General features: G+C 43.4%; 4 protein-coding genes and 1 pseudogene across 9 annotated transcripts in view; 1 reads left to right on the top strand and 4 right to left on the bottom strand.

Annotated features, from left to right (window-relative positions):
- Positions 1–211, bottom strand: part of LOC136486013 (U1 small nuclear ribonucleoprotein C-like) — a 787-nt gene extending 576 nt beyond the window's left edge. Inside the window, exons 1-2 of the mRNA XM_066482775.1 lie at positions 169–211; positions 1–92 (exon numbers count right to left, since the gene is read on the bottom strand). The exon at positions 1–92 is cut by the window's left edge and continues 157 nt beyond it. Coding sequence (XP_066338872.1) covers positions 1–86 — 86 coding nt within the window. The 5' untranslated portion in view covers positions 87–92; positions 169–211. The remainder of the gene's footprint in view (positions 93–168) is intronic.
- A 17,808-nt stretch (positions 212–18,019) lies between these two features.
- Positions 18,020–20,837, top strand: LOC136486074 (CBL-interacting protein kinase 15-like). Its single transcript, XM_066482847.1, has 2 exons — positions 18,020–18,156; positions 18,954–20,837. The coding sequence occupies exon 2, from the start codon at positions 19,259–19,261 to the stop codon at positions 20,591–20,593; it is 1,335 nt and encodes a 444-aa protein (XP_066338944.1). The 5' UTR covers positions 18,020–18,156; positions 18,954–19,258; the 3' UTR covers positions 20,594–20,837.
- Positions 20,838–21,410: 573 nt separating this feature from the next.
- LOC136486075 (uncharacterized) lies at positions 21,411–25,119 on the bottom strand. 4 transcript variants are annotated; one of them, XR_010766659.1, is made up of 4 exons: positions 24,893–25,119; positions 23,686–23,954; positions 23,288–23,557; positions 21,433–21,883 (listed from the first exon to the last, which is right to left on the bottom strand). XR_010766659.1 is itself a non-coding variant. In XM_066482848.1 (2 exons), the coding sequence occupies exons 1-2, from the start codon at positions 25,049–25,051 to the stop codon at positions 23,838–23,840; spliced, it is 276 nt and encodes a 91-aa protein (XP_066338945.1). In that variant the 5' UTR covers positions 25,052–25,119; the 3' UTR covers positions 23,565–23,837. The 4 variants fall into 4 exon arrangements, 1 of the variants encoding a protein (XP_066338945.1); XR_010766657.1 differs by having other exon boundaries at positions 21,411–23,557; XR_010766658.1 differs by having other exon boundaries at positions 21,412–23,508.
- A 3,809-nt stretch (positions 25,120–28,928) lies between these two features.
- LOC136487852 (uncharacterized) lies at positions 28,929–36,891 on the bottom strand (annotated as a pseudogene).
- Positions 36,892–48,259: 11,368 nt separating this feature from the next.
- Positions 48,260–56,171, bottom strand: LOC136486073 (stress response protein nst1-like). Of its 3 annotated transcripts, XR_010766656.1 has the most exons (5): positions 54,459–56,171; positions 53,405–54,330; positions 50,490–50,748; positions 50,295–50,381; positions 49,262–49,401 (listed from the first exon to the last, which is right to left on the bottom strand). XR_010766656.1 is itself a non-coding variant. In XM_066482844.1 (3 exons), the coding sequence occupies exons 1-3, from the start codon at positions 55,785–55,787 to the stop codon at positions 49,149–49,151; spliced, it is 2,508 nt and encodes an 835-aa protein (XP_066338941.1). In that variant the 5' UTR covers positions 55,788–56,171; the 3' UTR covers positions 48,260–49,148. The 3 variants fall into 3 exon arrangements, 2 of the variants coding, with proteins under 2 accessions (XP_066338941.1, XP_066338942.1); XM_066482844.1 differs by lacking the exons at positions 50,295–50,381; positions 50,490–50,748 and having other exon boundaries at positions 48,260–49,401; XM_066482845.1 differs by lacking the exons at positions 49,262–49,401; positions 50,295–50,381 and having other exon boundaries at positions 50,427–50,748.
- Positions 56,172–71,779: the final 15,608 nt, after the last annotated feature.

The raw sequence follows: 71,779 nt of genomic DNA, 5'->3' as shown, positions 1-71,779 counted from the left end.
TGCTGCAGGCTTTGCTGGTAAGCCATCTGTTGCGCCATCATCTGTGCGTGCAACGTGGCGATCCTCTCCTCCATCTTGGCCTCCATCTGGGCCTGCAATATTACATCCGTAGTGTTGATTGTATGTACAGGTGCGAAACAAGTGAACGACGAACGAAACGGCACTTACCTGTGACGCTGACTGCCGCCGGGGCGCTACGGGGATGTCGCTGGAGCTCGTGGGCGTGGATCAAACCTGGGTCAGCGTAGGAACCTGGGACGGGTCGAGGGCCATGTAGTAGCGGCCGTGCTGCTTCCCTGGTCCCAACCTCTGCAGGAGGTCTGTGTCCAGGGGCTCGGCGGTGGGGTCAAACGTCTCCCCATAGCGCTGGCGAGCCGCGACGGTGTACTCGGTGGCCTTCTCGTAGGCGGTGGGGTTGGTGTACGCATCGGGCCCGTCCTTCGGGTTGTAGACGTTGTTCGGATCCATCGCCTTGCCCTTGTGAGAGAGGAGGTACGCGGTGTACTCGTTGATTTCCTGCCCACCGTGCGTCTGCGTCTGCATTGAAAACACAAACATGGTTACAAGTATTGACAATTGAGCGTAAGGATTAAGACATGAACGGACGCATACCCATCTTGTCGCGAACTGGGGGAGGGGCTGATTCCCTTGGTGGTGTGACACCCCTCGCATCTGCGCGCGGCGGCCCTAACGGTCGGCGTGCCTCGCGTACGCCTCATCCGTGCGCCACATGCGCACAATCTCCGTCCAGCATTCCCTGTGGTTGTCGCACCACGACGAACACACCTGCATGACATCAAGTATTTGACATGCGAGAAGATTAGTGTAATGTTTCACTGAAGGAATCTGAACGAATGTTGTCATACTTAATTACCTGCTCGTATTGCGCTTGGGTGAGGTCGGCCTCCCTCGAGTTCATTCTCTGGCGGATTTGGGGCTTCTTGATGTTCTCTCCAAGCACGTTGGCGTGGAAGTCGCGGATGGCCTGTATGCGCGCCTCATGGTACAGGTCCTTGAGACGATCTTTGCAGACCGCCTCCTACACTCGCACCGCCTGGGCCGCTTTACCCTCCTCGCACGTGAAGAAGTCCTGCACACAGACACATCATGTAGCATTTCCTTTTTGCAAGAAGTCCGACGAATGCGTACTATTTAGCAATGCGGTGCGATGAAAGACTCACCCAAAACTCCCTCTTTATCTTTGCCGCGATGGTCTCGCCACCCTCCTCGACGAGGTAGAAGTGGGACCACTTGGTGGGCACCTTCATCTCGCCGTTGACGTTGACAAGGCCAGGGTAGTACTCCTTAATCAGGAGGCCCTGGATGCCATTGATATGGCGTGCTTGACCTGCTCCACTCACAATCTTCCACGAACTGCACGAGTCATTAAGAACAATTGTTAGTCTTCAGTTCGATTTTTGACATGTCATATGAACAAGTAGTGAAATCAATAATTGTTACTTACGTCTGGCCCACGGGTGTGCATTACATCGATGTTGTGTGGAAGAAGAAGGTCCTTGAAGTAGGGGAGCCGAGTCAAGCCCGATATATGAGTCCACATGTGGTCCCGAGCATATCCCTTAAACCCACCTGTTTCCTCAGGTTCGAGAGCCTGTATGTCGGCAAGGACGGCGGCAGGGCTCTTAACCTGTGGAATGGGGCCGGTGACTTGAACGCCTTTCGTGAAGTGCTTTACATCTAGCCTGAATTCATGGTTCTCAGGCAGGAATTGGCGATGCTTGTCGAAAGAAGAAAACTTGCCGCCCTTGGCCAGCCAGGTGAACATCACATCTACCTTGCATGTCGGGCAAGGGAACTTCCCGTGAACACACCACCCGCTGAATAAGCCATACGCCAGGAAGTCATGCATTGAATACTGGTACCACACATGCATTCTAAAGTTCCTCTTCGTAGCCCGGTCGTACGTGAGTACCCCCTCTTCCCAAGCAAGTTCCAATTCATCCCACACCGGCTGCATGAACACACCCATATTGTCGCCCGGGTGTCCAGGTATTATCAGCGTCAAGAGCACGTTCTTAGGTTCAAACATGATGCTGGGGGGGAGATTGAGGGGGATCACAAACACGGGCCAGCAAGTGTACGGGGCCGCCATCATTCCAAACGGGTTGAACCCATCTGTTGCCAGCGCTACGCGTACATTCCGAGCCTCCATAGCCTTGACAGGATTCATGTTATCGAAGTGCTTCCATGCATCACCGTCCGCCGGGTGTACCATCTTGTCAGGATGGTATCTTTTGCCATTCTTGTGCCACGTCATCTGTTTCGCGGACTCCTCCATCATATACAGCCGTTGCAGCCTCGGTAGGAAAGGAAGGTGCCGTACGACCTTCTCGGGGACCTTAGACTGTTTCATGCTACCATCAGAGCCTTCTACCAACACGAACCTAGAGGCATCGCACTTTGGATAGGTTTTTGCTTCCTCGAGGTCTCCCCTGAACAGGACGCACCCCTTCGGACAAGCATGGATCCCCTCATACGGCATCTTAAGTGCACGAAGGAGCTTCTGTGTAGCGTAGGTGTTCGTCGGCAGGACATGATCTACCGGAAGCAGTCCCCCAACAATGCTCAACACGAGATCAAAGCCATCTCGACTAATGCCCAGCTGCGACTTCAACCCTATCAGGCGTGAGACGGCATCCAGTTGTGTAAGCTTTGTCTTCTCGTGAAGGGGCTTCTGTGCCGACTCCATCATGTCGTAGAAGGCCTTCGCGGTTTCCTCCGGATCTTCCTCCACATCCATTCCTTCGCCAAACCGTGCTTCGTGGAAGTCTGCCATCATGTCTGCCATCCCGGCATCGCCATCATACTCCTTGAGGACGGGTCGCACCACCTCGTCCCTAATAGGATGGTATTCACCATGGTGGCGCCAATGGGTATAGTTTGGAACGAACCCGTGCTTGAACAAATCTCTCAACACCTGAGCCTTTACTTTCTTCTTCTTGTTCCTGCACTCGCTGCAGGGACACGGCATCCGAATCGACCCTTTAGCAGCTGGGCCAAATGCATGCTCCAGGAACTCAGTCGTCCCCCTGATCCATTCGTGGCTCTTACTTGCGAAGCCCGAGTACATCCACTCACGGTCACCCATGCTCTGTCATGCGGCAATGTTAACATGTGATAAAACCAGCAAGTGCATCTACAACGCGCTCCTACCATCTAATAGGTGAAGGATAGGTCCTAATGCCACCCGAGCATGCATAGACGAGGTTAGCTTCCATGCTCCGCTCCCGTCCGAGACGGAATTTCGGCAGCACCTCCCCGCTGTTCTCCTGATACACGTCCCGGCGGGGAGAGTGTGTATCCAGAGAACAATGGGGAGGTCCTGCCGAAACTCCGACTCGGACGGGAGCGGAACATGGGAGCTAACCTCGTCTGCGCATCCTCGGGCTGTCCAAATAACGTGGACAATCCGAAACGGATACGGTTATACATATGCGAACAACGCATACTTCCAACCGTATCCGTTTCGGACGGGAGACGCCTAACTGGGTAACGCGACCTATGACTACATGTGGCGGAAAGAGGGGTCATACCGCAGGTGCCGGTGAAGAAAGGCTAGCGGGGCAGTGCCGAGTCGTGCTCCTCCGGCTAGCCTCCAATGGGAGCCCTCCTGAAAAAGAAAAACAATTAGTGAGAACGAAAAATTTCGGCAGCACCTCCCCTGTACGGGAAGGTTACCAAACCTGCAAGAAAAGACGGCACGATGGCCGACAAACACATATACATGTCAGGCACGATGGCCGACAACCACAAATGTATTTCCAATCCATGCAGAAGAATATAAGCAGGTATTAACAAAGTAAACTACTACTACTACTAGTAGTACTACTACCTCGTCGTCACGGATGACGTCACCGGCGCGTGGAGTAGAGGCGCGCGCGAGGACGGCGAGGCGGGGACGGCGCGGCGAGGCGAGGACGGCGCGGCGAGGCGAGGACGGCGAGGCGAGGACGGCGTGGCGAGGACGGCGACGTAGGGCCGGCGGACGGCGAACGGCGCGCGGACGGCGGACGGCGCGCGGACGGCGGACGGCGGACGGAGCGGGGCACGCCGGATCAGGGCGGGGCAGCGACGGCGCCGGGGCGAGGCCGCGGCCGCTGCGGGGCCGACGCCGGAGCTACACGCGGCGGCGCGCCTGGCCGGGGCCGGATCGGGGTGGGGCAGCGTCGGTGAGGGGCCTGGGCGGGGTGGCCGGCGCCGGGAGGGGCCTAGCGCGGGGGGGCCAGCGTGGGGGGGGGGACACGCCGCGGGGGTGGCCCAGCGCGGGGGGGGGAGCGCGGGGGGAGGGGGGGCGCCACCGGGGATGGCCGCGCCGCCGGGGAGGGACCAGCGCGGGGGGGGCGCCGCCGGGGAGGGCCGCGCCGCGCGGGGGAGGGCGCCGCGCCGCCGGGGAGGGACCAGCGCGGGGGGGGCGCGCCGCCGGGGAGGGCCGCGCCGCGCGGGGGAGGGCGCCGCGCCGTCGGGGAGGGACCAGCGCGGGGGGGGGGGCGCCGCCGGGGAGGGCCGCGCCGCGCGGGGGAGGGCGCCGCGCCGCCGGGGAGGGACCAGCGCGGGGGGGGCGCGCGCCGGGGAGGGCCGCGCCGCGCGGGGGAGGGCGCCGCGCCACCGGGGAGGGCGCGCGCGGCCGGGGGAGGAGGAGGACGGGATCCGCCGGCGCGGGAGAGAGGGAGGGGAGGGGCGCGGGGGAGGGGGAGGGCGCGGGGGGGGGATGCGCCGGCGGCCGGCCGGGCGACGGCGTCGACGGCGGGGGCGGCCTGGGTGGTGGCGGCGGGCGGGATTTTGGGGAGGGGAGGGCAGGCCGAGCGGATAAGGCGACGTTTTTCTTTTTTTTTTATTTTTTTCCCTTTGCCGACTGCCAGCATGTGACGCAGTCGGCAAAGGTCTATTATTTTTTTTTCAAAAAATTATTTTTTTTAATTTTTTTTAAAAATACTTTGCCGACTGCTCTGCTCCCTGGCAGTCGGCAAAGGTTATTTTTGATTTTTTTCTCAGAAATTCTTTGCCGACTGCCATCCTCCCTGGCAGTCGGCAAAGGCTCTTTGCCAACTGCCACTGATGGCAGTCGGCAAAGAATTAATTTTTTTTTTCGATTTTCGATCCCAGTTTTTTTGTGTTGCCTTGCTACAGTAAGTACATGATATATTCCAAGTTTGGGGTCATTTTGATTTATTTTGCTATATTCCATTGATTTTTTCTGTTTCTTTGATTTTTTCCGGCAGCTCCAGATTTGAACTGCAGGTACATGAAATAATGGAATCCGGCGATTCAGAAAATGATATTCATGATGTTTGGAGTATGTTGAGGCCGTGTGCGGGGCCTCGCGTGAAATTTCGACCGTGTTGGTGTCGGAACACGCCGAGCCACGCGCGTGAAAAGTGTTTTTAAATTTTATAAAATCGAAACGTAGTCCGAAAATGACAAAACTTGACGACGTGTCTTGTCATTTCATGAGGAGGCTGTGGTAAAAATTTGAGAAAGTTTCGAGCAAGTGGCGACGTCGGGTGGCTAAAACCTGGACATCTCCACATGTGATAATCACATGTGGAGATGTCCAGGTTTTAGCCACCCGACGTCGCCACTTGCTCGAAACTTTCTCAAATTTTTACCACAGCCTCCGCGTGCGATGACAAGACACGTCGTCAAGTTTTGTCATTTTCGGACTCCGTTTCGATTTTATAAAATTTAAAAACACTTTTCACGCGCGTGGCTCGGCGTGTTCCGACACCAACACGGTCGAAATTTCACGCGAGGCCCCGCACACGGCCTCAACATGCTCCAAACATCATGAATATCATTTTCTGAATCGCCGGATTCCATTATTTCATGTACCTACAGTTCAAATCTGGAGCTGCCGGAAAAAATCAAAGAAACAGAAAAAATCTACGGAATATAGCAAAATAAATCAAAATGATCCCAAACTTGGAATATATCATGTACTTACTGTATCAAGGCAACACAAAAAACTGGGATCGAAAATCAAAAAAAATAAAAATTCTTTGCCGACTGCCAGGGAGGATGGCAGTTGGCAAAGCCTGCGCCTTTGCCGACTGCTGACGGAGTGGCAGTCGGCAAAGGTGACGGTGTGGATGGCGTCAACCATGGCTTGCCTTTGCCGACTGTAATTCTTTGCCAACTGCCTGGCAGTCGGCTTGCCGACTGTAGGAAATTCCAGTTGGCAAAGGGACCTCTTTGCCGAGTGTCGAAAAAAAACAGTTGGCAAAGAAAATTGCAGTCGGCAAAGAGCCAGTTTCCTGTAGTGATAGGAAACATATACCACACGAAACTGGTGAATTGAGAGATTGGATAACACAAAACGTACAGAAATGAGCGACACCAGTACATTGGCTTCTCTGGCTTAATCAGTAGCAATATTCATAACAAACAAAAAACCTTCTTGAGAAAATAAATTCCACCAGTATGTAGTCGACATCTTTCCCTTTTATTATTCAAGATAAACATGTAGAAAACTATATATATTTTCAATCACCTGGCTATTATAAGCATGTCTTAGTTTTACCAAGTGGTTGCTCTTAACAAGAGCCTCAACTGCAATCTTTTGAAATGCACCCCTGTGGTCATATGAGATTATTCGATCTTCAAATATTGTTTCTTGCATTGGTGATTAAGATCATACTAATATCCTGGGAGACATGGAATGAGTGAAATGCACATGTTTTCAGCCACAAGGAAATGCCAAACAATAGGCTTATGACAAAAATCAAGGTGGCGGGGACCTCAGATTTTGATAGGAACACAACACCTGGCGGCTCTGAACTTGCGGGAGTAAGACTTTTTTGTCCTCAGTCTCAAAGCCAAAGAGTTTTTCTTTTCTTTTTTATTTTTGAGCTCCCATTTCGGATTTTTTTTAATTTTGCATGACCCTCATGGAAGTCTTCTCCTAACATTTTAATGGAACATGAAACTCTCCTACCAATTTGTTTTAGAAAAAAAATAAGGACCACACGTTGTTTCATGATTGATCTTTGCAAAGTTCAAGACATCTGATATATGAATCAAGCCACAACTATGGGCCACATCAGGTATTGTTGGGTGAAGGAAACATATACCACATGCATCGTAGAATGAATTCAGCCATCATTTTGGAAAAGATTCATTGTGCTGCTAAATTAAGTTAATAAAACATAATTGAACCATAAGTGATACAAACATGCAGCATCGAAAGAAGAAGGCAAACCACCTGGTCGTACCCATTGTAGGAGGTGAGTAGCGCTCTCATTGCTCTAGGAAGCAAAAAAAAAATGGGTGCATAGATATATAAAGTCATAGTTCCTTCAATGTTGCTCTAGTTTTTTTTGTGTAACTATTTTGAAGCTAATAAAGGTTTCCTGTTGAAATGTTGTAACTCATCCAGCTGGTTTCAATGGTGATTTCCATTTTCTACAGATATAAAAAAATGGTTTAGTCTAAATGTTCAAAGTAATTCATTTTATATGAAACTAACACAAAAATTAAAAATATAGTACTTCTTTTTGTTGTCGATTTGGACTTATTTGGATCTTATGTGTTCTTGTTTCCATTGCTCCATTGCTTATCACTTGCTATTTTTTTGAATTATCATTTCATGCTTTGCTTTATTTGATCACATTATTAGTTGATTTCATGATGTTTGAGACCCTGTTTTTTTTTTCTGAAACCACCTAATCATCCATTGACATAGATCAAAGTACTAGCGATGCATTGACAAAATAGGATCTGTATATGATGGCTTGCCATATGTGATGTTGGTGTTATCTTCTGGATCTTCTATGTAACATGCAACTCTCCTACCAATTTGTTTTAGAAAAAAAAGTAGATCTTTGCAAAGTATAAGACATCCGATAGATGAATCAAGCCACAACTATTGTGGGTGAAGGAAATATATCACATGCATCCTAGAATGAATTGAGCCATCATTTTGGACAAGATTCATTGTGCTGCTAATTAAGTTAATAAAGCATAATTGAACCATAAGCAATAGAAATAGGCAGCATGAAAGCAAAAGACAAACCACTGGTCGTGCCCATTGAAGGAGATGAGTAACTCTCATTACTTTAGGAAGCAAAAACTTGGGTGCACATTTCTTCTTGATATATAAAGTCATAGTTCCTTTAGTGTTGCTCCAATTTTTTTTGTGTAACACTATTTTGAAGCTACTAGAGGTTGTTTGTTGAAATATTATAACTCATCTAGCTGGTTACCATGACGATTTCCATTTTCTGTAATTAATAAAAAACCGGTTAAGTCTAAAAGTTTAAAGTAATTCATTTTAAATAAAAAGTATGAAACTAGTACAAAAAATTCTCAAAAAATTTATTTTTAGGTCCTTGAACTATTGTGTTATCTAGGTCCAAACGAGCTCCAACCGGCCCACATGTTGGTCTCTAGCGCTCATCTACTTGCTCTCCCTCTCCCTCTCTCTCTCTCTCTCTCTCTCTCTCTCTCTCTCTCTCTCTGTTCCAATCTAGTGTAGCATCGCCTCGCAATCGCCAACTAGCCATCTCTAACCCATGTCTTCATCATCAGCCTCATTAAATGTCACGACGTCATCAGTAGTGGTGGCGGCAAGACCAAAGGTAGTGCTCCGTAGGCAGAAGAGGTGCTTACTACAGAAACAGTTTTAAAAGAACTATTGCTTTGCCATTAATTTCCTACCCCGGTCAAGAATGATGTGAGGATCCAACCACTATGGCATGTGGCGTCGTGTTGTGGAGTATATCGAGTCTATTTGGATCTAAGTGACATACTATGACATGTTTACATACTAGATCTGGAAACTAAAAATAGCATTTTAAAAGTTTGGGAACTAGATGACACACAAAGACAAGTTCATAGACCTTAAAATGCATTTTAAGAGTTCAGGGATCTGAAATGACACCTCGAGACAAGTTCAACGACCAATAGTGTATTGTTCTCCTTTTTAAAACTTTAAACATAATTTCTCTTGAAACTTATTTTGAATGGACCAGCATTGGCATTTTACATCTCTAAATAATTTTTATTTTTGCAAGGAACATCTCTAATTATTATTGAAATAATTATTCATTGTTTGTCCATAATTAAGTAGGACCCAAATCACTTCATGATCAGACCTTACACTAATAAGTAGGCATATTCATTAAAAGGGATAATGCTTTGTGAGCTATAGGGAAGATAACCCCCTCGCTTCAATAATTCCCTAACCCTAAACTTTTTGGAGGAAAATAAATGGTACTCAACATACGTACTATTGTTCAGAGAAATATATAGGTAAACTATATATTCACATTGCTTGGTTATTATAAGCATGTCCCTATTTTACCAAGTATAGTTGCTTTGAACAGGCCCTGATTCGAATGAGTGAGTTTCTCTCGAAATGCACTACTGCCATGTTTGGGATGAATTTGGACTTTGAGACCATTCATTCTTCAAGTATTAATTTCCTATCCATGAACAAGTATTGCCACATGTTGTTTCATGGCTGATCTTTGCAAAGTTTGATGCACCAATAGATGAATGAAGCCACGACTTTGGGCTAGATGAGTTGTCATTGTGTGAAGAAAATATACCACATGCATCCTGAAAATGAATGCAGCCTCCATTCTAGCCAAGATTCATTGTGGTACTAAATTCAAGTGAAGGAAACATAACTGAGTCATAAGCGACAGAAAATAAGGGTCGCATCAAAAGAAGACAAACAAGGTCTCCTTGTATCCATTGTACAATATGATAACTCTGTTTTGTTTTAGGAACTAAAAATTTAAATGTACCACTGGATCAAATAAGTCATATTTCTTATAGATATATATTCATTGGTAGCAAAGATGCCGTTATGTTGCACTTAACCAAACCTTAAATCAAATAAATTATAAGGCCTATAGTAAATGCTAGTGTAATAAAGGACTAATCTCGTATTCAAAATTGGTAGGAGGCTGATTTAGTTTAAAGGGGTGGCTATCGTGTCACATGTTGTTGGTTTAAAAAAAAAAAGGATTGAAAACGAGCTCCCCCAGATGCGTGCTGCGACCCACGTGGGGTCAGGTGGCCTAGCCAAGTGGCCAAGACTCTCAAAACTCATGTAATAGGGGTCTACATTTGCCATGTATAAAAGCGATAACGATGAGTTAAACCGAATGCCTGAAGAGGGGTAATGGATGAGCGGGGAGACAGTAAGGGACAGAAGAAATAAATTTAAATTTATCCTTTTAATATTACATATAAATTATTAGTCAGAGTTCCTCTGGTATTGTTCAAGTTTGTGGGACGGAGTCAGGAAATATTCATAAGGGGACAACACTACTAACAAATGAACTATTAGAGGGACAAAATCAAAATATACACCAAAATACATGGTTTTGAAGTTAACAAAAGTTTTCTATTCATTATAAAAAGAACAAAAAAGGATTCCTTTCCATTTCTCTGGCTATATATAAATTGCAGCTCATGAAGTACATACTAAAATTTAAAATCATCTGAGGAAAAGATGGTACTTAGTACTCCTTATCTTTTGCTATCCACTTAGATATACACTATATCTGGATATATAATAATAGAAATATATCTAGAAAAATCAAAATAACTTTTAGTTTAGAACGGGGGAGTAGTTATTATTGTATATCTAGTCAATGTGAGCATACATCATGTTGATTTTATTTTTTGCAAATTACACAATACAGACACGGACACTATATTATACACATTCCAAAGTTTTCGAACATACTAGATATACTTTTAGTACCTTTAGGAATTAGAACTTTTCATTTTAGTTTCTATAGATACAATAGATGAACGGGTGGATGACATGATATCAAAAGTCACCATGCTGTAACCAAGGTAACGTGTTTAATTTCTCACTCTACCACACGCATAACACGTCATATATAAAATTGTAACAAAGTTATTTATCTTTTCTTTCATCACGTCACTTCATTCTGACTTCCGGCGACTAGGCGTGTCTCCTTTTTTCTTGGCTTTAGGCTGTGTTTAGCTGTAGGAATTTGGATTTTGGGGTTACTGTATCACATTCGTTTTTATTTGGCAAATAGTGTTTAAACATGAACCAATTAGGCTCAAAACGTTCGTCTCGCAATTTCCCACCAAACTGTGCAATTAGTTTTTCTTTTCGTCTACATTTAATGCTCCATGCACGGGCCGCAAACATTCGATATGACAAGTACTGTAGCAACTTTTTAGAAGTTAAGGTGAAACTAAACAAGGGCTTAGAAGAGCTGGAATATGTAGTGATTGCTACTGCATGTGGCGACACGACGTTGCTAGCATCTAGTAACGTGTACATTTAGCTGTCTAGCTCATGCCTCTATTATTGAGTTCCATTATATTTATGTTATCGTCTCTCTCACACACACACAATATATATATATATATATATATATATATATATATATATATATATATATATATATATATATATATATATATATATAGGAAGAGGCTATTCAGTAGCCGGCTACAAAATAAGTTATTCTGTAGTCACCTCCATTTATGATAATTTTATACATTAATTTACGATAATGTCAATACATATTTACGATAGTTGGGTTACTATAACACATGGGGATATTTACCATAACGTTATAGTAAATCACTTAATAAATTAACATAGTAATTATCGTAACTCAAAGTGGCTACAGAATAAGTTATTTTGTAGCCAGCTACAGGATAGTAGTATATATATATATATATATATATATATATATATATATATATATATATATATATATATATATATACATATATATATATATATATATATTGGCTCCAAAATAACTTATTCTATAGTCACTTTGAGTTACGATAATTACTATGTTAATTTACGAGATTATAGTAACTCCTTATTAAGTGGTTCATGTGTTATAGTAACTCAACTATCGTAAATATGTATTGATATTATCGTAAATTAGTATATAAAATTATCGTAAATGGAGGTGGCTATAGATTAACTTATTTTATAGCTGGCTACTGAATATACTCTTCATATATATATAACAACAGCGTATTACGCAACATGAGATTGTCGTCCTCATCATATATGTAGCACCCGGTTTTAAGGACAAAACCAGATACACACATATAGCTATAAATAAGGGTAATATCAATAGACAATGCTTAATATATAACATACTTAGAATAGAGAATATAACCTTAGATAGCAAACAGCGGAAAGACAACTCCGATCTTTGGGTGAAGACTCCAATTCCACAGAGATAATTGATTGGTTGATCACAAGCCTAATTCCTCCAAACTCTAGCAATCTGGTACCCATTCGGGATTTTTATCCAAATAATTGAAAAAGTAAAGCATGCGTAAGTACATGTCATACTCAACAAATATAACATGGGGTTCATAAGTCTTAAAAGGCTGACACTGGTTTAACTACGATTAGCTTTTAATGAGTCATGATTTTAGCAGTTGAGTAACAACAAGTTCATCACAAGCCCATAAACACATGATCAGGTAAACATGAATAATGAATAGCATAAACAGTAATCATTAATGAACATCTTCATCATCAGTATCATCTGTGTTCATCATCATTAACCATTAGTGATCATCTATTCCGTAAGGGTTCCACGGCCGTTCATGACCGTGAGCACGGGTGATATACCAGTTTTACACTTTGCAGAGGTTGTACACTTTCACTGTGAGCCATGATTTACCCTTTCGCCCGAGGTCGCGAGCCTCTTGACCCACTACCAAGGAAGGTCGGCAGGGTTCACTATAAAGCCTTTCAAAGGTTCGTATAACAAGTTAGGGCCATTAGATTCACTCGGTAAACATATATAGAGCCCCCCCTTCCTAATGGCATAATGACGCGCTACCTATACTCAAGGGGACAGAGGCCGCACTATACCCGATTCATCAAGATATTCTTACGCCAATAAAGGTAACCACTAACAAGCTACAAAAGGTACTCGTACTGAGTTAAAGCCAAAGCCATGTAGCCCTCACAGCTGTACTATAAGTCCCGGATGATCACTTACAGATAAGTTCTTAGGGAGAGGAATCTAGAGCACCATAAAATAGCTCAATGCTCTAGCCCCCTTGTTCCATGTTGCTAAAAAGCATCTTTTAGTGTTTATTGCATATATCATTAGTCAAATTACAAGATCATGGCTTTAGTTGAGCACTAGCATCATACTACCCAATGCAATAACCCAAATGTATCAAGTTACAGGGTAACAAAGTACTAGGAAATCCTTAGTGATAGTCAAGGTAGACACATGCATATGAATTAAATGATTAAAGGTGTATAGAACAACAAGAAAGATCCCATGCTATACTTGCCTTAAACTTAGATCCTTCTTTAAGTCCAAAACTTCAAAGATTTGCTTTTTGATTCACCACGTATAACTCACCGACTGGACAAAAACATAAAGCACTACACAAGAATTCATGCAATCATACACGAAGCAAACAATAGATCTAAATTAGAACAGTACACCAAACATAAAATCAAGATGAAAAGTTTGTAAAACGAATCTACGTCTCACTACGAACACTCAGACGTGAAAAGCATGCTAATCGGAGCTTCAGTGAAAAAGATGCATCTACCGAAAGATTTGCTTCATACGTGGAAAATAAAACTATAGGCTTCATTTATTTTAACTATATAAAAGCTTATATAAATTGAATTAAATCAAACTTAGATTCAAATTATAAAACTAAAGTAAAACAAATCATATTTTATCTATAAAATCTAGTTGCATAATTATTATTCAAATTAGAGTTTAAACCACGAAATTCCAGAAATAGTGACATGGTAACCACTGTTACTAACGCGTAGATCTCGTTGCTATGAATCTAACGCAACTTGAATGGGCTAAAACGGAGTTAAAACGCAGAAGATATAAATTAGAGTTTAAAAGTTGAAAACATATCTAATAGTAGTATGAACATGTAGATTATGAAATTACGAACCTAACGCAAGTTGAACGGATCAAATCAGAGTTAAAACGGAGAAGTTATGGCTAAAACAAAATCAGCGGCAAATCTGTAAATAAGTGAAAACGTATTTTGAATCTAAACCGTAGAAACTACGCTTTCCAAAGAAGAAAACGTAATCTGTGATTATGCTTTGGACCGCGGGTTCGAAATCAGAAAAGTGAAGGGGCTCTTTAGCAAAATTTCCTACGAACCGGTACCTTCTAATCAGAGCCACAGATCTCCAGATGGACGGCCGAGAGTGAAAGGGGAAGATGGGGTCGCCGGCGTGAGGTTTCCAGGCGACGGTGCCATGGCCGGGTGACAGAGGAGGTCGCCAGCGTTTTTTAATAGGAGCCTACGGGACATGATAGCATGAAGAAAGGGCACCGTAAGATGGAGAAGACCACTGCGAACTCGAATCTGTGATCTATTGGCGGACAGAGACGACGGGCTGCAAGCTAGGGCAGCCGCGGAGCAACTGCTATGCGGCGCAAGACAGCTCAGAGGGAAAAGGGGGAAGAAAAGGGTCTTAGCATGCTCGAGGAGTACTCCTAAAGCTTGAGGATCTTCTTACCGTGACGGAGGGGCGTCCAATCGGCTCGGCAACGTCGGCTCTTCTCGGTGGAAACTCGACGGCGAAGCTGGGGCACGGGAAGGCGTGGCGGCTGCGCTAGGGCTCGGTGGGGAACAAAACGGGCGCGGAGGTCGCTATTTATGGGATGGATGAACTTGCGGCGCAAGGCAACGGCGGAGGACGGGGGGCAATGCGGACTCCCAGGCGACATCGGTGGAGTCCGAGCGGGTCACGAGGTAGAAGGAAGACCTGACGAGCGGAGCCGGACTGTCGGTGAGCACGGGAGCGGGTCGGTGCACTCGCTGGCCGGGCGACTGGGCTTGCTGCGGCAGAACTGCTGGCCAAACGTAGGGACGAGGAGCTAGGCCTGCGCGCGCGGCTGGGCTATGGGAAAAAGAGCGGCCAGCGCTGCTACTAGGCTGCAAGCGGGAGAAACGGGGTGGGACTGGGCCGAGAGAGTGAGGAGGGAGAGAGGACGGCTCGGCTGGGCCGGCTGGTCGCTGGGCTAGATAGGGGAGAGGAGTGTTTTTCCATTTTCCCATTTTTTTCCTATTTCATTTTCAAAACCAAATCAAATTCAAATATGGTTTAAAATACACTTTTTAATACAAATAAAAATGAGAAATTTTGATATGCTCCTAAAAAATAAATTTTACAACTTTAAAAATTCTTTTATTTTCAAATTTTCTTTTCTATTCTTTTCTTTTATTTCATAGCTATTTTTTTTATTTCATTTGCAAAAGAAATTTTGAATATTTCCAATTTGAATCAAATCCACACAATACAAAGAAGCAAATGCACCGGCATGTATGCACATCCATGTTGCTAGCTTATGAGGAATTTTAATTTAATGAAATTTTTTATTTTCCTATATTTCATGAGCACAAATTTCAGAAATAAATCATTTTATACCTATTTTGAAAATAGACAAATTTTAGTTGTGATAAAGATAACAGCGTGTTATGCGGCGTGTTACATTTTTTGTGCTACCGTCCTTTTGAGGAAAAACGTAGGATTCTTGAGATAAGCAAACGGAAATAAAAGATGTGTTTTTCAGCTTTTGAATTCTTAATTTAGAAGTAACTCAATGGACATTAATATCTCTCGGGGGCGTTTTGGATCACTTTATTTTAGAGGAATTGAAATCTACTTAATGAATTATGTTATTTGGCTTGTAATTTTAGATTCCATAATTTTTCAAAGTTCACATATAAACCTATCTCAAATTTATAGTGTGGGAGATGAAAATCGATTCTATAGATCACCATGCTATGTTTCTAATCTACAACTTATAGCACACTCTTCAACTCGTTTCCCTATAGTAGAAATGCAACATATAAGCATCTCTCTTGCATAGCTTACAATAATATACAAATATATTCTATATACAACCATATTAGCTTTATTAATACGTGTCTAAATTATAATTATTAAAATGAATTCAATTCCAAGGATCCAAACACAGAGCCTTAGATATCTTTAAGTCATAACATCTTTCGCTATATATCTAAGAAAAGCTAAAATAACTTATAATTTAGAATATAGCAGGGTATTGTAAAAATTGTATATCTAAAAATACAAGAACGATTTAAAATTTGAAATGGAGGGAGTACATAATAAACCAAGGTTATTCCAACAAAATAATTAAAGAAATATTTTAGCTTTTATATACGCACCATGGTTTGTCTCCGTGCCAACTGCCTAGACCAGATGATGTTGAAACTAATGAGGATCCCACAATGCCTACTAATTAACTAGTACTATTCCAAACAAACAGGTTACTGAATCGCCACCACACAAGATCCATGCGCCACGTAGGTATGAATCATCTGGAGAGTGGTCCAATCAATTCCAAGGTCCATGGTCCATGGAACAGGCTGCCCTGCCTCCCTAGTCCCTACCTGACTCAGCAAAAGGATGAGATCCTCACATCAGCCATTGATTTATTATACTCCATCCATCTGTCCATCCGTCCCTTTTTTTAGTGTCTAGATTTTCATGTTAAACAATTTTTTAAAATTTTAACTACATTTATAAAAACTACTAGTAACATTTATAAAAAAATATATATTATAGAAATGTATTTAATCATTGATCTCTAATAATAGTTTCTTCCTCCGTTCCATTTTATCTGGCGCAAGTTAGAATGACACGGTCTCCTAGATTACACTTTGACCATTCATTTGCTTTATATTATATTATTTATGCTTATAAACTTATAATCATTGGATAGTATAATTCCTTACAAATCTAATCATATAAAGTTTGCATTATAATAGTTAAAAATTATTAGCCTAATTATTGGTCAAAGTTTTTAAAGTTTGAATCTTGATATGTGTGTGCGCCAGATAAAATGGACCGGAGGGAGTACTACGCATCATAAATATTAGTAATGCCTTGTATATATCTGGTTAAAGTTAACACAAAGTTTGTTAAGTGACGGGTCCTGCATGACCCGAGCGCACGACCCGTCTTCCTCCTCACGCCGCGGTCTCTTCCCCGCTTCTTCTTCTTCCGTGCGCCTTTCCTCCGCCGCCCCCTCCCCCACACTCCACCACCGGCGCCCGCGCCCTTGCCAGGAGAGGAAGAAGGCGCTAGGGTTCCGGAGAGGCAGACCGTCTTCTTCTTCCTCAACTCCGGTGGGCTTAGAAGAGAAGGGGCTCGGGGGAGGCAGGTTGGCCAGGCGCTGGGGAGGGCGGTAGGGCGGTAGGGCGGTTTAGGGACCCTGGCATTGGCGGAGGCAGCCGGGCCAGGTTGGGGCGGGGGTGCCATGGGCGGAGCTCGCCATGGTGGAAGGGGGAGGAGAAGAAGGCGGCCGCTGCGGGTGCGCGGCGAACCCTACCACGCCGCAGTGGGGCGGTGGCGGGGCAGCGGCGTTGGCGTGGGTGAGGAGGAGGGCGGGGGCGGGAGGTGGAAGATGAACCGCGCGGGTTGCGCGATTCCCAGTGCGCAACCAGTCGTGCTATAACCCTGTCTTTTAAAGTTAAGTATGTTTAACTCGTCAAGATGCGAGAAGGGCGCTTAAAAAAGAAACTGAGCGAGCACTTAAAAAATCACACATCATCATAACTAGGGAAAAGGCCGCTTAACCACTTCCTTAAACGTTGTTGGAGAAGAAAAAATGGAATTGGAGAGATGGCCAGATGGAGGTGGCTAGCAGCTGTTGCATTGCAGTTTTTTTTTTCTTTTTATAACAAAGTTGCATTGCAAGTTGCAGCGTCTGTGAAGCTGCCCTAGCCAAGTTGGTTGGTTGGTTGGTCCCGCCTGCCAATCCCAAACAATCACGGCAGCGGTAGCAAGCATATCCGGTCGTGTGGTGTTGTGATGCGGTGCGTAGGAAACGCGGCGCCGGAGACAGCTCTGCCAGCTCCCAGCTGCAGCCATCCAGGGTCATTACCGTCAAATCAGCCACGCGGTTAGGCCGGCTAACCCTGTTCACCCCTGCTCCTCCTCCCCTGGTATAAGAGGAGCCTCCTCTCGTCCCCGCATCGCATCCTCCCCCTCCCCTCCCTACGAGAGGAACTCAGGCAGCAGCAGCAGCATAGTCTACCAAAACGTGCAAAGCTCTGATCTTGTCGCCTCCCCCGCAGTCTCCTCTCCCTCTCCGACCGTCCGTCCGTCCGCGGCCGCGCCGTCGCAAGGTGAGCAGAGCAACCGTCCATCCGTCTCCCTACCCTGCCTCCCATTGCAGTTTCAGATTTCAGTATACTAGTTCGACGCCGCCGCCGCTCTGTATGCTAGCAATCGCTGTAGATTGCAGGCCAATGGCATTGGTTGTCCAAGGAATCTAGCGATCCCCTGGTAATCCGTGTAGAATTAGGAAGCCTGTTCTTGGTCTCCTGTGCAGTGCAGTCTTACGGCGTCTAGGCGTTTAGGTTTGTAAATAAAGGCGAGGTTTTTGCTGGGTTATGGCCCCCTGATGAAGAATTTCGTCGCCACTTGCTTCCCCTGAAGTCTGAGCAAAGTTCTTGTCAGATGTGGAATAGATGAACTCTGAAAGTTGGCATCTTGTCACGGTTGCCATGGATGGCTTTACTCTTTTTAGAATGCCATATGCAGATGTGCTGGTGATAATGTGATATGCCTCACTATGGTGGCCTTGTTTCTTAAGCAGAGTACCTTAAAAAAGGACGCACCCAGTGCAGAAAGCTCCCGCTCTGTGTACCTCTGTTTTATCTTATTAGGTCCCCACTATTTGGAATCTTCTTACTCATTCCAGCAGGGAACATTGTATATTGTCTTACTAATACACACATAGCGTGTGTGCTTTAGTACAGTAAGTCTTTTTTTCATTCTGTGTGAACTGTGAAGCATTTATTTGGTTCTTATTAGTCGGTTAGTCCTTACTTACAGTACCTAGGTAGCAAAAAAGTGTTAGCTTTTGTGCATATCCTGATCCATTCGTTGCTGAATCTAATGTTTCTTTTCTCTTGAGCAGATAACAGAAATCACAAGAAGTTAAAGCCTCAGGGAATGCTGAAAGATGTGCTTTCATAGAAGAGATTCCTGTTGCACCATCAAGGACCTTGCTGCTCCGCAAGGGCTGCTGATCTGCTCAACTCTTGATGATCTGACCTGCATCAATTCTACGACGCTCAGACTGCGACACGACCAAGCCATAAGAATACTGTTCACCATCATGGATCATGACATGGGGGAGGATGGCTAACTCTTTGTGCAGTCCACCTGATTGGCAGCCAAAAGTGTAGCCCAGTGATTTATACTTTTGAAGAAAGAAAAGATATGGAATCGAGAGGAAAGATTTTGATGAAGCGGTATGAGTTGGGGAGGCTGCTGGGGAAAGGCACATTTGGCAAGGTGCACTATGCAAGGAACCTTGAGTCCAACCATAGTGTTGCTATTAAGATGATGGACAAGGACAAAGTGCTCAAGGTCGGGCTTTCGGAGCAGATAAGGCGGGAGATCACAACGATGCGGTTGGTGGCTCATAAGAACATTGTTGAGCTTCATGAGGTCATGGCGACACGAAACAAGATCTACTTCGTCATGGAGTATGTGAAAGGTGGCGAGCTCTTTGACAAGATTGAGAAGAGTGGCAAGCTCACAGAGGCCATTGCACACAAGTACTTCCAGCAGCTCATTAGTGCAGTGGATTACTGCCACAGCCGAGGTGTGTATCACCGGGACTTGAAGCCTGAGAACCTGCTGTTGGATGAGAATGAGAACCTGAAGGTCTCAGATTTCGGTCTGAGCGCACTTTCAGAGTCGAAGAGGCAAGATGGCTTGCTCCACACCACCTGTGGAACTCCAGCATATGTAGCTCCAGAGGTGATCAGCAAGACAGGCTATGATGGTGCAAAGTCAGACATCTGGTCTTGTGGGGTTGTTTTATTTGTACTTGTTGCTGGTTATCTTCCTTTCCAAGGCCCAAACTTGATGGAGATGTATCGTAAGATACAGAATGGTGATTTCAGGTGCCCCAGTTGGTTTTCACACAAACTTAAGAAGCTGTTGTACAAGATCCTGGACCCCAACCCAAACACAAGAATTTCAGTCCAGAAGATAAAAGAGTCTACCTGGTTCCGAAAAGGTCCTGGGGAGACCCATACAGTAAAGGAGAAAAATCCAAGTGAGAATGCCACCACAAATGCTGCTCCAGCACTTGCTATGAGGCGCAAGAAGAATGTTCATGAAGATGTAAAGCCCCTGGCTGTCACAAACTTAAATGCCTTTGAAATCATATCTTTCTCCACAGGATTTGACCTCTCTGGTCTATTTATCAAAAAGGAGTGCAAAAAGGAGACACGATTCACTTCTGATAAGCCTGCCACAGCCATCATCTCGAAGCTTGAAGATGTTGCAAAAGCACTGAATCTCAGGATAAGGAAGAAGGATAATGGTGTAATCAAGATTCAAGGGAGGAAGGAGGGAAGGAATGGTGTCCTTCAGTTTGACACAGAAATATTTGAGATCACGGCATCCTACCATCTGATTGAGATGAAACAAACAGGCGGTGATTCACTTGAGTACCAGAAACTGTTGGAAGAGGACATCCGGCCAGCACTGAAGGACATAGTCTGGGCCAGGCATGGAGATGATCGACAGCAAAAGGAGTAGTACCTTTGGATGTCTCAGTTTTGTTCCCAAAATTTGTTAGATTTTTCAGCTCAGAGTGATGCTGTTCGACATGTGTATGTGTTCTTTTTTAGTAATTGCATTCTTTGTCTCTGTGAACCATTCCGTTGCGCAATAATTGTTGAGAGGCTGAGTTGTCCAGTCGTTCCATTCTGAAAACTGTTTCTGTCCTGTAATGTGTAATGGTTGTCCCTATCAATAATGAAATAATTGTGTTTGATCCTTTAAAAAAGGTTGAGCTTTCATGTATACTTCTCTAATAGTTTCTTTTGGTGAAATGTGCCAAACATTTGCAAGAGATATGCACCTCATCACATGCATATGGAATCACTTGATTTTAGCCATTCCAGCACATAATAACAGCAGAAAGAACTTCCAATAGTGATTTGCCATTGCTTCAAGAATACTCTATATGTTCTCTTTTATTTATTATGTTTGAGATTAAAATTGATTGAACCCACTAAATCTAAAGAACCGATCTTTGTTCTTATTAGGCTCTCATTTCTTCTCTCAGAGTTTGTCAACCAAAATTTTAAAGAAAATATTTTGCATGTAAACCGGATGGTGCTGTGCTCTGTATCTCAGTTTACTGCCAGTAGATTAGCTTTTCAAGTGGGGAATGAGCTAGTAACTCTTTGCCACTTGGTCAGTCTCCATATTCATAAATAGAGGTAACTTGGAAAAGTCCGAATTAGACAAAGAATGAAGTAGAGGTACCACTTTCATTTTAAAGTAGCTAAAAGAAACAGTCTGACAAAGAAATCAAGGTAAAATGTACTCCACACTCTTCAGGCAATGTTTGGACTCCACTAGTCCACTTGCACTAACAAAGAACTCGTTTCCATCAAATGGGACTAAGGATAGATCCACTAGCTCGTTTTTCACATTCTTAATCAACCAAAAAATCTTCTCCATAAAATGGGACTAAGGATAGATCCACTAGCTCGTTTTTCACATTCCTAATCAACCACCGGAATGACTTCCCAAGTGGGTCAAGCGTCGATCCAATCCGATTAGTTTTAGACAACCAATCGCCGCTATGCCAAGTTGTGCATAATTATGGGATAAACTGTGTGGGCTCCTGATTTTCAACATCTGTGCTTTTGCTGTTGATGCGATGTATCTCCAGTTCCCCACAAACAAGAGACAAAAGTGTTAAAGTGATGATATAGATAAATATTTCCTGCTTTCAGCATACAAAGTTGAGTTGTTCATCGTTTTTCCTTTTTTCTATGGCTTTGCTCGCTCATCTGCACAGCTGTTGTATTGTACCTGTCGGCAAGAGGCAAAGAAGTCAAGCCGATTGACAGCAACTGACAGCTGGTAAACATGCGGCACCAAGTGCAGTTGAAAATTTTCTATGAGCAGATAATGATCAAATATAATCCTTAGTTACTAGTGTTGATTAATTAGCTTCCATGTGGCATTTGTGTATGCATAGATTGGAGCATAATGATTGTTGATTTGGTGTGGGAGTTCCAGAGAGTGCTACTGCTTGCACGACCTTCTTGTATTGAACTTTGTACTGGAAATGTAGCAAAAGGTGAAACTGGAGTTTCAGATATTGTATGTCACAGTGAAATTAACTGACCTTAGCATCTACGCCACATGCCAAAAGTCTAGTTTCAGAGCTATGTATTGTCAAACAGGCTATACATATTACAGCCCTAAAACAGAGGAATGGAGACCTAATCATCCAGAATGTCAAATGGTTCACACATCCGTAACCAACCAGCAAAAAAAAATCTAATAATACGTTTATGGTGCATAAAATTATGCAACCAAAGAATATTATCCGCTCACTAGCTTGATACATACGTATCTTGAATGCTAAGAGAGGCTGATTGAAACCAAATTATCATTCAGTAGAGTATCGACCTCAATCCATGTGTCCTGAAGTGGGTTGAGGTGGAATTCAAACTAAATTCCATCTTAACCCACTGCAACACATATAGATTAACAAGCCCTTAAGATGCTACAGATGGCGTGGAGTGGAGTGGGAAAAAAAACAATCGCTGACATTTACAATTGTCTTCTGCTCATGTTATCCAGAGGGAATGAATGTAGCACGCTTCAGCAGCGGTGGTTGCAGAACTACCGCTTCAGTCTTTTCTGTTATGTTGAACCCAACTCCAACTCGGTCTGTTGTGCCAACCGTTTCATTTTTACTTTTGTCACTCTGCTCTGCGTCTGCCAACCATTACGGTTTGCTTTTGCCACCTTCACTTGCTTTTTATGCAGGTATTTATATACATATAGTTATTAAACATGAGGCTATGGATGCAAAATTGCATGGATGCAAAATTGATTGTGATCATGAGTCTTCAGATACAAAGAATAATGTACAAAATTGCAACACTTCATTGTACAAGTTGTCTATTGTAAACCATGATATTTCTGATGAGTTGTATCCAGGTTAATTACTACAGTGTGGCTTTTGTTTGTGATTTCGTCAAGGTTAGTATACTGAGAAAAGCTTTCCTCTATCAAGGGTTAACAGAGATGCTACTGAACGCTGAATACTGAATACCATCTTCAGGCAATCAGGCTAATTCCATCTCTTCTCATCAAGAAAACATCTCAGACTACTACAGCAATGGAATTGGTGTTGTTAACAGGGGTGACACTAATCCAACATAACAGTTTACCAGACCAGATTAATAGGTAACAACTCACCGGTAACATGCTACCATGATGAGCCTTCTTGTTTTCAAGCAGCATCACGATTACCAGAAGCCCAACAGGAAGATCACAAGAACGGTACGAAAGCTGAACGCTTGTTGGAAGGTAGATACCGCCAACAGAACATCACTTCAACAACAGAAAGTTGCAGATTTGCAGTCCAACAATATCAGCCAGCACAAGCGAACACAGCCGATGAAATTTCCAGATTTCAGCTGCCCACATTCAAGTCTCATATTCAGGCACTGATAAGCATGGTTTAAGCTGAACATAAAAATAATGCGAGCTTTAGCCAAAAAATGTCATGTCCAAATTCCATAGTCCCAGCAATGCACCCACTTACAGTTACCATAGTACACAAGGCTGAAACACCAACAATTCTGCACATTTACCTTAGCATATATATAATCAATCCCATCTATGTTACATTTGCCATCGTAGTATACATTAGCACACACATGTAAGGACAGCAGGATAGTGCCAATCTTCGCCGCCTCTGTTGACACTCAATCAGCAAAATACAAAATAAGTTATGAACATTCTGTCACCGGGCCTTATCAGATTCCAATTTTGCCGGTTGTGCAACAAGGGTGCGCCAGAGGTACCGCCCACTTGCCATGTCTACCATAGTCCAGAATCCGGTTTTCACTGCTGATCCAACCTAGATTCATGCAGAAAACAGTCCTTAAGATTCTGGACCAATTGTTATTAAAGGCACAATTTTGTATCTTTCAGAATTGCACACAAGGGAAACAAAGAGCCGATGGTTTCAAATTTGAACCAAGCAATAGTTCGATCATCGATTGTGCAGGGGTTTAGTGTTATATCTTACGTAACTTCATATGCGTTTTCATGTGCAAGATGCAACTGTTTAATCATTTGAGTCCACTCAGATCATGTTTCTACTTGAGTTAGTTTTGTAACCAAATTGAGATGCTAGATCCGAAAAGTTTAAAGCATGATCTTTTGTCGGAGCAGAGGACTGTGGGAGTGCTGGGCAAGATGACAAATGTTTGAAGCTCTAGTGAGTTTCAAGGCTACCAAGCCTCTTGCTAAATGAAGTGGCACGATTTTTTTTTGTTTTCACCTGAACTCGTGGTAGCTATAATAAGTGGAAGGCATTTCCGACGTCTCATAGTACCATTATTTGTTTGTTTGTTTTAAGTTGAGCAGCTGCTATCTTATTTCTTTTGAACAGAAAAGGTTGACAAAATGTATGCGTGCTAACAAGGTACTCTGTGAACGTCACAAGATGGCAAATGTTTGAAGCTCTAGTGGCAAATGTTCCGTTGTACAATAGATTGTTTTTTAAGTTGGGCAAATGTAACTTGTAAGCGTGCTAACAAGGTACTACTTTGTGCAATATTTTTTTTTTCTTGCAGGACTAGCGTAATGTATATCCTTGGCATATTAGTGATGACTGAGTGGTTCAATTGAGCCTGAAATTCATTAATCTAAAGGAATTTGCTGAATGCTAATGATACCGTTATCCTAGTTTTCCAAGCAGGAATTCGTGAGCGGCGGCGCAGCAGCAGGTAAGAAGCTAAGAATAGCGGGCTGGAGGGGAGGAGACAGGCAAGACAGGGTGACACGCGTTACCTTGGAATGGAGGGGCACGGGTGCCCTGGGGGAGGCCTTGCCGTCGGCGTCGGCGTCGGCGTCGAACTGGTCGGCGGGGTCGGCGTTGAGCCCCCGGACGAGGAAGAAGCCGGCGACGGTGGCGGAGAGGAAGATGAGGATCACCCGCAGCGGGCACATCTCTGAACAGAGCACAAGGAAATGGATCAGCAAAGGCGGCGGCGGCGGCTGGATTGGGTGCTGGTGTGGGTGGAAGGAAATGTATATCCTTGGCATGCTGGATCTCCAAAAGATATGAAACATTGTAGACGACAACTTTTTGATTTGAAAACATCTTGTCATGCAAAACTGCGTTTGAATTTCAAAATTTTAAAATTCAAATTTTGTAAACGACTTCGGATGGAAAAACTTCCTAAACTAAAAGTGTAGATCTCGAAAAGTTATGAAACTTTGTAGTTTATAACTTTTTTATTTGAATTCGTTTAGGGCCTCAAACATGCAATTTACACTCGGTTTAGTATAATATATTAGGAACTAAAACGGAATCCAGACAAAGTGAGAGTGTGGTGTAGTGGTAGAGGAGGCCCGTGCACAGCGGGAGGTCTCGGGTTCGAATCGCGTCGGCCGCGTAGCCATGAAATTCACGCGAAAAATGTCGGAGATGGATGGGAGCTGGCCGGTGGGGGCCTCCATCGATAAAAAAAATTCCATTTTTTTGGTAAAAATTCCCATTTTTCGGGTTTTTTCGGTTTCAACTTTGCCGAGTGTCGGCACTCGGCAAAGGCTTTGCCGAGTGCCCGACAAAAGACACTCGGCAAAGACGCCTTTGTCGACGGGTTATTTGCCGAGTGTTCTTTGCCGAGTACAGCACTCGGCAAAGCCTTTGCCGAGTGTAAATTGGGCTTTGCCGAGTGCCCCGAGTGCACCTGGCACTCGGCAAAGCCACTGATTCCCGTAGGGATAGAGGTGAGGCGCACAACCTCCTCTAGAAATTTGTTCTCTCTGTCTCAGCAAATTGGTTTTCTAGTAGTGGCATTCGCGTGCTAGCTAGGTAGCTCATGGATCAGGACAGGTCGCGTGTGTGTTTTATATTATCTCCTCTTCATGGATCAGGCTGTTGGTAGTGTTCACTAAATAACGAATTAATGATGACCACGACTGTATATATCTTCTTAATAAAGAGTAACCGCAGCGCCGCCCTCCCAAAAAAACAAGAAGAAAAAACACGTTTTGATCGAATTTGATGGATATGCAATGTTGAGCGAAGCTGAGTCACAATGCCACACATGCATATATTTGTTTGTGTGTGTGTGTGTATATATATATATATATATATATATATATATATATATATATATATATATATATATATATATATATATAATCTTTCTCGATGAAGCAAGAGGATGCGCTAACGCGCAACGGCTTTCGCGCTAGTTGCTCAATCCGTTGCTTGTTTGGTTGATTAGGACAAAATTGTATCACTGATTGCTTCTGATGGGGAGGCACAAATGCTTCGGTTACAGCGGATAATCAGTTGTTTGACAAGACTTATAGTGCACTTTTCTTCCTACCTATTCTGGTGTTTACTTCATCATAGCTTGAAAAGAGCAGTGCTGAAAACACGTCGTCTTATATCTTTTGTAGCTGGAGAATATACCTTCTTATTGGCTATCTTTTTTACCCCTAGATTATCCATCTTTTTGTTATGAGCTATATCTAGATCCTTATTAACCTGGTCATTCACCTGTAACTTATGATCCTTCTTATACTGATCCTTCTGTTTTTTATTCCTCTTCTCCTTCTGCTCAAGCTTCCGCTTTTCCTTCAGCTCCTTCTTCTCCAGCTTCATCCTTTCCCTCAGCTCCTTCTGCTTTTCCTTCAGCTCCAGCTTGTGTATATATATATATATATATATGGGTCGATGACAACGGTTACGTAGAAGCTGCATCGATTTATTACATATACATATGTATCTCCTAGCAAGCAATATACATACTATTTACGTACTATCCTACAAGGAAGTTTTATTATAAAAAAAACTAGCCTACAAGGAAAACAAATTAAAAAGAAAATTATGTAGTCGCAACTCGCAAGGCAAAGGCAATGCAACGTGATCATCAATTAACACGTGGAGTACTTATTACGTTTGATGGTTATTATTTGTCTGCTTATTCGCCACTTGTGTGCTATAGCTAAACCAAACTATTAAAACATGATGGCTCTAGGATCATCCACTATATATACCACACACCCAGTACAACCACTGTCGTTTGACGCTACTTTTGGTGTGTGGTATAGTGTTAATTAGAACATGCTTAATTAATTACCGCACTAATTAAAATTTAAGAATAAAGTTAACCAAACGATGGACTAATTTTGTAGTCCAATCCAAAACTAGCTGTTAATTAGTCCCTCTCAATAGTCCATGCATCTATCTATATAAATAGAAGAATACTTTACTCACCCGGACTAATAACTAGTTTAGGTGATCCAAACATGCTTTTAATCTGCATAAAGTAGTAACTCTTCACTCTGGATAAACCAGTAACTCTGCCATGTAGACGTAGGGTGTCTCGTAGCTAACTCATCAAACAATGCAATGCAAGATTCCCTATCTATTCTAGCAGTAGCACTGCTGGTGCCATGTCGTTATCCTCTGGGTTCCTTCCTTCCCGTCGAATTCGGATCGTTTTGTGCGCTTGTCGATTGTCGTTCTCGTACGGGTTGTGTGTGCACTGCCAACTGCTCCTCCTGCTCCAAACGACAATCAGACTGAGCTAGTTGTCAATTCTTCTCTGTTGCTGCAGCAGCTGGGGTAGGAGTATCTCTGATTGGCTGCCGGTTCTATGGCGATGAGCATCCGAGTCATCGGTGATGAACAGGATGCCATCCTCCAAAAAAAAAAGAAATGGAATCATTGCCCACACCGGAATATTATGTGGTTGCAGACGTGTCCACGCTACGTCAGATATCGTTTTTAGGGGCGGCTAATAAGCATTTGTAGGAGCGGTTTGGCCAGCCGCCCCTACCATACCGTCTCTACAAATCATGTATTTATAGGGGTGGTTCCCAGACCGTCCCTACAAATCGATTTGTAGGGGCGGCAGCCGCCCCTACAAATCGATTTTTAGGGGTGGTTGGTACTGTAGCCGCCCCTACAAATCGATTTATAGAGGCGGTCTGGGAACACCAGCCGCCCCTACAAATCGATTTGTAGGGGCGGCTACAGTACCAACCGCCCCTGCAAATCATTTTTCCGCCAAAAAAATTTTAAATTTACAATTCAAATTCGACCAGAACATATATTTTTCATGCACAACTCCATCATGACTTATCTTTTTCTGCGATTATACTGAAACTCAATGACAATACACATTTATTTATACCAGATTATAACAAATAACAGACACTGCATACAGATGAGGTGTTACTCCTAAATCCATCAAGTTTATACTAGATACATGACATCTTAAGAGACGACTGATTAGATGAGTTTATCTTAGCGATATACACACATGTAGTTGTGCCCAGGACACCAAAAAGATCTATGAGTAATATCAAACAGGATAATTGTTAATGGCATGCCTTGCCTTTCGTTTTCCTCATTTAAGGCGTGCAAGATGGAGCTCCACAAGCTGTAGCATGCATGAATCATGATTCATGGCATCCAGTGTCTTTCTAAAAACAAAATAGGAAAAAGAAGAGGAGAAGCGTACCATTAGGCATTCTAGCAGGTTATCGTCCTGTGTCCTCATGTGAGTCTGCATATATGTAAAGAGCTACTCATTAGGCATTTCCAGTCTAACTAGAATCTGAGCATGTAAATTTGAAGTCTGGTATCTGTTTTGAAGCTAACTGACTTGAGCTTCTCGTAGTTACAGTTCATACTTTGATTCATATATGCCTACCAACTTCTAAACAATAACAGATGTAACGAAATTTATAGCTAGAAATGGAGGACTTGGGTGTTCACCTCCATCACCAAATGGCATGAGGACTCCTTGCCTGTGGCAAGGCAAGCAAGGGCTACCACTGCGGCTGCCACAGTCGAGGGTCAGAATGAGAGCTGCTTATGGTTCCGAAGTGAGAGGAAGGCCAGGTAGTTTGCCAGGTCCGCTACCCTGTCATCAGCATTTGCGCATTGAGCTTAACAGAAACAAGGAAAAGGAATAGGAAAAAACTGATCTGGAGAACAAAGGACATGCTCAAGTGCAATTTCAGCTAAATATACTTCTCTAACATGTCTTCCAAATGCGAATTGTAGTAATACATATCAAATCAAATATAAAAAAAATATCCCCAATCATACAATGGTGTGTATAAGATAAATATATATTGGTAATGATTTACCTGGAGGACAAATGTGCCGTGTTCTGCCAAATGATACTCGCAGGATGCAAAAAAGTCTTCGTAGAACTCATGGTCAACGTGTTCAAGCATCTCACTAAATGAGCAAAGAGAACATAGTTATCAGACCAGCAGCTGAGCTATCATTTCTATGATCACTTCAGCAGTACCACTCACCAACTTATAATCCTATCAAACTTTTGGCCATTCGATATTTGTTGTCATGCTTTTAAAATTTCCAATGCTAGCTAATATTTCTAAAAGACAATCTCGGGCCACTACTATCAAGAAAAGAATATAACTTACCTCTAATCCAGATTCTTTCACCTTTCTTTTGGTGTAGTTCAGTTGCTCCTCGGATAATGTAATTCCTGTGCACTTGCAACCTGTTTTCTTCACCAACCATATTGCTAAAGTGCTCCCAACCACAACCAATGTCAAGAACATGATGCCCTGATGACTCCACCTTAGCCTTCAGTTAAATGGATTCATTGCAACAACAAAGACATCATATATATAATGTCATGTTGATTTTTATATGCAAGCTATTAAGTAATTAATAAGGTAATGCATATATTGCTGTTGTCTCACGATCAGGTGAGATTTATGATCTAAGAGAGTTCAAACAAAGCACAATTAATGCATATTATGATTTTCTTACCTTATTAATGAGACTGTCAAGCTTACGTAGCTGGGCTGCATCTAAGCTCTTGTCCTCAGCCTACCATTAGAACCAATATATCCAGGTCATTAAGCAATCTCAAGAGGAGTATTACTCACAAGAGTATATATACTACATCATTTTCTTGTTCGAGAACAGAGCTACATAATTTACAATGTGGAAATTAAATCATGAGATTTTGCAAACCTTGAAAATACCGCAAGAATACGTCATTGTTGGATCCAGATAAAGAGCAAAGAAATCATTACTCTGCACAAAAGTATTTCACGTTGAAATAAATCTGTCACTACTTAGTCAGTTCAACAATGGAAGTGAATGATTTCCAGCATATGGATGGAGGGAGAATAGTTGTAAACTTCGAGCAGTTAGTTATCTTATTACAAAGAAAGCTCACTAACCAGATCGTAGTGTTTAGATATATTTTTACGAGCTTTGGATACACTATTCTTCTGCCAGGCATGACGCAGAAAATATTTTGCAAATGCAACTCCACTAATTCCAAGCAATTTGTATAACCACTGCAGGGCACATTTGAACAAGTTCAGCAATAGCATATTCATATACGATCCTTCATATTGATGAAACAGTTCAGATGTTTTCTTAGAATTAAGATGAGATACCTTGTCCTTTTAGTGTTGTATAACCTCTTGCGTTCACATCTATTAGGCAGTATAATCTGTACCAATATGGCTCATAGATTTAGTCAGAAAACAGAAACAGAGTAGCCAATCAAGTATTTGGGCATCCCGATACATTACAGAACTTTAAGAAATGCCGACGGGAGAATGGTAGAGGAACATAGAATAGACCACCATGATCCCAAACGAAAAATGTGTACCTTGTGCCCATTTCATCGAACATGTTGAGGGCATCATCCATAGAAGCGTCCACACTTCCATAATATCTCACTGGCTATATCATCCACCCAAAGTTCTTCAAATTAACCGGGAAAAGGAAGGGCAAGTAAGAAAAGGAAGGGCAAGTAAGAAAAGGAGAGGCACATACATCTGATCAGTATCATAATTAGCTGCTTGTTGACGGACCTCCTCTAGATCCGTGAGCAGCTGCCGCACGATGGCGCTATACGTGAGGGCGAACAACTCCAGATCGCCGCCACTAGTAGAAAACAAACCTTTTGTCTCGGCACCATTTTTGGAGTTACTCCTAGCATTTTTTGAACCCGTGAGTGAAGGAGATTTAATCCCGGCTATACCCTCGAGCCAGGAGTAAAGGTCGCTGCCCAACGCTGCTGGCTCAGCAGGCAAACCTTTAGTCTTGGTTAGAGGCTATAACCGGGACTAAAGATCGACATTTAGTCCCAGCTAGAGCCACTAACCGGGACTAAAGCTTCCACCAGTAGTCATTAAAAAAACAAATAGTTTTAGTTTATTAGTTTCATTTATATTCTTTTCTTAAGTATACTTTGATTTTTAGAGTCTTTTGTTGAAAAAATAGTTTTAGATTTTAGGGGAAAAATATAATTTTCACACATAAGTTTTTAAGTTTTATTTTACCGTATTTCGACGCAAAATTCTAGTGTTTTCAATCTATAATTCACCGTATTTCGTCTCACGCGGCACAAAGAAAAATGTAATAATAAAAATAATTATCAGAAAAACCTAACATCTTGTGCGGGCCCATATTTTGGGGGTAAATGACTGCCAAAAAAATTTCAAACCATTTCAACATAGGCGGAGTCGACGTGCTTCACAGAGATATATAGAACCTTTCGTCGAACCCTATCTATACACCTAAGTTCTCTGGGATTCTGAGGTCCATGTGCTTTCTAGTGCCGGATTGGTCTCAAACTTTTTCTCAAGACTGCAAATATCCTATGTGAAGCCACCACCAAGTTCGAGATTTTTCTGAGCTGGTTTGGTGCTTTTTGCACTTTAATTGAATTTCCACGCGAATTCACCGATTAATTATACGTTGAACTGAGTCCACCCCCGAAAAGATCCGGAATGGTGCCAAACTTTGACAAATGGTCTCTTGTGCCCTAGGAGACAAATATTTGTGGAGGTTGATGCAAAATTATATTGTTTTGAATATGTAATTCGCCGTATTTCGTCTCACGCGGCACAAAGAAAAATGTAATAATAAAAATAATTATCAGAAAAACCTAAGATCTTGTGTGGGACCATATTTTGGGTGTAAATGATTGCCAAAAAAATTTCAAGCCATTTTGACATAAGCAGAGTCGACATGCTTCACAGAGGTATATAGAACCTTTCGTCGAACCCTATCTATACACCTAGGTTCTCTGGGATTCTGAGGTCCATGTGCTTTCTAGTGCCGGATTAGGCTGAAACTTTTTCTCAAGACTTCAAATGCCTTATGTATAGCCACCACCAAGTTCGAGATTTTTCTGAGCTGGTTTGGTGCTTTTTGCACTTTAATTGAATTTCCGCGCGAATTCACCGATTAATTATACGTTGAACTGGGTCCACCCCCTAAATGATCCGGAATGGTGCCAACCTTTGCCAAATGGTCTATTGTGCCCTACGAGACAAATATTTGTGTAGGTTGATGCAAAATTATATTATTTTCAATATGTAATTCACTGTATTTCGTCTCACGCGGCACAAAGAAAAATGTAATAATAAAAATAATTATCAGAAAAATCTAAGATCTTGTGTGGGGCCATATTTTGGGTGTAAATGACTGCCAAAAAATTTCAAGCCATTTCGACATAGGCGGAGTCGACGTGCTTCACAGAGGTATATAGAACCTTTCGTCGAACCCTATCTATACACCTAGGTTCGCTGGGATTCTGAGGTCCATGTGCTTTCTAGTGTCGGATTGGACTAAAACTTTTTCTCAAGACTTCAAATGCCTTATGTATAGCCACCACCAAGTTTGAGCTTTTTCTGAGCTGGTTTGGTGCTTTTTGCACTTTAATTGAATTTCCGCGCGAATTCACCGATTAATTATACGTTGAACTGGGTCCACCCCCTAAATGATCCGGAATGGTGCCAACCTTTGCCAAATGGTCTATTGTGCCCTAGGAGACAAATATTTGTGGAGGTTGATGCAAAATTATATTGTTTTCAATATGTAATTCACCGTATTTCGTCTCACGTGGCACAAAGAAAAATATAATAATAAAAATAATTATCAGAAAAATCTAAGATCTTGTGTGGGGCCATATTTTGGGTGTAAATGACTGCCAAAAAAATTTTAAGCCATTTCGACATAGGCAGAGTCGACGTGCTTCACAGAGGTATATAGAACCTTTCGTCGAACCCTATCTATACATCTAGGTTCTCTGGGACTCTGAAGTCCATTTGCTTTCCAGCGCCGGATTGGTCTCAAACTTTTTCTCAAGACTACAAATGCCCTATGTGTAGCCACCACCAAGTTTGAGATTTTTCTGAGGTGGTTTGGTACTTTTTTAACTTTAATTGAATTTGCGCCCGAACTCACCGATTAATTATACAATGATTAATGAAGAACCTAAAGATTTACGTTACAATTCCGTGAAAACTAATTTCCTGTCGAAAACCAATAAATTTAATAATTTCAATTAAAGTCTACATTTTTGCATTAACGAAAATAGTGAGTATTAGTTGCATTATGTTCAACATTTATAATAAAAAACACAATAGTTTAGGTCACATATTTTTTTTGTGTGCAGTAAATGAAAATAAAGTTTATTACTTTTTCTAAAAAAATTATGCCTAGTATTGAATTTACTGCACAAATAATAAGACTTAAACATTTAAATACAAAACATATATAAAATAAACTGATCTGCTTAAAAGTTGGCGGGAAATAAAAATATAGCCCACCTTTAGTCCCGGCTCCTGCCACCAGCTGGGACTAAAGGTGGGCTGCATTTGGCGGTCCGTCAAAAAATCCTTTAGTCCCGGCTCCTTCCAACAACCGGGACTAAAGGTCTCCCTTTAGTCTCGGACGGTGGATGGAGCCGGGACTAAAGGTGCTTTAGTCTCGGGCGGTGGATGGAGCCAGGACTAAAGGTCCCCCCTTTAGTCCCGGCTGGTGGCAGAAGCCGGGACTAAAGGTGCTTTAGTCCTGGGCGGTGGATGGAGCCGGGACTAAAGGTCCCTCTCATATAAACCGCCGCCTCCCTTCTCTCTTCCTCCTCATCGATCGTCTTCGTCTTCAGCGTGTTCCCAGAGCTCCGCCGCCGCCGATTCGCCTCCCCGGCCACCCCCGACCATCAGACTTTGACCGCACTCTTAGCAAGATAATCAAGAAAGCTGCTAAAGCAGGGAAAACTGTTGCACAACTCGGAGAACAAGAATTACAATCAGTCCCTCCTCTAGTTATTGCTAATGAATATGATTCAAACATAGATATGCTGGATATGATGGAAATACCTGCTGATAAAGAAGTGGATATAACAGAACTTGCTAACTTTTATGCTATGAGAGGTATCGACCTTGGCGATTTCCTCTTCGAAAGTGCGTCGATAGCGGATGAATGGCAAAAATATGAGCATGGCAGGAGTCTATGGAATCCTAAGACCATCAATGAACTGGGTACACAATTGTTCAAGCTAAACACCTTGTACCTCGACGCGTGTCACCGGAAAGAGTTCTATATTTCTGTCAGAATCAAAGACGACCATTGGTTCCGTGACGATGACGTTATGTACATTGAGTTTGCTGAATTACACCAACTAGTCCACCAGAACTCTCTCGACAAGACTCTCATCAGCTGCTATTGTCTGTAAGTGATTCTTTCTACTAATTAATAATAAGTCGCTACGTACATACATGTCTGTGTTTATTATCCTCACTCTATATATATATGATGCAGGTTTGAGATGGGAGAGTGCAAAAAGAGAGGGTGTACTGATATTGGTTTCATTGATCCACATATCGTATTCAAAAACCCTAAACCCCATCCAACATGGAAAGCAGAAACGGAGGCCAATATCAAGATGTTCTTAAAGAAGCAACGTGACAAGAAATGTATACTCTTCCCCTACAACTTCAGGTAAGTGTTCATAATGTCGACGATCGTGTATCCATATATATATGTTCACTGTACCTGTTAGCTAATTAATGAGTGTTAATGGACATGGCAGTGAACACTGGATATTGATGGAACTCGATCTGGAGAAAGGTCATCTAGGCATCCTGGGACTCGATGAGAAAAGAGCAAAAAGAGTTCCAAGAGATGATAGATATTATTCAGAGGTAATTGCAGTCTCACTAGCAAAACTATTCCAGTCTCTCTGCATGCAAATTAATGGTCCAAATATTTTTTATGTTATTTGGTAGCTGTTGGGAAAAGGTCTGTCAGGAACACCATATGAAACGCAAAGTGCCACTGAAAGTAGTGCTATACAAAGTAAGTACTATATACCTAGCTTAGTTCAATTTCCCTATGCTCGGATGATGACGAATCTTTTTCTCGTAAAGTGGGTTCTACTGCAGCCCCAGGGGATCAATCTATGTGGATACTATGTTTGCGAGTTCATGAGAGTGTGCTAAAAAAGAACTAGTCTAGAGGAAAAAAAGGGTAAGTGTACACACACACACATACACACACACACACACATACACACACACACACACACACACACACACACACACACACATATATATATATATATATATATATATATATATATATATATATATATATATATATATATATATATATATATATATATATATATATATATATATATATATATATTCTTCATACATATATTTATATATATATATTCGTGATAGATACAATTTATTTATCATTATTCTTGATACACATATATATATACACATACTAATATACTTTTTCTTTATCTCATATCTCAAATTGAAGACTCGTTGGTTGAAGGAAAAAACACTGGACACACACCATCTCAAAGCAATCCAAGAGACAATAGGTGGATTTCTGAATGATCAGGTCTTAACTCCCGGCGGCGAGTTTTACTATGACCCAAATATGTGATGATGAAAGCCAAATTTCATATTGATCCAAAGAACATGTGATGATGAAATGTACAATTAATGCAAACTTTACATGTGACGATGAAATGTAATATTATGTTTTAGTTTACTTTTACTTGTGTTGCTTACGTGCATTGATCGAGCGAAAAACTTTACAGTACACGTGCGTATACGTATATTACTTTGCAGCGAATAATGCGTATTCGAAAACCAAATTAAAACAAAAAAAAGAATCATCAATTGAAATAAACAGGAAAAGAAAAAAAAGACCCTTTAGTCCCGGTTGGTAATACCAACCGGGAATAAAGGGGCCAGCCCAGGCGCTGGAGTGGCTACCTTTTTAGTCCCGGTTGGTATCACCAACCGGGACTAAAGGTCCACTTCTATTCCCGGCTACTAACCCTTTATTCCCGAACTCCTATTCCCGGCTGCGTAACCGGGAATAAAGGGGGTTGGCAGCCGGGAATAGAAGCCCTTTTTTTACTAGTGCGCGTTGCCCCTCCCCTACTTCCGCAGCTGTGAAACCCGAACAAGCAGATCAGAAAGCGAATGGAACGCAATCGAATCGATGGATAAGGATAAGAAGAGGGATTGTGTGAGCTCACATCGGACTCCTGGATGATCCTCCTGGCCTCGTGGAGGACGGATGGGGAGACGAAGACCTCCAGAACCCTAACTTCAGCCCAGCCGCCGCCTTGGGCGCTGCCTTGGCCTCCACCTCCTCCATGGCGTCCTCCGGCCTCAGCTGCATCGTCGGCGGCCCCTAGACAAGCAGCGGCCGCAGCCTCTCCACCGCGCGGGAGAGGAGCCACAGACCGAGAGCGCTGGCGTCCACACCACACGGTGTTGGACAGGGACTCAGTGGGGGGACGGCGGCGGAGACGTGGAGGCACGGCTTCTCGATGGCATCGGGAGGCATCGGGAGGTGGCCGGGGGGCAGGGGCGGCGGGGAGGGGCGGCGTGGGGGAGAGACGGAGGGGCTCGGAGGAGAGGGAGTGAGAGGGAGTCGAGACGGAGAGAGGGAGTCTGAGACGGAGGGAGTAGATATTTTGGATGGGCATTGACTGTACGTGGGGCATTTGTAGGGCGGCTTAATCACCAGCCACCCCTACAAATAGAAACTCCGGGGGCGGCTGGTGAGTGAGCCGCCCCTACAAATCAGACCCATTTATAGGGGGCGCCTCGTATCACCAGCCGCCCCTGCTGTTCCATTTATAGGGGACGGCTGGTGTCTGGGCTCCCGAGCACGCCACTGTGGGGGTGGCTTCATCACCGGCCGTCCCTATAAAAAATTCATTCCGTTACTAAAAATCGTTTTTTATGTAGTGCCATCGAGAAGGATTATATATAATTGCTGGTGAGGTCAGGTAGGTCCTGTGCATGTGCAAGCATTATTCGGGCGGTGAGCGACGTTGCCCGGCCGCCGCGCCACCACCGTATCATCCCTGAATCCATCCAAGATAAATAATTGTTCAGTCTACAAAAACCAGATGCATCCCTCGTGTCTCCTATTATTCCCAATAGGACCTCAATTTAATTAATACATGTAGATATCTTGCCTTGAAATGCGTACGTATATACTCTGCATAAGTCAGGATGTAGAAACTATTAGATGGAGCAATATATATAGGAAACATGTACCACACGAAACTGGTGAATTGAGAGATTGGATAATACAAAACGTACAGAAAAGTGCAACACCAGTACATTGGCTTCTCTAGCTTAATTAATCAGTAGTAATATTCATAACAAACCAAAAACCTTTTTGAGAAAATAAATTCCACTAGTATGTAGTCGACATCTCTCCCGTTTATTATTCAAGACAAACATGTAGAAAACTATATATATATATATATATATATATATATATATATATATATATATATATATATATATATATATATATATATATATATATATATAGTAAACCACTTAGTAAGGAGTTACTATAATCTCATAAATTAACATAGTAATTGTCGTTACTCAAAGTGGCTACAGAATAAGTTATTTTGTAGCCAGCTACATGTAGTAGTTATATATATATTCCCATCACCTGGCTATTATAAGCATGTCTCAGTTTTACCAAGTGGTTGCTCTTAACAAGCGCCTCAATTGCAATCTTTTGAAATGCACCCGTGTGGTCATATGAGATTATCCTGGGAGACTTGGAATGAGTGAAATGCACATGTTTTCAACCACAAGGAAATGCCAAACAATAGGCTTATGACAAAAATCAAGGTGGCGGGGACCTCAGATTTTGATAGGAACAGAACACCTGACGGCTCTGAACTTGCGGCAGTAAGACTTTTTTTTTTTGTCCTCCGACTCGAACGAACCAAAGAGTTTTTGTTTTATTTTTATTTTTGAGCTCCCATTTTGGATTTTGTAACTTTGCAGGACACTCATGGAAGTCTTCTCCTAACATTTTTAATGTAACATGCAACTCTCCTACCAATTTGTTTTAGAGAAAATAAGGACCACAAGTTGCTTTCATGATTGATCTTTGCAAAGTACAAGACATCCGATATATGAATCAAGCCACACCTATGGGCCACATCAGGTATTGTTGGGTGAAGGAAACATATACCACATGCATCCTAGAATGAATTGAGCCATCATTTTGGAAAAGATTCATTGTGCTGCTAAATTAAGTTAATAAAACATAATTGAACCATAAGTGATATATACAAACATGCAGCATCGAAAGCAGAAGGCAAACCACCTGGTCGTACCCATTGTAGGAGGTGAGTAGCGCTCTCATTGCTCTAGGAAGCAAAAAAAAAATTGGGTGCATATTTCTTCTTGATACATAAAGTCATAGTTCCTTCAATGTTGCTCTAGTTTTTTTTTGTAACTATTTTGAAGCTAATAAAGGTTTCCTGTTGAAATGTTGTAACTCATCTAGCTAGTTTCAATGGCGATTTCCATTTTCTACGGATATAAAAAATGGTTTAGTCTAAATGTTCAAAGTAATTCATTTTATATGAAACTAACACAAAAATTAAAAATATAGTACTTCTTTTTGTTGTCGATTTGGACTTATTTGGATCTTATGTGTTCTTGTTTCCATTGCTCCATTGCTCATCACTTGCTATTTTTTTAATTATCATTTCATGCTTTGCTTTATTTGATCACATTATTAGTTGATTTCATGATGTTTGAGACCCTGTTTTTTTTTTCCTGAAACCACCAAATCATCCATGGACATAGATCAAAGTACTAGCGATGCATTGACAAAATAGGATCTGTATATGATGGCTTGACATATGTGATGTTGGCGTTATCTTCTGGATCTTCTATGTAACATGCAACTCTCCTACCAATTTGTTTTAGAAAAAAAAAGTAGATCTTTGCAAAGTTTAAGACATCCGGTAGATGAATCAAGCCACAACTATGGCAACATATCAGGTGCAAACCAACCAACCTATGCAAACTTAGAAACTACTAATTAGGACCACTAGATGCTGATCCAATGGATGAGGTGAGGGGGCTTAAGCGCAAAAAAAAGGCTAGCGGGTGGAGGGCTTGAAAGCATCCTGGCCGCCACCTTAGCATCTTCCTGGGTGGGGTACTAGCAACAAAAAGATCTTTGTGGTGGATGAGGACTGCGTGGCAATGAGGACTACGTCTGGGCTAGCAACCAGAAGAGGACAATGATGGAGTTGAAGTGGCTTTAGGGTACTGCTGAGATGGTTAGTCGTGATCTACATGGCACCGAAGTTGACATAGTTTCAACATGGAGCTCTATCACGTCTACCTTCTTGTGCCAACACGCATAACGCCTACTGCACATGTGTTCGATCTCTTAAATCCCAATGTGGACCTCGTTTTCATCCACGACTACTATCTCTAGGTGATCCCTACCATCTTCTGCCACAAATTATCATCGACGGCGTGGGCAGCGACGAGCTCAGCAGCATGGCTCCATGTGTTTGTTTTGATTTTTTTTTCATTGATTTCCAGAGGTAGGTGACTCAAGCCACTCACCTCTAGAACGAAGTAATGTTTTCAGAGGTAGAAGTTAGCACCTCTTGTGGAATTCTTAATTATAGCATAGACACCCTTGATAGGTGGGACACACAACCGTCTCTAAAAATTCATTTTTCCCATTCAACAAAATGGTCTTATAGTAGTACGTGGCACTCTCGTGCTATGTACCTCATGGATCAGGACATCTCACATCGCGCGTGTGGGTGTGTTTATATTATCTCCTCCTCATGGATCATGCCATTGGTAGTATTCACGAAATAACGATGATGACGACTGTCATGTATAATATATCTTCTTAATAAAGAGTAACGGCAGCGCCCTCCCACAAAAACAAGAAAAAAGAACACGTTTTGATCGACTTTGATGGATATGCATTGTTGAGCGAAGCTGAGTCACGATGATCGACAACGGTTACGTAGAAGTTGCATCGATTTATACATATGTATATATCCTAGCAAGCAATATGCATGCAGCGTTGACCCTTAATTTGTACTACTACTGTTCTAGTCTACGTACTAGCCTACTAGGAAATTAAAAAAAATTATATAGTCGCAACTTTGCAAGGCAATGCAACGTAATCATCAATTAACATGTGGGGTACTTATTACGTTTGATTGTTATTATTTGTCTGCTTAATTAGCCACTTGTGCTAGCTAAACCGAACTATTAAAACATGATGGCGGCTCTAGATGATCCACTATACCACACACCCACTACAATGCATGACTGCCGTTTGATGCTACTTTTGGGTTGTGGTACAGTGTTAATTAAAACATGATTAATTACTGAACTAAATTAAGGTAACCAAACAGGTGGACTAAAAAGAAGACTAATTTTTAGTCCAATCCAAAACTAGCTGTTAATTAGTCCCTCTCATCAGTAGTCCATGCATCTATCTATATAAATAGAATAAGACACTACTACAAAAAGGATTTGTAGCAACGCTCCCTTTTTTTTAGCGGCGGCTCTACAAATAGTGCTCAAACGAGCTGATCCTACAAATCCATTTGTAGGGGCTACTGATGTTATCAGCCGCCCCTACAAATGGCTTGATTTGGGTTGAGCCGTCCCTACAAATAGATGCCGAATAGTAAAAATTAAGCACTAAAATTTGAATTTTTTTCAAACGACATCGGATGAAGAAATAACCAAAATAAAAGTTGTAAATCTCGAAAAGTCATGAAACTTTGTTGTTTACAACTTTTCATTTGAAATCATGTACTACTTCAAAATGCTGTTTGAAATTCAATTTGAAATTGTTGAAGAACACTTATTTCTCTTTTTAATCTCTAGCCAAAACTTGTAACTAGTCTTTCTCCCTCATACTAACTTCAAATTTGATGATTTTTTCCTAAAATTTTCTAAAATCATGCTCTATCAATTTATTGTGTTCTTAGAGCTATTATTTTGTCCATCTTTTCATGTGACTGTTTTATCAATTTGAATTTTGAATTTCAAAATATGGCAACTTCAAACGTTATTTTGAAACATTAAATGATTTCAGCTGAAAAATTCATGTACATAAAAGTTGTAGAACTCATTAAGATCTACAACTTTTACTTTGATCATTTCTTCATCTGACAAAGTGGTAATAAAATTTGAAGTAAGAGGGATATGTAAAATTTGTAAATAATGTTACTACCACTATGTCGGATGACCAAATGACCAAAATAAAAATTATAGATCTCGGGAAGTTATAGAACTTTGTAGTTGACAACTTTTATTTGAATTTATTTTGTCAAGAAAAACTATGTTTGAATTTCTTAAATTTGAATTTCAAAATTTCCAAATGACCTCAGATGGAAAAACTACCAAAATGAAAGTTGTAGATCTCAAAAAGTTACGAAACTTTGTAGTACATAACTTTTTCATTTGAGATCATCTCGTCAAGAAAAACTATATTTGAATTTCCTAAAATTTGAAATTTGAATTTTAAAATGACCTTGGATGGACAAACAGCAAAAAATAAAAGTTGTAGATCTCGAAAAGTTATGAAACTTTGTAGTTGATAACTTTTTTATTTGAATTCATCTTGTCAAGGAAAACTACGTTTGAATTTATTAAATTTAAAATTCAAATTTTGTAAACGACCTCGGATGGAGAAACTACCAAAATGGAAGTTGTAGATCTCGAAAAGTTATAAAACTTTGTAGTTGATAACTTTTTCATTTGAATTCGTTTAGGGCATCAAACAATCAATTTATGCTGGGTTTAGGATAATATGTGGGGAACCAAAATGGATTATAGACACAAGTGATTGTGAGGTGCAGTGGTAAAGAAGGATACGCGCGAGGGGGAGGTCACGGGTTTGAATCCCAGCCGACGTGAAGTGTCCAAAAATCATGCATAACATGCCATGGCTAGGGATCAGGTGGTGTGGCTGACTAGTGAGGGCATTCCCGGATTAAAAAAAAATCTATTTTTTTGACAATTTTTTCGTAATTTCTGAAAATTAATTTGGAGGGTCGGCTCAATATCCAGCCGCCCCTATAAATCATCAGTCGCCCCTACAAATCGATTTATAGGGGCCCTTACAAATCGATTTATATGGGCGGCTGTCCAACTGCCCCTACAAATCAAGCATACGTAGCTGCGGTTGCTTAGGGACGGCTGGCAAAACCGCGGCTACAAATGCTCAGGAGCCGCCCCTACAAATACCTTCTGGGCGTAGTGAGATTAAACTTTACTCACCCAACCTTCGGTTGGACTAATAACTAATTTAGGTGATCAACATGCTCTTAAACTTGTAACTCTACCGTGTAGATGTAGGGCGCGCATCTACTAGCTAGCTCATCAAACAATGCCAGATTCCCTCTCTACGTACTGTAGATGCTAGCAGTAGCACTGCTGGTGCCATGTCGTTGTCTTCTGCGTTCCTCCCTTCCTTCCTGCGTCCCTGTAGAATCCAGATCGTTTTCTACTTTTCTTTGTAGCCGCGTGCGGAGACTTTAGTTTGATTGTTTCACATCTTAATTAACATTGGTTAAATTGTCGACAAAATATGATCCTGCCCTTTAGAATGCAGAATGTTCCCTGCTTCTTGCGTTTATCCCGTGAAGTTGAATTTATTCCTACGGATTGAACGTGCAGAATCTTCTCCCTTTTGTGCGCTTGTCGTTCTCGTACGGGTTGTGTGTGCACTGCCAAGTGCCAACTGCTCCTGCTCCAAACGACAATCAGACTGAGTTGTCAATTCTTCTCTGTTGCAGCAGCAGCAATACCTACACGGGGAGTATCATGATAGGCTGCTCGTTCTATGGCGATGAGCATCCGAGTCATCGGTGATGAACAGATGCCATCCTCCAAAAAAAGAAATGGAATCATTGCCCACACCGGAATAATATGTGGTTGCAGACGTACGTGGCAGTGACCCATCCAGAAGGATCCCAACAAAAGCACAAAACAATAATTAAATGTATATATATACACACATATAATTGCTGGTGAGGTCAGGTAGGTGCGCTGTGCATGGATTATTCGATCGGCGAGCGACGTTGCCCGGCCGCCGCGCCACCACCGTAATCCATCCAACAGCCTACAAAAACCAGATGCATGCCTCGTGTCTCCTATTATTCCAAGTAGGACCTCAATTTAATACATGTAGATATATGTTGCCTTGAAATGCGTACGTATGTACTCTGCATAAGTCAGGATTGGCGCATTATAGGAAACATATACCACACGAAACTGGTGAATTGAGAGATTGGATAACACAAAACGTACAGAAACGAGCGACACCAGTACATTGGCTTCTCTGGCTTAATCAGTAGCAATATTCATAACAAACAAAAAACCTTCTTGAGAAAATAAATTCCACCAGTATGTAGTCGACATCTTTCCCTTTTATTATTCAAGATAAACATGTAGAAAACTATATATATTTTCAATCACCTGGCTATTATAAGCATGTCTTAGTTTTACCAAGTGGTTGCTCTTAACAAGAGCCTCAACTGCAATCTTTTGAAATGCACCCCTGTGGTCATATGAGATTATTCGATCTTCAAATATTGTTTCTTGCATTGGTGATTAAGATCATACTAATATCCTGGGAGACATGGAATGAGTGAAATGCACATGTTTTCAGCCACAAGGAAATGCCAAACAATAGGCTTATGACAAAAATCAAGGTGGCGGGGACCTCAGATTTTGATAGGAACACAACACCTGGCGGCTCTGAACTTACGGGAGTAAGACTTTTTTGTCCTCAGTCTCAAAGCCAAAGAGTTTTTCTTTTCTTTTTTATTTTTGAGCTCCCATTTCGGATTTTTTTTAATTTTGCATGACCCTCATGGAAGTCTTCTCCTAACATTTTAATGGAACATGAAACTCTCCTACCAATTTGTTTTAGAAAAAAATAAGGACCACACGTTGTTTCATGATTGATCTTTGCAAAGTTCAAGACATCTGATATATGAATCAAGCCACAACTATGGGCCACATCAGGTATTGTTGGGTGAAGGAAACATATACCACATGCATCGTAGAATGAATTCAGCCATCATTTTGGAAAAGATTCATTGTGCTGCTAAATTAAGTTAATAAAACATAATTGAACATAAGTGATACAAACATGCAGCATCGAAAGCAGAAGGCAAACCACCTGGTCGTACCCATTGTAGGAGGTGAGTAGCGCTCTCATTGCTCTAGGAAGCAAAAAAAAAAGGGTGCATATTTCTTCTGATATATAAAGTCATAGTTCCTTCAATGTTGCTCTAGTTTTTTTTGTGTAACTATTTTGAAGCTAATAAAGGTTTCCTGTTGAAATGTTGTAACTCATCTAGCTGGTTTCAATGGTGATTTCCATTTTCTACTAGATATAAAAATGGTTTAGTCTAAATGTTCAAAGTAATTCATTTTATATGAAACTAATACAAAAATTAAAAATATAGTACTTCTTTTTGTTGTCAATTTGGACTTATTTGGATCTTATGTGTTCTTGTTTCCATTGCTCCATTGCTCATCACTTGCTATTTTTTTTGAATTATCATTTCATGCTTTGCTTTATTTGATCACACTATTAGTTGATTTCATGATGTTTGAGACCCTGTTTTTTTTTCTAAACCACTTAGTCCCCTCGCGCCCTCCCGTCTCCTTCGTCCTTCACTTGCAGGAATTTCTTATGACCCCTCCCTCCCTCCCTCCCCTAAAATGATCCGGACCGGAAGCGGAAGAAATTGTGCCACGCGGGGCAGGTGGGTAGAAAGAAAGAAAGGGCAACCGGTGAGGCTGCAATAGGATCCCGGCAGAGGCAAGAGGCAGGAGCGGAGCGGGCGGGAGGAAGAAGCCGGAGGAGGACGGACGGGTCGGGAACGGATTTGTTCGTGCGACGAGGAGAGGTTGGGAGGAAGAGGAAGAGTGGAACCACGAACATGAGGGAGGACAGGACAGACAGGTCCGCCCGTCGGTCGGGCCGTCACCGTCAGTCATGCGCGAAGCCTGGCGGGGCCCACTTGGCAGTGGAGGCGCCGAGGAACGCGGTGGTTGACGCCGTCTCTGCAGGCCCACCTGTCGGCGGATGGAAGCTTCTCCAGGCGTGCAGGCACGACACCGACGCAGCAGCAGCGAACGCCGGATTTGCCTTGGGTTGTGTTTGGGTTCCGACTGTCAGCACGTCTGTTGTTGTCTGTCCAAGTCGAAAGCAACGTCCTTTTTCCTTTTGGAATTTTTTCGGACAAATTAGGGTACACGTACGTATACACATTGGGTAGTACTACGTGTTTCCCGCGCACTAGAGGCTAAAGATCATTCTAATCTCTTCTTTGCGTGTATTTAGATATGCACGTGTGTTGTGCGTACGGTGTGAACGTGGAGTGTGTGGATTGTGTACGTCCAAAATTGTACCCAATCAAAAAAAAGCAACGTCCTTTTATCTTATGAGTTAACACATTATTTAAATGGTAAAAAGAAAGGTAAAGAGGGGTTGGTTGCAATCAAATTAGATATGAGCAAAGCGTATGACGGGTGGAATGGGCTTTCTTAGAAAATATTTTGATTCAGATGGGCTTTAATATCAGATGAGTTCGGCTTATTATGAATTATGTTACCTCTGTTACTTATAAAATCAAAGTTAATGAAGGTTATACCCATCGTATTTTCCCTCAAAGAGGCTTAAGACAGGGTGATCCGTTGTCCTCTTATTTATTTATTTTACGTGCAGAAGGCCTATCAGCAATGTTGCAAAAAGCTGAGCAAAGGGGCAAGATTGAAGGCATTAAGATTTGTCTGACGTGCACCAAGAGTAAACCATCTATTCTTTGCTTATGATTTCTTGATACTGATGAAAGCAAGGGCGAATGATGCACAAGAACTTAAACATATTTTTGATTTGTATCAACAGGTTGCTGGTCAAAAAATTAACAGAGAAAAATCATCAATTATGTTCAGCCCAAATACAGGTCAAGAAATTAGGAGCCAAATCAAATCTGATCTTTCTATTGATTCTGAAGCAATGAGTGAACGTTATTTAGGTTTACCAATCTCCATTGGAAAATTAAAAAAAAAGCAGTATTTGAATACATCAAAAAGAAGGTTTGGAGCACGATTCAGGGTTGGCAGGAAAAACTTCTATCAAAAGCTGGTAAGGAAATCCTTATTAAGGCTGTAGCGCAATCTATTCCCACTTATGCGATGTCATGTTTTGACCTTACAAAAGGTTTTTGTGATGATCTCAGTATGATTAATGCAAGATATTGGTGGAGCCAGCAAGACAACAAACAAAATTCATTGGCTGAGTTGGGAAAAATTAACAAGATCCAAGAAGAATGGTGGTTTAGGTTTTGGTGATCTACATCTTTTTAATTTAGCAATGCTCAGCAGGCAAGCATGGAGATTGCTTACAAGCCCTAACACCCTTTGTGGCCAAGTGCTAAAGGCAAGATATTTTCCAAATTAAGATATTCTTCATTGTGCTCCTCGGGATGGGATTTCATGTTCTTGGAGAAGCATTTTGAAAGGGGCTGAACTTTTGAAAGGAGTTATATGGCGAATTGGGAATGGAGAGAAAGTGAAGATATGGGAAGACCCATGGCTGCCCAAAGGCTCAACAAGAAAACCAGCAACACCTAGGAGGTCCTGTGTGCTGACAAGAGTTAGAGCTTATAGATCCAACAACAGGAGAATGGGATGAGCAACTAATACGTGATATATTTTGGCCACAAGATGCTGATGAGATATTACGAATTCCTATTAATGAACATATGGAGGATTGGCTTGTTTGGCATTTTGATGCAAAAGGGCTATTTTTAGTCAAATCAGCTTATAAACTTGCTGTGGCGAGAAGAGATGCTCAGATAGGACAGGATGCTTCTAGTTCTGTAAGTGCAAATGGAGGTGAGAAGGATTTTCAATGGATCAAGATTTGGCAACTCAAAGTCCCTAATAAAGTTAAAATGTTTGTATGGTGCTTAGCACATAACAGCCTCCCTGTCAGAAGAAATTTGGCCAGACGTGGGGTGAAATTGGATACTATCTGTCCTGTTTGTAGAAGATTGGACGAGGACTGTGGGCACATCTTCTTTAAATGTAAATTTACAAAAATGTGCTGGCGCTTCCTGAATATGGAAGACATCAGATCTGAATTGGTAAGCTGCCAATCCGGTTTAGAAGTCATTAATAAGATCTGGATGTTATAGAATAATATACAATTAAAAGTGTTTGTTTTTCTTTGAAGATGGTGGTCGGCGGAAATAAGGCCATTGATGGTGGGAGGATGCCAACAGCAACTGAAATTAGTGGATCTGTTTCTTTCTTTCTCATGCAATTCGAAAAGCTACGTGAGACTAAAGAGAGGGTAAAATATGTAGCTTAAGGCTCCTGGACACCTCCCCCAGAGAACATTTATAAAATCAACTCAGATGGTTCTTTTGACCCAGATAAAAGATCTGGAGGATGGGATTTTGTGGTGAGAAATATGAATGGAGAGATATAGGCAGCTGGGGCTGGGAATATTCGGCATGCTTCATCGGCCTTACATGCTGAGGCAATTGCGGTCTATAAGAGCATTATTCATGCAGCTCAGTTAGGTATGTCGCAAATCATTTTAGAAGCAGATGCCATGGTTCTGGCAACGGCCCTCAAGTCAACAAATATAGATCGAAGTAGCATTGGGGCTTTGGTGTTCAATATTCGAGACATGATGCGATCAGAGTTTTCTTTTTGTAATGTCTCATTGTGTAATAGAAGCTGTAATAAGATAGCTGACTGTTTAGCCATCCACGGTGCTTATGTTTTAGATCCTGGCTCATGTATTTACATGAGCGAAGTTCCATCATATGGCTCCGTTTGTTTCGCTGAAAAAATAAGCTGAAACACTGGGCCTATATAATGGATATTGTATTTGACTATTTGCCTTTGCATAGAGCTTAATACATGTGATGCATTTAAAAAAAAAGTCAAAAGCAACGCAGCAGTGCATGGGACGGACGCGGTTTTTTCTTCCTCCCCTCCCTCCCTCCAGATCCAATCGGCGTCTCTCAAACAGTCGCATTTACGAGAGAGGATTCGTTTCCAAGAACAAGAATAGTTGAGCTTCGTTCGTTACATTTGCGGTGGCGTGCAAGGCCGCCGAAGCAGCACGCGCACGACAAACGGCACACGCATGTTTCGCAACACAGCACCGCAAAGGTCGGTGGTTGCTGCTAGTGGTGGCCTGGGTAGTAGCCAGTTTGCCACTGTCCAGTACAGTAAAGAGTAAAGACTACCGACTGCTGAACCAAACCACTTGCATGGCCGCTGCACCCATCAGATAACACCATCCTGCCTTGCCCTGCTATTCTCAGAAAAAAAAAGTGGAAACATATGCTGATCCCAGCATCACCAAAACAAGATGATTCCTAAATATTACTGGATACTAACAAGCACCATCTTCTCTTCTCCCATCATGTACCAAATACCTTCCACCTACAGGTTTGTTCAGATTGGAATACCCACCCAATCGTCAGGGTGTATACGAGCGAGCCCTTCATGGTATGCTGCTATCCACTACCACTTGCACAGAACGACCTACATATATATTAGTACAGCCGAACAACCACCTTCAAACAAATCAGTCACATATAGGCACGCGCTATTGCGCATTGCCAAAGGGAGCTGTGTCAGTGTTAGCGGCGACCCAAGACATCAGCGCACCTGTGCAGGGCAAGTCCCCATGCCCATTTTTCACTGAATCCCAGAGTTCATACGACGACAAGTGCCAACACATCAGGTGAAAGTAAGTTTCACCTGATGCAATGCATCAGGTGGCGGCGTGGCGCATGTTAACAGGTCAGGTGAGAGTGCTACTAAACAAAATGACCCCATATCTTTTTTGGGTCAATGAACAGGGAGAGCCTTATCTCCTCGCTAAGTAACCCCCTGCAACACTCAGAGGGGAGGCAAGGAAGTTTTGGCTCAGACACCCTCCATTCCCTTCTATAACGAGGTTTGTCCCTGCTGCGCTCTCTTTTTCGTTGAAAGACCACACGGAGGACTGGACATCAGGACTTGTCGAGCAAAATAAGCCTCCTCCGCCACCGACTGGTGCGCTGGACGGCAATGAAAAATGGCCACCACCTTCCTGGGCTCCATTCAGCGACAGCTCCCCCCTGCATACATAATAACCCCAACAGAGTCGTCAGATCCAGCATTTCACTTTTATCAACGATGGTAGTATGAATGTACGTATGATGATAATACTACCCAAAAAAACATGAAATCAAATAAGGCATGGATAGTTCAAATGTTTTGTCAGGCCTAAAACAGAAACCAAGCTGTGTCATGCAGACAACACCCAAAGGGCACAACCCATGGTAAAAGTAAAAGATTTCAGGCACCCAGTGCCATGCAGACCAAATGAACTCAATTTCAAGCCAACAGCTTCCAGGGTACAAGTCGTAAACTTGAAACAAGCAAATTCAAACGCCAATAGACCAAGCCCAACACAAAAACAATCGAATCTTGTATGCTAAGTTTCCATCAGCTTGGAGCCTGTTGATAGGTCAAGTGCTTCTGGCCTGTGTTGTCAAAAAAAAAGTGCTTCTGGCCTGTGTTGTCAAAAAAAAAGTGCTTCTGGCCTGTAGGAAGTAGGAACCAGATGGTCTGTCATACTACCTGAGTATTCAAAAATGACTCAAATGAACTAGTCATGCTAAGAAAACTGATAACCCAATTTCCACGTTCCCTTGAGCCAAATTTCTGTGGGTAGCAGCCCACTTGCGTAAATTGTGTGGATATCTCTCCTCCTAGAGACATCGCCATGGGATAAGACTGAACACCCCATTGGGCCTTGTCTTTGAATCCTCCGGGAACTCTAGTTTTATCCTAACTGGACTAAAACTTTCATCGCACATGGACTAGGCTGCCTGCTCTTTCATCACAGCACCTTTACATATGCTTTTCAAGTATGAAGGAGCCTGCCCCAACCATAAAGGGCGTACTCAGTGCAGAGAGCTCCCGATCTGTGCGGGGTCTAGGGAAGGGTGTCAGTGGCAAGCCTTACCCTCGACTGTGCAATGCGAGGAGACCGCGACTCGAACCCGGGACCTTCCGGTCACAGGCGGTAAGACTCTACCGCAATGCGAGGAGCCTGCCCCAACCATGCAAACAAAAAAAGGTAACAGTTACCACCTTTGCAAAAAATGTTCATCGTATGTCTAATTGAAGTAACAATTAAAACTAAAAAAAAAAGGCGTACCCAGTGCAGAGAGCTCCCGCTCTGTGCGGGGTCTGGGGAAGGGTGTCAGTGGCAAGCCTTACCCTCGCCTGTGCAATGCGAGGAGACCGCGACTCGAACCCGGGACCTTCCGGTCATAGGCGGTAAGACTCTACCGCTTGCACCAGGCCCGCCCTTCAAAAGTAACAATTAAAACTACGCCCAATAATTAACAGCAAGGTCAAACAGGATGCAGTAACCAAACACCACTGATGAACAGCATTTCCAAGAATCCAACCACCTACAGCGCAGAAGTTCAATGCTATCAAACTACATATTTCAGAGAACAAAAAATGTTAGCTCAACAGTTGCTCTTATAAAAAAAACATGCATTCATATGTTCAAGGATTGTGGCCTTGCACAACCCACAACCCATAGCAAATATTTAATCATCCATTTTGGACTTTTGGCATCAGCCGAATTTCATTCAATCTCCAGCTCATCTAATCGCATTTCTTGGACATAAGACCATCCCAACCTTAGACATAAAAATGAAACTAGAACACTCGCTATCAACCTATACGTATCTCATCAAACTGCCTGCAACAGAACAGCTTAGCCTGCGGCAAGTTCTGATTTTGCACCATCTAAGTCTAGCCTCTAATTATGTCTCAAAAGCAGCAGCCCACACTATTTAAAAATACAAAAAATCAATGCAAACAATGGATGATATAAACGTAGAAGACCATGATTTTGCAGGAAGCATCCTATAAAATCAAGTGTTTAGTCTGCTTATCCCCTCCAAAACTTCTTCTCATTGTAAACACAGAACCTGGGCAGTTATCAGAAATCAGATGCTTGAGTACCCCTGAGCTATTGAAAATAAAAGTTACTATTGGAAAACAAATCTTGACCAGACCACAAAATCTAATACACTAATTGTGAGGAGCACATCATCAAGACCAGGGATAAAAACATTGGCTAATAATCCGACAATTCTGACAACTACCCATCTCTCCTCGGTTTCTGTACCCTTCTTTCTAATCAATTTAGACCTAGCAATAAATTTGCCTCTGAACTGCCTTAAGAAAAAGGTATTTACTTAGCACATAATTTCTAGCTGGGCTGAGAGAAACCCATGGCCAAATCATTGGTCAACCGTGCCATTGTTGTAACATATCTTGACTGACGACACATTTAGTATTAAGGTTCAACAATCATGAACAGTGGAAGCAAAATGACCAGACATATCCAAGCTAGCTTATTCATTATGGCAGTTTGTCAATTCATCGTCATTCACGAGCAGAGTAGACCACTTAGCGCCATAACATCAATGAACCATGATCCATGAAAGTGCGAAATATCAGAAACGCACATGTCCGATTAAGTGTTCCAAAAAGCTTTAGTCACTAGAGAGACTAACTAGGATTAGGCAGACACTCTGGGTAGAGTATGTGGCAATTAAGCAGTAAGCAGGATGGTGTTGCCTAACATCTAGGTGGACACATAGTGACTGCAAAGACCAAAATTGGCGTGACTAACTCATGAAACATATGCAAAAAAAAAAAATATATATATATATATATAGAAGCACCACTGCCCTGCCCCAGATTACACGTCATTCTCATAAATAAGATCCACAGAGAACTCCCACCTAATGATTGGAGAATAAAGAGCACTGCTGCCTTGAATCTTTCAAAGAAGAAAGGATCATCCATACACACACAGCATCACACTCAATGGGTTCAACAATAAAGACGAGTATCAATTAAAAACCAGTGTTCAAAAAGGCGACGCCTTAGGCGCGACTAGTCGCTAGTCGATGGGTTCCCGCCTGGCCTATGGGGGTAGGCGGACATCTACGCGCAAAGAGGTAGGTCGCCGGTGGGGGAGGTCGCAGCGGGAGGTCGCCGGTGGGGGAGGAGCTGAGAGCGGCGGCGGGCGCGGGCGCGGGCGCATGCGTGGGCGTGTGCGGGCGGCAGCAGGCGGGGGGGTCCTACCTGGCCTAGGGGGTAGGCGGACCCTTAGGCGGCACCAGCTCGTCGGCGGCGCCGGTGGGGGAGGAGGAGCTTCTGGCGGAGGTCGCCGGTAGAGGAGGAGCTGCGGGGCGGGGGCGGGCGCGTGCGCGGGCGGCGGCGGGCACGCACTAGAGGAGAGAGAGATGCCGGAGAGGGAGAGGAATCGGAGGCGGCGGCTGATGCGGGCTACCGAACAGAGGAAGCGGCGTCGAGCAGAGGATGCGGGAGACCGAACAGAAGGATAAGGTTGGAGACCTGGAGTGGGAGATGGGCTGGACTGTTGCCATTTGGGCCTTTCTATCTCTCTAAGCCAGCCTTTCAATCTATCTAAACCCACTATTTCAGCTGTTTATTTTTTCTTTTAGAAGATAATATATGTATATTAGTATATATACAAAACGCCTAGAAAAACGCCTTAAAACGCCTAGGCTCGCTTAAGCTCGCCTAGGCTCTAGGCTATGGGTCATCGCCTAGAAGTCGCCTAGCGCCTAGCTGAACTTTGTTAAAAACTCAGCAATGCTAAATACCACGATAATTCACTATGCTTTTCAACGGTCTCTAATTTCCGTACATATAAATGTACTCGTTGAAGTAAGGAGTAATCCACAATCACACTTGGAGACTTCACTCGTGTTTAACTATGTTCATGCAAATTTAAGCAGATGTCGTCAAATGATTATCATAAAAAAATGTCAATAATTTGGTGCTTAAATGGATTGATGCATGGAACTATACTAAGCAGTTAACTGGAAAACTCGAAGGACTCACACAATAGCATGAAACTAGCAGTTGTCAACATCTGGGGAAGGCCAACAACTATTCTATAATGAGTTATTATACTAGGTTTCTAGCTCAAGTTAAAATTATATGTTCAGCGGTCATGAAAGCCTTTGTTGCAGCAAATTTTCTGAAAAGAAAGGGGGATAGGAAAGTACTTACTTGGGCCAAGAAGGACCAGGTGGTCCAAAGGGGTGTTCACGTGCTGATTTATTTGGAGACCCAAAAACCAAGTCATTGCGTAATTTCCCTGGTATTTCATGTGGAAGGAACAGGTTTGGTGTATCAGGTGGCAATTGCTGGAAAGGAGCTTTCTGCAGCCAAGGATCAGTGTCATTCAAACCAGTACCCAGGGGGCCTTTTGTTCCGCCATTGAAAAGATTGGCACTATAGTTTAATTGATTTGTCTGTCGAGGCCACTGACTCTGAGGGCCTTGCAGACCTAAACTTTCATGAACCAATGGCGTGCTCCACATTTGCCATGTGCCTTGCTCACTGCTAGCCTCAGGCTGAATAGGACCACCAGGCCGTTTTGCAACTAATAAGTGCAGGGGCTTGATAGGCTTTTGTTCAACCATACGAGATCTAGAGAGAGGCGACTCAATTGGTGAAGGCCTCCCATGTGATTTCTTGGCGACATCACTCGAGATGAAACCACAATCCAAGTCTGGAGGGAAGTTATCTAAAGACTCTGAAACTGGCCCAAGCAATGCGATTGCATCTGGATCATAGCATGGGTCCTCAAACTGTTCTGAATCTTCAAATACAGCAGATTCTGCATCATCATAGAAAGGCTTATGTCCAGCAGGAAAATGAGGTAGTGGCTTATTGGGAGGAACTCCATTAACCGGTGGAAAACCTGGAAATTGCATGGACTGGCTCAAACTTGGCTTGCTGTCCAGAGGAGGATACTGAGAGAGAAATGTATGAGCATTGCTTATTTGCGCTCCATTTGGTTCTGGCTTCCGATTCATATCACGAGCTGAAGTTGTAGCATCAGGACAAGGGGAGACTGATGCTGAACGACTAAACAGCTGATGCCATGACTTTTTAAAGCTGGTAGGGGCTGCCTGCACATTTGGACTAACCTGCATATAGCAAAATACAAAAGGTGGAAGATTTAAGATGGAAATTCAAGTAAAAACTAAAAACAACTAATGCAATTGGTTCTGACAACAAGATTTGTCATTAAAGTAGCAATGCCCTTGTTACTCACAGGTCGATTAAAATTAGTCCATGAATTTCTGGTTTCCCCAGCTGAAGCGGATTTGGCTGCAGCTTGCCTGGCTGCATGCTGGACATCTCTTTTGGCTGCATCACCTTGGTCAGTTGCAGGAACTACGGGTCTGCTAACCTTGTTAACTTGAGGAGCAGGGGCCTGAGCACTTCTGCCAAAGAAGGAACCACCGCCAAACCCTCTTGATGAAGATAAGAAACCACCCGTCATACGGCCAAAGTACTTTGCTCTGCTCCCCACTGTCTTATTACTACGATTGTTAGCTTCAAAGTAATGAGGCTTGTAACCCTCACGTCTGCCAGAGTCAATCTTTCTGTCGAAGGCTCGCTTCATGTCGCCTTCTCGGCCCAATCGTCTATCAATGTCCTCACAATCTGAATTACTCTTGCTTGACCCTTTGTCCTCTTTCTTCCTCCTCTCCTGGCGCCGCCTCTCTGCCTCCCTCCTAGCATCCTTCTCCCCAACAGGGGTAGCGCTTTTGGACCGCTCCTCGGCCTCGGCTTTCTCATCCCTCAGCCTCCTGCGTTCCTCCACCAGCTTTGCCATCTCTTCCCGCTGCTTCCTTTCCTCCTCCTCCAGCATTTCCCTCTCCAGCCTCACCAGCCTCTTCTCCTCTGCCTTCCTCCTCGCCTTCTCGACCCTGCTCTCCTCAGCTTTTCCCCCATTCTCCCCTCCCTTTGCCAACCTCTTACCATCTGGGCCCAAGCCCTCACCGTCCCCTGACGATGTAAATCTGAATATCTTCCTCAATGGCCACCTCACTGTTGCTGTGAAAAATGACAACAGCAGGTGCCATGAGAACCCCCAGAAGGAGGTACTGGCGCCGGAGGAGCAGCGCAGGTCGAGCCAGTCTCCACAATCCTGAGCGCAAGGCCACCTGGAGGGGGCCTTCCCGGCCGAATTAAGGTCGAGCACGGGGCGCTTGGAGACGTGGCCACAGTAGGAGCACATGAACTTGCCGCCGCCGGGGTTCTGGTCCCTGTAGGGGTTGCTGCAGTTGCGGCAGCGTCGGGTGGCGGTCTTGCGGAGCTTGTGGAGCTCAAGCGCGTGCGCGCGGCGCTCCTCGCGGAGGCGCGCGGAGCGGCGGGCGCGCCAGAGGGAGAGCCGCGGGAGGAGGATCTCGTACCAGAAGAGGGTGAGAAGGAGCACGGAGACGCAGGCGAGCCGCGGGGAGGTGACCTCGAAGCGGTAGGCGGCCGGGAGGAGCAGCTGGGTGGCGGCCCAGATGGCGATGAGCGGGACGACGAGCCACGGGAGCATGGTGGCGACGCGCCGCGACCAGCGCTGCACGGCGCAGAGCATACACATTGGGTTATCCGGCCGCCTCCGCTGCGCAAGCCCCCTGCTGGATCGCCAGCGCCGTCGAAGCCTTGAAGGGCGGGTGGGCGGGTGGGTGGGTCGATTGGTCGGTGGGTTGCTTGCTCGGCGGGTAATGCTGCGATTCGATTTGAGGGAAGGGGAGGGAAACCCTCGAATGGGGGAGCGGAATAGAAGCGGGCCGGTCCTTTTTTTGCGGCGATGCGAGATGCGGCAGCTAGGAGGAGAGCGTGGGGAGAATGGATTCGAGAACGGGGAGCTGGAGGTGGGCGATGGCCATGGCGAAAACCCTAGCTTTTCCAATCCCTTTCTTCCCTCTCCTCGGTCGGCGACGGAAGGGAGACGAAGCAGCAAGCCGTGGCCGTGAGAAAACCAGGTAAATCCACCACGAGACGCCATTTTTTTTCTTTCTAATTTCTTTTCTTTTTCCTTCCTTCGAGGAAAAGCCTTTATCCTCTTAATAAATTATAAGCAGTTTGAGATTAAAGCTACAGTTATAGAATTTTAGCTTTGACATTAAAGTGACTGAAAACGATAAACATGACTTTATCCTGAATGGTAGCTTAACTTGAACAGTTCTAAAAAATAACCTAGACATATAGGTAGAGATAAAAAAAACTCATATGCAGGCCATGTTTGATATAGATAAATACTCTCTCCGTTTCAAATTATAAGTCATTCCAATTTTATCAGAGTCAAAGTCTCTCAAGTTTGACCAAAATTATATTGAATTATAAAGATTTATTATAACATCAAATATGTATAATTTGAAAATATAATTAATGAAGAATATAGTGATACTTATTTGGTGTCACAGATGTTACTACTATTATTTAAATTTGGCCAAACATAAAATGCTTTTACTCTCTAACAAAGTTAAAATAATTTATAATTTGGGATGGAGGGAGTAGCTCACATATAGGACATGTTTAAATGGACATTTGTTGCGAGGGGCTTTTACCTACAGATGTATCTAGACTTAGGTGTTGGAAATCGAACATTTGGGAGTGACGTCCGCTTGAACAAAATTTTCATGGTGGATCCATATAGGCGTACATCACCACGAGAAAATAAGACCAAGTAACATATTTTGTATAGCATTGAGTCCCCAATTTGTGATGCGTACGCCATAAAAGTTCATTTTTTTAAATGCAATGGGGAGACGAACTATGCTCACATGATTATATTACCATAGATTCCAGAAAATTCTGGTGGGTGACGGGGCAAATGCCCCAAAAGTTTGGCTTGGCACCACAATTACAAGGGAAATCACAGAGATGGGGGGAGCAATTACATCGGGCGAATGGAACTCCAGAAATTAGCTAAGGCGGCGGAGCTTCTGGGAAGTCGACATTGCCATAGGGTGGTCGTGGCTTTGTAGGTGACCACTAGTCTCTCCACACTTGGCGTCAACCCTCTGAAAACACCATCATGTCAGTGTTTCCATAGCTCCCAACAGCACAAGAGGAGGAAACTTAAGGCCACTTCCTTGGGCACTCGTCCCAGCACACTGGTCGTCCACAGGTTGTCGACGGCGACGATTGCATTTGGCCACCACCCTATCTTGTTCCAGAACCTGCAGGCGAAGGAACACCCTGATCCGCATCTTCTTTTTGTCATTTGCACAAGTCACAAGTTGCATCCGACAACAGCCCCTTCTTTGCTAAATTTGCCTTGCACTGGATCCTGTTCTGAACTAGAGGCGAGGCGAAGAACTTCACTCGTGGTGAGGCAAAATTGCGCCAGACAAAGTCGAAGGAAGGCAGCTGTTGCTCGCCCCTGATGGACGCCTTGTAAATGAAATCAGCCGCCAGCTTGTTGTCGTTCTTGGCGAAAGCACAAACCCTGTCATCAGGGGATGTCTCCAGCCTCAACTCGTGTAGAAGATGGCTCAACTGGCTCAGCTCCCTTTCTACTTAAAAGTATGGAGGCCCTGAGATTGCAGAATTCTGGGTGGAGGTACCATCTGTTGGGCCCACGGTTTTCATGTGGCACGCAGCCTGGCCGTCTGGCCCGTTTAAGAAAAGGTTTTTCGGGCGCGCCGATCACAATCTTCGTCTTCCTCCTCACTTCTTTGAGATCCCTGACGGCTCACCGCTCCGCATTCTTTCACCCCTCAACCAAATTCTTTGGTGTAGGTTCAGGCCGCAGCCTTTCTGTGTCCTGCCACGCCTATAAAACGCACGACTCTTATGGAAGCACACCCAACTCAGCTTCAGCATGCGCTCTGAACACCCAAAGACAATGTCGCAAGCTCGCATCCTTCTCGCGGTGCTGGCCATCACTACCATTGCGGCGGCCTCCGAAGAAGACGCGCTCAGCTCCGCGGTCGTTCCCACCCCTCCAGTCCTAACACCTCCGGCGCCAACGCCGGAGCCGTGCTCATGTTGCGACCTATGCAACATAGTGCCGGGGCCGTTTTTGGCCGTTCCAGGCGGCGGGTCCTCGTCGTCGGCGCCCATCCTGCCCCCACCGCCGTCTCCACCGGTGCCGGCGCCGGCGCCGCCAGCGCCCGTGAACTGCGTCACGGCCTCGTCGGGGCTGGCGCCCTGCGGGACGTTCCTGACGGGGGGCGCGGGTCCTCCTCCGACGCCGCAGTCCAGTTGCTGCAACGGGCTGGCTGCGTTCCTCTCGAGCGCCAGAGCTGCAGCGCCGGTCGCTGGGCGGCAGAGGCTCCGGTGCCTCTGCCCAATCATCCACGGCGATGTCAATGCCGTCCTCCCCAAGCCCGTCGACCCTGTCCGCATGCTGTACCTGCCGGTGGCATGCGGCCTGGCGCTCCCTCCGCAGACCATCCCAATCTGCTTCGGTGCGCGGTGCTTTCCCTTCATCTCTCTCCTCTGTCGCCCAGTTTGAACTCGCTGACATTGATGACACTGACATTGGATGGGTGAATGGCTGCAGGAGAGCGTATGCCGACCATCGCCAACCTCACTTCAGCAGGCGTTCTGCACTGAACCTGGGGCGGGCGCCTCGCCAAGGCGCGCGGCCGGTGTGTCCTGTTGGGCACGCAGTGGCGTTGTGGTTTCAGACACCCGCTGCAAATGCAACTCTCCCCCGTTCAATCCGCCAAGTTCCGGTGCCTCTAGTCCATGTCGTGTCGTCGCTGCTGCTTCGCCGTGTCTATGCCCCCTCTGTGTAGGGAATGGCGCCGTTGTCCTCTGTGTAGGGAAATGCAGGAGACTAGGAGAGCAGGGTGATCCATTTATATTAACGTTACCACTTCCTGAAATGAACCAAACACCACCTTAGGTGGACTAGGAGGACTAGTGATTGGCTGAGTAGTGATTAGTCCAACCCTGTTTGGATCCACTAGCCAGTAAAGTTGTACTATCTCAATACAAAGACTATTATGCTCCTGAGTTCGTTTTCTCGTGGTATCTCAATCCCAAGGTCTTGTTTCAAGTCGACGGCGTGGGAATGGGGAAGGTGCCGCCGTCGGCCTCTCTCTTTCTGCTCGTCGCCCACCTCCGACGTCGGCGAGCCCACTTCTACCAGGACCCTCACTGCTGCCGTCATCGTTGTTTCAGTTTTGTCCCAAATCAAATTGCGTTTAAATTTGACCAAATTCACAGGAGAATGAATCAACATCTAGCATATCAAAGTAGCTTATTAAGTTAATCTTAAAATATGCAATGATAGAAATTGGCACAGCTAGCGCCGGTCCGTGAAAAAAATGCATTGATAATACATTTAGGCTTCGTTTGGCTGCCCGTGGAACTCGTCCACGAGTGATCAGACCCACGCGTGGATTGGGTGATCCACGTCCGGCCACCAAATCCCTCTCCCACCAATCCCCTCGCAACGTGTATATGCTTTTGCTGATTTGATTTCACGTGTATTTGTTGCCTCCGATGGTTAATACGTATGCAAATGCGTATACGGACCATATAATATAAAGTAATCACATTCTATACTAAAATAATGTCTGACTATTTGAAGCTTAGCTAGCTCTATTTTTTTTTTAAAAAAAAGAGATTCAGCAACCATATAATATTGTCATATAAGAAACGGATCTAGAAAAGAGAAATTATAGAAAATCTGATATATGTGACTCAGATAGCTCTTAACTGGCTTTATTACAAAAATAAAAAAGGCTAAAATTATACTACTAACTATCATATAAACTAGGATAGTTCATACCCAAACTAAACTATAACAAGAAACATACGCCCTGTTCGCTTGGCTTATAATCCATACTTTTTTGGTCAACGAACAATATTTTTTTCTCACAACAAATAAACCAACAGTACTTTCAGTCATGGCTTATCAGCCAAGCGAACAGGGCAAGACAATAGTAGTGTATAACTTGAAACATAGGACTAGCTTCTCTCCAGATACAAGTGCTCTCTCCCCTCTCCTTTGTCAGAATAGAGACTCACTCTCCCACAAAAATAAAAACAAGAAAACAGCAGAGGCTTTCAAAGCATCATCCTCCTGCGCCTTCTTTCTTCTAACCTGGATAGCAAATGCCCGTGCGTTGCTACGGGAGCCTCAAAATTTTCGACACAATATGAGTATGAAAAAAATAGTGGATCTAAAGCCTCAGAATTTTGAACACAATAAAAGTATGAAAGATATAGTGGGTCGAAGAATCATACACCACCACGACACTTCTTTAAATGTGGGGCATTATTTTGCAAACAAAAATATATAATTGAGACCAAATTAATTGGAAAAACATATTAAGTGTGGTAATAGCCAAAGGCTAGAACTTTCCTACTCTTTAAAAGGGTCCAAAGGAATTGCCAACACACATCTTCGGCAACAAAAAGCTACCCACTCCACGCATTCAATTTTTTCAGCTCCATGCAATCGGCGTGACCTTCTCAAAAAAAAAAAAGAAACTGCAGCCCCTACCTTGTGCCCCTCAGTGCAGCCTCGTCCTAACATCCTGCCACCACCATTTTTCTTAGCACTAACATTTATAAAATAAAATATTAAACAAATGCAATAAACACGGGACATTACCTTAGCTATGGGGAGTTAGCACCTCTTTATAGACGATATTCTTCGTGCATGTACCGTTTACCTTCGTGAACTTTTTCTTTCCATTCTTCACATCCTTCTCAACAGCTGGGACAGCCAAGATCCTGATGTTTGATCTAGCTGTGGTACACAAAGTTTTCTGATCTAGGCAAAATAGTTCTTTCAGAAAAAAGATCAAAGACAGGTACACAGGATCCAATTTTTCATTATTTATGTAAACCAATAAGTAAACACATGTCAGTAATCACTGGAATCAATTCCATTCAACAGTTTTTTCATAAGAAGAAAGCAATAACAATTAGTTAAAATTCTGGTTGCAACTTATGGATGCTAACCATGTGCTACCATTGAGTCTCTAAATCAACACTTCATTGAACCAGCTTCATCTTTACCACTGAGCAAAACAGTACAATCCTAAAAAACAGTACAACTGACAGTTGGTCATCATACCTTGTTTGATAACAGCATACCTGATGGCAGTTCGAATCAAGCAAGAACAGTCAACTGATGGGTCACCACCATCTATTGCAGCATTCCAAGGGCCTCCAATTGCAAAAAGAGAACGATCCTTCTTGAATACAGGTTTCCAGGTCTGTGATTTAATTCTATCATACTGATGCCCCTCCTAACATAATGTTTTCCGCTTTCCAGGTCTGTGAGTAGAAATAGGACATGACATTTCACCTCTCTGGGACATGGAGTTTTTGACTCAAATAAGTGTTTTTATCTGATTTAAACAATTGAAAACTGGAGAATAGTGAGGTTTGCAACAAACAGTAGAGTGAACTTTGCAGCAAACGGTAGGAAGGAACACATTCAGTCCTAATTTTACATTCTTTTCTGTAGTATAGTTGTCTATCATGCTGTTAAAAAAAAAGAGAGATTGCATCTATTTCACACAATTTCAGCTCTATTGCCATTTACTGAAATCTAGAAGTACTTGGGATGTTTTATTTGCCTGATAGTGAAGGAATAATGTTGCTTCATTTAACTAATTGGTAAACTGAACTTTTTTTCTCTATAACAGTTTGCTAAAGTACAGTGCATGTTTCTATTTGTTAATAGTTAGTGAATTGCACAAGAGGAAGATGAATTATGTAAACAATAAGCTGAATCAGTAGCTGATGAATATTAAGTAGGACAAAGTACAAACTAAGTTACCACTGTACAATCAATTTATTGATTAATCAGGAGGGCATTCATTTTTGCCACCTCTCCTGCAACTTGTTAGAGACTGCAGTACAGTATGTTTGCTGAAGTATATAGAACAGATGCCCATCATTTGCAATTCTAAATTCCAAATTCATCACATAACTCATCAATTCTAGTATTCTTGAACTCACTAGCATTGTCACTTCTAACTCTCTTGATGGTTGTTTCAAACTCATTGTAAATGCCTTTGACAAATGATTTGAATGTTGCAAATACATCACTTTTGTCCAATAGAAAGAATACCCATGTGTATCTAGTGTAGTCATCCACTATCACAAATCCATATTTGTTACCACCGATACTAGTGTATTGTGTTGGCCCAAACAAGTCCATGTGCAATAACTCAAATGCTTTACTAGTGCTCATCATGTTTTTCTTAGGATGGGTGTTTTCAACTTGTTTGCCGGCTTGACAAGAGCTACAAAGCTTATCCTTTTCAAACACAACATCTTTCAAGCCTTTAACTAAGTCATGCTTAATCAATCTATTCAATTGTTTCATTCCAACATGACCAAGCCTTCTATGCCATAACCAACCCATGCTAGACTTAGTGAACAAGCATGTAGATAATCTAGCTTCACTAGCATTGAAATCAACCAAGTATAGATTCTCATATCTAAAACCTTTGAAGATCAAATTAGAGCCATCTACACTTATGATCTCTACATCATCTACTCCAAATATGCATTTGAATCCAAGATCACACAATTGAGCCACGGATAGCAAATTGAAGTTCAAGCTCTCTACTAGCAACACATTGGATATGCTCATGTCATTGGATATTGCAATCTTACTAAGCCCTTTGACCTTGCATTTGCCATTGTCACCAAATGTGATACTATCATAACCATCATTGCCATTGGTGTTGATTGAGTTGAACATTCTTACATCACCGGTCATGTGTTGAGTGCACCCACTATCAAGAACCCAATGCCTTCCTCTGGCTTTATAATTGACCTACAAAAGAAGATCAATTCTTTTTAGGTACCTAAACTTGCTTGGGTCCTTGAAGGTTAGTCACTAGGCTCTTTGGTACCCAAATGGCTTTCTTCTTTGAGCCCATCCATGGTTTACCAATAAACTTAGCCTTTACACCATTTGTACCCTTAGTAAGCATATATCATGAATCAAGCTTTATGAAGGATACATTAGCATTTTTGCTCTTATTTTTGCATTCTTGCTCTTTTGTGATCCACTTGCTTGCAACTAGTGCAAAACCGACCATTGTTTTTTCACAAAACTAGTCTTGTGAGGAGCAAAGGCCGCCTTACCTTTCTTGGGGGTATAGCCCAATCTCTCTTTGTAGAGAGAAGCTCTTTGGCTACCCAAGCACATAAGCAAGCGGTCCTCACCACCATAAGCCTTAGCTAAGGTGTGAGTGAGCTTAGTGACCTCCTTCTTGAGGTTCTCATTCTCAACCACTAGTGAGGTGTCACAAGTGAGATCATCACTACTAGATGAGGTAGAAGTGGAAGTGCTACAAGAAGGGTTAGTAGGAGCAACAATGATAGGCATAGATAGTGATTCATCAATTATGTCACAAGTTAAACCTACATTGTAAGTTTCATCATGCTTCTTTTTATTTTGCTCATCAAGCAAAGAGGAATGAGCCTTTTCAAGCTTTTTGTGAGCTTTGCCAAGCTTCTCATTGGCTTCCTCTAGCCTCTCATGAGATGCATTGAGCTCATCAAAGGCTTGCTTAAGGGCTTTTAGTTCCTTACGCAAGCTTTTGCATTCCCTTCTCTTGATATCAAAGTGTTCTCTAGCATCTTCTAGCATGCCAATTAATTCATCCTTAGTAGGTTCATCATCATCACTATCACTATCATTTTCATTTTCATTTTCATGTTCATTATCATCAACATGTTCTTTATCACTTTCATCATCACAAGATTGTACCTTAGTGGCCTTAGCCATGAAGCATGATGAAGATTCGAAGAGAGAAGGCTTCTCATTGATGGCAATGCTTGCAAGAACCTTTTTCTTGGTGGTCTTGTGATCATCACTATCATCATCATCATCACTTGAGGAGTCATTACTATCCCAAGTGACTACATATGAACCACCCTTCTTCTTGAAGGCCATCTTGTCATTCTTCTCTTTCTTTTCCTTCTTGTCCTTCTTCTTATTCTTCTTGTTGTCATCATCATTGTCACTATTGTATGGGCATTGAGCAACAAGATGATCTTTGCTTCCACACTTGAAGCACCTTCTTGACTCTTCTTTGTTCTTGGATGAAGACTTCTTTCTTCTAGCACGATAGCCCTTCTTCACCATGAACTTGCCAAATCTCTTGACAAATAGAGCCATCTTCCCATCATCATCATCATCATCCCATGATTCATCTTTTTCACTTGATGTTTCTTGCTTTGCTTTGCCCTTGGATGATGTGGCTTTGAATGCCATGCTCTTCTTCTTCTCATCTTTCTTCTCCTTCTTTTCTTCCTTCTCATCATCATCTCTATAGATATCATCGGTCATTATATCTCCCAATACTTGGTTTGGTGTCATGGTGTCCAAACCGCTTCTCACTAGAATGGTGACCAATGTACCAAATCTTGAAGGCAAGCATCTCAAGAACTTGTGGGAGAAGTCCTTGTCCTTCACCTCTTCTCCAAGTGCTTTGGGATCATTGATAAGCACTTGAAGCCTATGAAACATCTCCAGCACACTTTCATCCTCCTTCATCTTGAAGCTTGCAAACTTCTCTTTGAGAATATAAGCCTTTGCACCCTTCATGGCTCGAGTGCCCTCAAATGATTCTTCCAACTTCTTCCAAGCCTCATGAGCCATCTCAATATTCTTGATTTTCTCAAATGTTCTCTCATCAATTGCATCATGAATAGCACTTAGAGCAATGTCATTGTTTTGGAGAAGTACTTCTTCGGCCGCGGTGGGATTCTTCGGATCACCAATCTCAATTTTGGTTTCTACCACCTTCCACACCTTTCTATTGATTGACTTGATATGTGTGGTCATTTTTGACTTCCAATAAGGATAATTTGTGCCATCAAATTGGGGTGGCTTCTTGGTGTTGTTGATTTGAGCCATTTTAACACCGAAGGTTGTTAAGCCTCAAATAACGGTGACCTCGGCTCTGATACCACTTGAAAGGTCCTAATGGCTAGAGGGGGGGTGAATAGCCTAATAAAAATTTCTACAACAACACTTAACAAAATGGTTAGATAATTATGAGGCGAAGCAAGTGTTGCGCTAGCCTACTCAAGATGCAAGCCACCTACCACAATTCTAGTTTAGATAGTGTCTATTCACACAATAGCTATGACACTACCCTATGTTAGTGTGCTCTCAAAGGCTAACTAAAGAGCCACACCAACCAACCAACCAAGCTCTCACAACTAACTACACTAAAGAGCTTGTCAACTAGTTTGCGGTAAAGTAAAGAAAGTGATCAAGAATGTTATACCGCCGTGTTGATGAAGAAACCAATCAATCACAAGGATGAATAACAATGAAGATCAATCACCTCCAAATCAATGATGAACACAATGATTTTTTTACTGAGGTTCACTTGCTTGCCGGCAAGCTACTCCTCGTTGTGGTGATTCACTCACTTGGAGGTTTACGCGCTAATTGGCTTCGCACGCCAAACCCTCAATAGGGTGCCGCACAACCAACACAAGATGAGGATCACACAAGCCACGAGCAATCCACTAGAGTACCTTTTGGCACCCTACCGGGGAAAGGTCAAGAACCCCTCACAATCACCATGATCGGAGCCGAAGATAATCACCACCCTCCGCTCAACGATCCTCGCTGCTCCAAGCCGTCTAGGTGGCGGCAACCACCAAGAGTAACAAGCGAAATCCGCAGCGAAACACGAACACCAAGTGCCTCTAGATGCAATCACTCAAGCAATGCACTTGGATCACTCTCAATCTCACTATGATGATGAATCAATGATGGAGATGAGTGGGAGGACTTTGACTAGGCTCATAAGGTTGCTATGTCAATGAAAATGGCCAAAGATATGAGCCATAGCCGGCCATGGGGCTTAAATAGAAGCCCCCACGAAATAGAGCCGTTGTACCCCTTCACTAGGCACATTGCGCTCTGACCGGACGCTCCGGTCCAACTGACTGGACCCTGGACTCAGCGTCCGGTCCACTGATGGACGCCACGTGTCACTAGCTTCAAATGATGTTCGTCAGATTTCAACGGCTATGAAGCTGACCGGACGCTCCGGCAAAACGGACCGGACGCTAGAGCCTCAGCGTCCGGTCGAGTACAGTAAGGGTCCAAAACCGGTTTTCCTTGACCAGACGCGTCCGGTCCACCTTGATCGGACACAGCCCAGCGTCCGGTGGTAAATCCTAGCCACTGTACCGCCAAGTCAGCGCGACCGGACGTAGGAAATCAGCGTCCGGTGCATTTGGATCCAGCGTCCGGTCACTTGACCGACGCTGGCATCTCCTCTGTTCTCTTCACCCTTGCTCAAATGTGCCAACCACCAAGTGTATCACCTTATGCACATGTGTTAGCATCTTTTCGCAAACATTTTCAAGGGTGTTAGCACTCCACTAGATCCTAAATGCATATGCAATGAGTTAGAGCATCTAGTGACACTTTGATAACCGCATTCCGATACGAGTTTCACCCCTCTTAATAGTACGGCTATCAAACCTAAATGTGATCACACTCTCTAAGTGTCTTGATCACCAAAACAAAATAGCTCCTATGGATTATACCTTTGCCTTGAGCTTTTTGTTTTTCTCTTTCTTCTTTTCAAGTTCAAGCCCTTGATCTTCGCCATGTCATCACCATTGTCATGTTATGATCTTCATTGGCTTCTCCACTTGAAGTGTGCTACCTATCTCATGATCACTTGATAAACTAGGTTAGCACTTAGGGTTTCATCAATTCACCAAAACCAAACTAGAGCTTTCAGGCAGCCCTATACCCAACGTGGCAAGCCCCTTTTGTGCCATAAAGGTAACCTCTAACAAGCTAGAAAAAGGTCCTATTACTGAGCTAAAGTCAGAGCCATATGACTCTCATGGTTGCACTGTCAGTCCCAGCTTTTGCTGACAGATAAGTCCTTATGGAGGGCCGGGAGCAACATGATGAAAAGTTATTTGCACCTTCGCCCTATGGATCAGTTGTTATAAATCATGTTATACTTTTAGTTCCATAGAACCTTTAACCTTTATATAGATCATGTTCAGTTAGAGCACTAGCAATCTACCCATATGCAATTAACCCATAGGAGTCAAGGGAACATGTCATCAAATGACTAGAATGTCCTTATGGTTATCAAAGTTAGACACATGCACATGAGTAAATGATTAAAGTGAATAGGACATCAAGATAGGCCCATGCTATACTTGCCTTGGTTCACAAACTCTTGCTGGTCCTGCTGGTCGTCGAAGAACTCTTGATCTCCAACGTTCTCCTCACCGTCTGAACACGACCAACACGGCAACATACAACATTCCACAGGCATTCATGCAAAGCAAACAACCCTACAGTTAGAACAGTATACCAACAGTATAGAAAACAAGATAAAATATTTATGAAAATAATCTACGTCTTGCTAAGATCACGTCAACGCGAAGTTCACGAAAATCGGAGCTAAAACGCGAAAGTTATGAATTAAACAGGGTTTTCTATAGCACTTTATTTAATTAAAACTAATCATGAAATTTAAAAGTTGCAAACTTGATTAATAGTGGTACTAACACGTAGATTATGAAATTATGAAGCTAACGCAATTTGAACGGATCAATTCGGAGCTAAAACGAAGTTTTTATGAGCAAAACAAATCTAGTGGCATTTCTGTAAATACTGAAAACGTATTTTGAACTAAAACAGTGCACTTTACGTTTTCAAAACGAGAAAGCATACTCTGGAAACTACGCTAGGGACGGTGGGTTCAATTTGGTGAAACCAGGGTGTCTCTTAAGCAATTTTACCCACGAAGGGGTATCGGCCTCTGAGAGCCGTTGGATCAAGATCGGGCGGCACAAATAGATCTGGTGAGGGAGAAGGTGACGCCGGGCCAGAATAGTAGCAGCCACGATGGCTCAGCCATGGACGGCGGCGAGAGCTCACCGGCGCGCGCGGTTAGAGGCCTACGGGCCACGGTTCGAAGAACCGAGAGCACCGAGAGATGGAGGGGGTACTCGCGAACTCATCCAGTCCGAGAACGGGGCCGGTGGACGCGGTTGGCGCGGTGGCCGCCATGGCCGGCGGCCAAAGCTCACGAGCGCATGCAATAAAGGTCATACAAGCTACCAAATGCCAAGGGAAAAGGTTGGTGAGAGAGAGGAGATCATGGCGAAGCTCACCGCGACTTCAATGGGGGACGAACACGGCTCGGTGACGGCTGTCCGCACGGTGAGACGGACGGCGGAACACGGCAATCTCAGCGCGGCGGTTATGGCTTCCACGGCTCGAGCGAGTGCGATATGGGAGCGAGGATCGGCAGCAGGGGTGGGCGCGGGGTCACGGCTCGCTTTAAAATGAGTCCGGGGAGCGGGGAGGGGCGCTCCCACGATCAAAGACGTGGGCGCGACGGCGGTTGCGCCCGGTGCGCGCGGGGCGGGAGGTCGGGGGCGGCGCCGACATGCGGGCCCGAGTGGTCAGTGGCTGAGGGAAGGAGGAGGGCGTGGCGGTGGCAGTTGCCCAAGCTAGGCTGGCGCGGCGGCGGTTGCTGGGCTGGCCCAGGAAGGAAAACAGGAGGAGGAGAAGAAGGAGCGAGCGGGCCAACTCGGAAAATTGGGCCAACAAGCCGAAATGAGGAAGGGAGGAGAGGGAAAAGTATTTCTTTTTTTCTTTTTCCAAATCCATTTCCAAATGTATTTTCAAATGAGTTTTGAATCCTTTTGAGTTTATATCAAAAACCACTCAACATATTAAATACAATGCTCCAGCATGAGTGCATCAACATGTTACTAACCTTATAATTGATTTTAATTCCATAAAAATTATTATTTCCCTAGGTTCAATGCTCACAAATTGCTTAAATAAATCAATTTGGCTATTTTAGAAAATGCAAATTTTTTAGGGTGTTACAATTCTACCCCCCTTAAGATGAATCTCGTCCTCGAGATTCCGACGACGTCGACTTGGAGATAGGAATACTCCGTCTTTAGACTCTTCTTGAACTCCTTCCGACACTTAGCTGAGGTCTCTTGATCCAAACTAACTTGAAAACTTCTCCGACAGCTCTACCAAAATCTTGATGATCTTGGATAAACCTTCGTTGAACCTTCAATCAAACCTCATTGAAACTCTGAGTTTCTCTCACATTGTTGGTTACCACCACGCTTCCGCTGCGCAAACTAGAACGTGGGACACTTCCTCTTGCAAATTCTTCATATTGGCTACCCCCTTAAGAAAATTAAACTAGGTGAAAGGATCAAGATGCCCAAGAGGGGGGTGAATTGGGCTAATTCTAAATTTTCTTGCAATAATCAAATCCTACGGTTAGCCTAATTAACCCCTTGTGCCTAGAAAAAGTGTTTCTATTAATCTAACACACAACAGACTTGCAACCTATGTTCCAAACTTACTCTAGCATGGCAATTCTATGAATGTAAGAACAAGTATTGAATTGCTCAAAGTAAATGCTCAAAGTAAATGGAGAGAGAGGAAAGCGACGATGTTTTGCCAAGGTATCAGAGAGTCGCCACTCCCCACTAGTCCTCGTTGGAGCACCCGCGCAAGGGTGTAGCTCCCCCTTGATCCGCGCAAGGATCAAGTGCTCTCTACGGGTTGATTCTTTGATACTCCATCGCGGCGAATCATCCAAAGCTGCCCACAACTTGAGTTAGGTCACCCACAAGCTCCGCCGGGTGATCACCAAGCTCCCAATCACCACCAAGCCGTCTAGGTGATGGCGATCACCAAGAGTAACAAGCACGAACTCTCACTTGACCACGCGAAGCCTAATGAGAAGATGGATGCACACTTTGCTACTCTTGATTCACTAATGAGGCTACTCTCTTGAATTCTCAAATCTCAATCACCTCACTAGGACCTTGCTCTTCTTGGCACTCACAAACGTGTTTCTCAGCTATTGGAATGAGCAAAAGTAACTCCACACATGAGTGGAGCTTCTATTTATAAGGCAGCCTGAAAAACGAACCATTATGAGCTTCTGCGGGGTGACCGGACGCTCCGGTCAATTCAACCCGCAAACCAGTGATAATGTGTTGACCGGACGCTGGCAGGGTCCGATCACCACTGACCGGACGCGTCCGGTCGCATTAAACCCTCACTAGAACCTTACTGTACTCGACCGGACGCTGAACCCCCAGGGTCTAGTCAGCACTGACCGGACACGTCCGGTCGCAAATTCCCTTCTTTGGAACCTTACTGGAGTCGACCAGACGCTGCCTCTCAGCGTCCGGTCACTTGACCACTCCAGCGTCCGGTCGCACCGAACACAAACTCTTGATCAAATGAACTGATCGGACCCTATGGCCAGCGTCCGGTAGCACCGGAGCCAGCGTCCGGTCAGCATTTGACCCTCCATTCACTTCCAACTCTCAAACATATGTGAATGAAGTTTGCTCCAATGGATCTTAGGCATATTGAGGAGCTACCTAGTGCTAGTTTTAACAAGTGTGCACCATACCTAACTCACTAGACTCACCTAGGTCAAGCTACCCGTCCATACCCCCCTTAATAGTATGGCCAAAGAAAAAACAAAGTCCTAAACTACTCTAATTGTCACTCCAACTCCAATTGACACTTAGAACTAGTCATCCTTAATCTTGTCGTCCATCCTTTGAAAACCGAAACGATTTCCATTGTAGGGGCATGACCACCTCGATTGCCCAATCGATCTCCATTACCATGACCTAACTTAATTGCCTCTGCAAAACACACGTTAGTCATAGTAATCTTGTATTGTCATTAATCACCGAAACCCAACTAGGGGCCTAGATGCTTTCAATCTCCCCCTTTTTGGTGATTGATGACAATACCACCTCGAGTATGTGAAAGAGTGAGGTTTTTGATGGGCTTGGTTCATATAAGCTTTTGTCGATAAGAACAAAAGTGTTAGTCAAGCTTATATGACCCAAGCCAACACAATGTACTCAAAGGATAAGAATTAAGCATGAGTACAAGTAACAACACTCATTTGCATCGGAGTATAAACGTGGAAGCAAAGGCAAATGAGCATAACACAAGTGATATGACATATAAATAAAGTAAAGTAGAGAGCACACATGTCATATATCACAATCACGTAGATATCACTATCACATAGATATAATAATATGCATGAAAGTAACACACGAATGCATAATAGTAATAGTGTATCACACAAATGAAACTCCAAATGTATATAGTAAGCTAATACTAGATAACTAGCTCCCCCTAAATGTCGCTCCCCCTGAGTCTACATACTCGAACCCTCTCCCCCTTTGGCGTCAAACACCAAAACCTAAGGGTCGGTCGGCGGGGCTACAGCGGACGAGCCGGGCGCTGAAGTACGTGGAGCAAGATGAAACTAGGCGCCATCATCATCTGACCCTGAGCTCTGTACTGACTGACCCTCTGTGGCTGGAAGTGTCTCTGAAGTGATCTAGGTCTGAGCTGGGGCAGGTGCGGCCTGTGATACTGCTAGTACGTCTGTCGTAGGATCTGAAGAGGCGATAGACGAAGGGAGCCTCTGAGTAGTCATGGCGACAAGAGCTGCTGTAGAAGGACCGGCAGCATGCATATGTGGCGGTGTAGGCATGCCTATCAACTCGCTGAAAGATGCTCCAAGACTCCTAGAGACTGACATGTCAGGCACAAATAGCGAG

Source organism: Miscanthus floridulus, chromosome 10 (assembly GCF_019320115.1).
Source record: "Miscanthus floridulus cultivar M001 chromosome 10, ASM1932011v1, whole genome shotgun sequence".
Classification (NCBI taxonomy): domain Eukaryota; kingdom Viridiplantae; phylum Streptophyta; class Magnoliopsida; order Poales; family Poaceae; genus Miscanthus; species Miscanthus floridulus.
The sequence above is the reverse complement of the archived record's forward strand: the minus strand, read 5'-3'. Positions and strand labels throughout refer to the sequence as shown.

Excerpts from the sequence above, each read along its gene's own strand:
- LOC136486074 (XM_066482847.1), top strand. The coding sequence starts at position 19,259 with ATGGAATCGAGAGGAAAGATTTTGATGAAGCGGTATGAGTTGGGGAGG.
- LOC136486075 (XM_066482848.1), bottom strand. The coding sequence starts at position 25,051 with ATGTGCCCGCTGCGGGTGATCCTCATCTTCCTCTCCGCCACCGTCGCC. Across the intron at positions 23,955-24,892 it reads CCGTGCCCCTCCATTCCAAG|GTTGGATCAGCAGTGAAAAC; the intron begins GTAACGCGTGTC and ends GCATGAATCTAG.
- LOC136486073 (XM_066482844.1), bottom strand. The coding sequence starts at position 55,787 with ATGTGTATGCTCTGCGCCGTGCAGCGCTGGTCGCGGCGCGTCGCCACC. Across the intron at positions 54,331-54,458 it reads GGACTAATTTTAATCGACCT|GTTAGTCCAAATGTGCAGGC; the intron begins GTGAGTAACAAG and ends TGCTATATGCAG. Across the intron at positions 49,402-53,404 it reads CCTGGTCCTTCTTGGCCCAA|GGGGGAGCTGTCGCTGAATG; the intron begins GTAAGTACTTTC and ends TTATGTATGCAG.